Below are 72,089 nucleotides of genomic sequence, written 5' to 3' on the forward strand. Positions count from 1 at the left end.
CATACAGAGTCAGTGCGGTCCAAATAACTATGTTTACTAATTATATACAACATGCAAGGCTTAGTTATGTAGATAAACTTACTACCCTGGCAGGGTTCTGATGGCTTCTAGAACATAGAAGACAGTGGTAATGGTACTGTTTTTGTTCCCCAATTGGATGACTGGAACTTTTAAGACCAGGACAGTAAAGAAAAGATGAACAAGTGATGCCTGAAACATTTCCAGTGGGAATTTTTGTACACATAATATATTTGTGCTAAAATTGATTAATAGAACTAATTGAGAAATGGAATAATTTTTCCATTAAAATTTTCACCCCCAGCCCAAAATCCTCTTTTGGGGAAAGAGTTTAATTTTTTTCAACCAGTTCTACTCATGTCACAGGAAGCACCAGTCACTGCTTGTCTGGTGCCTCCTCCTGGTCACTCTGGGGATTAGCTCTCGAGGTCGATGCCCCTTCCTATTGTTGCATGCCATCTGTCTGTCTCTCTCGTGGTCTGCAGCCCCTTTCTCACTCCAGGAACCACAGCATCCTCTTCATGACTCAGCCCTCTGGCCAGGTCACTTAGCATTCCCCCTTCCAGGGTATATCAAAGTCTTTCCTTCAGCAGTTCTAGGCAGTCTTCCAATTCACTGCCTCAGATATCACTATTTCAGAGGCTGGTAGGGGAATCCGGGCCTGTCCTCTACTCCGGGTTCCATCCAAGGATCCTCTACCCAGCAGTTCTGGACTTTACTCTCCCAGCCCTTGCTGCTCCTTCCATGGACTGCTTCCTACCTTGGCTGGCTCCCCTCCTTTCTCTGGGAGTACCAGCTCCATACCCTCCTCTCTCTTCCCAAGGAGTGACTACTGCTCTGTCCCAGCAGCAGCCCCTGTCTGGTGCCAGCTTCGTAGCTTTATAGGCCCTGCCTGTTCCTGCCCAGCTGAATCTGCTTGCCATCAATTCCTTGCTCCCGGGATCTCCCTCCAGGTGCACCCTGTGGAGTTAACAGGCCTACCTGGCCACCTTCACCCCTTCCCGTCCTGTGTGTGGGGAGGACACCACATCACGGGTTGGCTGAAAAAGGAGATGATATTTTTGCAAAAAAGTTTGCAAAATTTCATCCCATTTTGTTTCATTTAAATTCAAAATTCAGAAAATTTCAACCAGATCTGCTCTTGAATATTTTCACAGATATCAGGAAGTGATCTGAATACATGAAAATAACATAAACAAACAAACAAACAAATTACCCTGTGAATAATTGCAAACCAGACATGGCAGTTAAATTTCTTGGGAAACATTTAAAAAAAGAAATTCAGCAATCTGTAGTGGGATTAAAGAAAGCTGTATTTGTAAGGAAGTTTTTTGTGTCTGTGCAATTCACAACTATTTTTAGAATGACAGCAAGTAATTTTGGCTGTTAGAACCTCACCCATCTGAGAATCCAACTTGGACACAGCTGAAGGAAACAAATGCAATGAAAAAATACTTAAAGGTAAAATAATGCTCTGAAGTTCCCTTTTTCTAAAGCTCCATCAGGTCTTTATTAAGCTTTCCGGGTCAAAAGAGCAAATATGTATGTGTGTTTCAGCAGGCATGAGAACACATGGGCTTGGCGGCAAGGTACTCCTCTAGATCTGCCTTGCTTCCTCTGATGCCTTGGTCATAGTATGTAGAGCTGGGCCATGATCACCATCAGCATTGTTCTCTGCAGCTTCAGCTAGTTGTTCTTCTCCTGGAGGGCTGTGTACCTTTTTCCACAGGGCATATTTCTCATCCCACAGGACTTCTACCATGTCCCAAAGAGCTCCTTTTTCCTCTTGTAGGTCCTGATCATTCTCCCTGAAAGCCATGTACTCTTCCCAGAGGGCCATTTTATCCCTTGAGATAGCCATATCTTCCTCCCAGAAGACCTTGTCCTTCTTCCAGAAAGCTTTGTATTCCTTCCAGAAAGTATTGTTCTTCTCCTGGACAGCTTCATTCTTTTCCTGCAAGGCTTTGTTTTTCTCACGCAGGGCCTTATTTTTTTCTTGAAAGCCCTTGTTTTTTCTCTGGAAGACTCTGATTGTTTCCCGGAAAGCCTCATTCCTTTCCTCAAAGGCCGCAATCTCCTCCTCAGAAACCTTGATCTTCTCCTGGAAGGCTTCAATCTTCTCTTGAATGGTGCTAACCTGTTCCTGGAAAGCTTTCTTTTTCAGTTGGAAGGCCTTGATCTCCTCCAGGAAAAATTTGTTGTTCTCCAGGAATGCCTTGATCTCTTCCATGAAGCCCCTGTTCTTCTTTCGAAAGGTCTTAATCTCCAATTCCAAGGCCTTGGCTGTGTTCTCCTCTTGAAAGGCCTTGACCTCTCCATGGAAATCTTTGTTCTCCTCCCAGAAGACTTTGATCTCTTCTTGTAAGGCCCTTTTCTCCTCCTTCAGATTCTTGCTGAGCTGCTTTTTGCGGAGGTTGGTAAAGGTTGCCAGACGGCTCTTGGTCTCCTGCTTGGTATTGTGGGAGACAGATGTCTCATTGTTTATTCTGACCTGTAAGGTGCCATAGTCCAATCCTTGTTCTGTTTTTTGCTTCCTCTGGTCCATCAGTCACTGCTTGGTTTGGAGATGATTGGGTGAAACAAGGAACCTCTTCAGCACAAATTTGCTGCTGCGCAGAGCACTGGCAGGTAGCCTGTGTGAGGAGCAGAGCATGTGGGTGACTGTGAAAAGGCTCAGTCAGGACCACTAAAGCAGGAAGTCAAGGAATACAAATCAAACAAGCAGCATTAGCTATGAAGTATAGGACAGAATTAAGATACATTAGAGAAGTAAGTTAGCAAGTAAGCCTAAATGGGTTATTCCACAAACAGGATATATGCTGGGTTGTTTAAAATCTGTGGCTAAGATTTTTCAAAAGTGACTAGTGATTTGGGTACCTCTCTTTTGGGCATCCTACATGAGATTCCTCAAAGGAGCTTGATTTTCAGAAGATGCTGAACAGCCACTTTCTGAAAACCAGGCTCCTTTAAGATGTCTCAAATTTGGCACTGAAAAATTGAGACACCCCAAATCACTAGCCCCTTTGAAAATCTTGGCCTGTATAAATAACTAGTCTATGTTATATTTTTTCTTACCATCTCCTTATAAAATATATAGAACTTAATTTACTGGCCCTTAAATATGACCAGCATAATTTTAAGTAGCCAGATTTGGCAAGGTATTGTTGGATCAAGTCATATCCCAATTTTTAAAGGAAATTATAACTATAGAAAATATTTGTATAGACATATTATTCGCACTTCCCCTCCTGTGGTTCATGATAGGTAAGTACTGGAAGAGTAGTTTTGACATTGTGTGAGGAAATCTGGGTTCTTTTCCCAGATCAGCTCCATACATTCTGTGTTGTATTGGACAATTCATTTAGGTTGAGATCTTACAACCCTTATTCAGTTTGAATACTATATATCTTAATCTGCAGGTAGTCCAGTTAAAATCACTGTAACTACTCCCAGTGTAAGGAATCAGACAGTGCAAAAAAGGATAGCAGATTTGCCTCAACTTCTGTGTGCCTCAGAATAGGGATGATATTATACAAATTGGTGCTTGTGAGGATTATGAATTCATGAATATTTTGAAGCATGTTGAATTCCTCAGGATGAATGTGCTGTACAAAGGCAAAGAATATTTATTATACAAGTTTTGTTTATTTAAAAAATTATGAAATGACAATTTAAGATGCAACCCACTTGTATTTTACACGCTGTAACTAATTTCTGCATTGAACATTTTAAAAAATACAGTGATATTGGGAAAATGGGCCTACAACTCTGATAATGTTGCTTTCTCTGTAGGGGATGACAAGAAACAACTTGGAATAAGCTGAATGCAAATATTTTTATAACAGCTCTGGAAAAACAATAAATCATCAATGTCATCAAGATACAGCAAATATATCTTGAATTATCCAAATGTAGGGAGAAATCTACTCTTGTGAAGAGAGCCAGTCTCAGGAGTATGCACCACTTAGCTCTGACTGAGGCCCACAAAATAGGGATAAAGGGTCCGATCTTGCAATGTATGGTGCATAGACTCAGCAGTCTATCTGGATAGCGAGCCCTTGAATTCAATAAGGAGAAGTTGCAGGATCAGTGACATAGAAGCAGAGCGTACAGCTTGTGCTAACTCTTTTCACAGAGCTGAATTTTACTTGTAAAAAACAATAATGTATAAACACAGGGATTTTGTTTCAATATTGTCTGACAAGGGAAATATCCTCTGTTCCTCCACTTTTGATGCTCTTTCAAATGAGTGGAGGGATTCCAAAAGTTGAATGGAGAGTTCATTTCAGAGTTTACTCTACTATGAACATAGATAAAAATGCCTTTCCCAAAATGGACTGAGTGATCAGCAGATAATACAATTGCTTACTACCAGCCCTATGTGGTATTACCTTTCCATGATTAGTTTGGGTGGGAAAAGGCTAAAAAATGCTTTGAGGCCCTTTTTGCTGAAATATATTGATCTTCTCTTCATTGTCTTTGTTTACCCCTCAGACTGAATTCTAAACTAAAAATTCCATTCCTGACACTGAATTGTAACTAAGTATTACTTATATTGAACTGACCTGCTCTTCTTCTCTACAGTTCTGAAGTCTCTTGCATTATGGATGGTGCTGCCATGGCAATTAGTGCTTATATCCTAAATATGAGAATGTTCTAAAAGATCTAGAACTCTTAGTGTTCCATCTCAGAATGCAGAGACTGACTGCAGCTTCTTAATTATTTAGTATGTGTGGTATGATTGTGAAATCACTCGATATTGGTTTTGCTCTCTGCTTCAATAACTGAAGTGTAACAAAATGATGAAATTTCCCTGCAGTTTTTGGATGAATGATCACTCTTACTAAAATATGCAAGATTCATGTACATTTTCACAAGACATTTGGCAGTGATCCAAATACTCCGGGTAAGGACTAATATGACCACACTAACCATGTAGAACTGTGAATTCAATGCATGTCTTTGCAAAAGTATGCACACATTATTCCCTGCCCCACACACATTTGACCAGCTCTATCTAGGAACATGAGAAGTGAAAGAGAGGTGATCTGGCTTTTGGGAATGCTCTAAAAGCCAATCCCTGCAATTTGTGGTGTTGAGATAATGTCTGGCTGCCCTGGGCTCTGTGCATAGAAAGAAGCAAAGCGATGAAGGTTGGGATGAGCACAAGAATTATAGAAATGAAGGGCTGGAAGGGATCTCAAGAGTTCATCTAGTCCAACCCTCTGTGCTGAGTAAGGACCAAGTAGGTGTTTGTCTAATCTGCTCTTAGAAATCTCCAAGTAGACAATACTTGGCTAGCTTCCAGCACACTTTCTGCAATAAGGTCCCCTTCTCTACATGCTAATGCTTCAATAAACTGAGTGGGGATGGAAGGTAGATGGGGAGCCTGGAAATTCACTCTAGGCTCTTATATGTACATTTTGTATAGTATACAAGTACATTGCAAATTAAGGGTGGGGTTTTCTAAGGCACCTACAGGAGTTAGGTATCCTACTTTCTCCAAAAGTCATTAGGAGTTGGGCACCTAAATCCCTTAGGTGTCTTTGAAAACCCCATCCTACATATTTTACAATCTATATAGGTCTGGATGCACAAAATGAGTTAGGTGACTAAATCACTGTTTTAGGCACCTAAGTCCCTTTTTCAGCACCACTGTGTTGCACAAAATGCTGGTTGAACCTTATAGGCACCTAAACTCACTTGGCACCTAAGCCCTGGTCTACACAAGAGAGTTTTGTCGATGAAAGTCAGCTTCTGTCAACAAAATAGTGCTGGTGTATACACTACTGTCACCTCCCTGCTGACAAAACTGCCCTGTTTTTCTGACAAAATAAAACCACCTCTACGAAAGGCATAGGGCTTTTGTCAGCAGAGGTAGGATGACAGTGTTAGTGTAGACACTGTGTCCCTTTACAGTGGTGGAGGGGCTGTCATACTTATCAGTTTCACTGCTCTGTTAGGGGCTGGAACCTGGCTCTGCAAGCCGCTGGGCTCCTGGCTACTAGCTGGATAGCAGGAGGCTGTTGCCTGGCTTGCAGGGCAAGCCCAGGGTGCGGGGGCTCTGAGCTGAGTGCGGGAGGCTGTGAGCTGGCTCCCAGCTGCGAGCTGGGGCATGGGTGGCTGTTGCTGTGAGTCCCTGGGACTCAGACAAGCCATGGGCAGCTGCCGCCCGGCTGGGAGGTCGGGAGGAGGGTGGCTGCCCCCTGGACCCAGCCAGGGAGCAAGTGGCTGCTGCCCACTTCCCAGCTGGGAACTGGGACCAGGCGGGACGTGGGTGGCTGCCATCTGGCTTCCCAGGCCATCAGCCGCTGCCGCTTGCCTCCCAGCTGGGACTGGGTGTGATGTGGGCAGCTGCCGCAGTTGCTGGAGGCTGCCACCCAGCTCCCAGCCAGGGCACAGGAAGCTGCCCCCCATCCAGCTCGCAGCCGGGGTGCAGAAGGCTTCAGCCCCAACCCCGAAAGTGGGCTACTGCAGCCCACTCCCAGCTCAAACCTGGGACTGGGCAGGACGCAGGGAGAAGTCCCCGTGCGGCTGCCCCAACTCCCGGCTGGGCCTGGGAGTGGGGGTGGGGAGAGGACAGCCTACAGGGTGCTTCAGAGATGGATCTCTTAGCTCCCCCCACACTGCCCCTTAGGTCGGTGGAAGGGCTTCTGGTGAGGACACACTCCACCTGCCCAAGGAGAGCAGTGTGAACATGAGCTACCACTGTAATTATAGCAGTGGCAGAAAGTTGACATAAATAAATATGTCGACTTATTTTTTTAGTGTAGACAAGGCATAAGTTTTTCAAAGTAAAATTTCTTCGGTGCCTGTGCTTCTGCCTCTGAGTATGTGCACTGCTGCTTCACTCTAGATGTCTGGACATCGGTCTCCTGCCTAAGCCCCAGTATGATTCACAAACTGGGGAAGACTGGCATTTGGCCACTTCAGTTGCGTGTGAGGCCTGGTCTGGCAGGCGCCCTTTGAACACGCCTTCTGGATTGGGCCCTTCGGGTGAGTTCATATAAAACTGCGGGGGGAGAGGGTAGAGGAACCTCCCTCATAACTTTTAGCCTGGTGGTGAATACCCTGGGAGGTGGGAGCCCCCAGTTCAACTCCCTGCCCTGCCTGTGGAGAAGGGATTTGATGAGGGATTTGCCACCTCTCAGGAGAGCGTTCTAACCACTGAACTATGGGACATTCAAATGTGGAGGCTCCCTCCGTCTCTCCTGTTGAAACTGTGAAATCTGGATCAATAATTTAAGAGTCATTGGAGCAGGAAGACTGGACCCTGGCTAACCTTCATTCTTGGTGAGTGACGTAACCACCAGGCTACAGAGTCATTCTCATGCTTGTATGCTCTCTCAATCACTCTGTAAGTATTTATCTAGCGTGCAACAGCTTAAAGAGGACCGACCGAGGATTCCCCACATCAGAATATCCCATAACCCACTGGCTAGAGCACGCACCTGAGAGGTGGCCAATCTCTGTTCAAATCCTTTCTCCCCCTCAGGCAGTTGGGGGACTTGACCAGGGCCTCTCACATTCCAGGTGAGTACCCTAATCACATGGCTAAAAGTTTTGAGGGAGAGCCTCTCTCCTCCCCCTCTCTCCCTTGTAAAAATAGCATAGGCACCTAACTCCAAGGAGGTTCCTGTTAATGGATTACTAGCACAGATTGGTGTCTTCCTGCAGCCTGGACATAGGCATCTAGCTCCATGAGAGGGGTGGGGCTTAGTGCACATCCCTCTTGTCAGCATCTCCCATTGGCTAGCCTAGGAGACTCTAGTCTTAGCCTGGTCACTTTTGTGAATCACGGTCTAAGGCGCTTAGCTCTCCCTATTCATTGTATAGGGGCCTAGGCACCTAATTCAGGCTTTGTGAATGCAGGTGACAGTGCCTATGCATAAGTGCTGTGCATCTGTAAAGTATTAGGCCCTCACTCCCCATTAGATACCCAAACAAGTGCCAGTCATAGTTTGCCTACGTATGTTTCCAGTGGGACAACGGTGCTGGCTTTCCACTGGGAAGGGTGACCCCAGGTTTTTATTCTCTTCTGATAGATCCCCATGCTTGAAACTCTAATTTCTCAAAGCTGCAGTTCTGCAGTGCATGTCCCATGACATTGGTTTGATTAGATGCTCCAGACTTCCAGTATCAAGATTAGAAACTTTTTATGGTTTAAATATGTTTAAAAAATTCATGATTTCATGGATTATAAGACCAGAAGGAACCACTAGTCTGCCTTCCTGTATAACACAGAAAACAAGACTTCCCTGAATTAATACGTGGAGCATATCTGTCAGAAAAACCTCTAATATTGATTTAAACATTACCAGTGATGGAGAACCCACTACAGTCTTGGGTAATTACCCTCACTGTTAAATAATTGTATCTTATTACCAGCCTGAATTGTATAGCTACAACTTCCAGACACTGGAGCTTGTATCTTTGTCTGCCAGACTGAAGAGTCTAATAAATATTTTTTGTTCCCTATGTAGGTACTTACAAACTGTGATTAAGTCACCCCTTAGCCTTCTCTTTGTGAAGCTAAATAGATTGAGCTCCTTGAATCTATCATTATAAGGTATATTTTCCAACCTTAATCATTCTTATGCTCTTCTGTGAACCTTCTCCAATTTACTCATTCTTGAATTGTGGACACCAGAACTGGACACAGTTATTCCAGCAGCTGTCACATCAGTGCCAAATACAAAGGTAATAACCTCCCTTCTCCTACTCACGATTCCCTGTTTCTGTGTTCAAGGATCACATTCGCTTTTTTGACTTCAGTTTCATACCGGGAGTTTATGTTCAGCTGATTATCCACCATAATCTCTAAATCTTTTTCAGAGTCATTGCTTTCCAGAGTCCAACATCCTGCAGGGATGGCCTATGTTCTTTGTTCCTAGATGCATAACTTTACATTTGGCCATATTAAAAGACAAATGTTGTTTGCTTGTGCTCAGCTTACCAAGTGATTCAGATCATTCTGGTATCAGTGACTTGTCCTCTTCATTGTTTATCACTCCACCAATCTTTGTGTCATCTGCAGTTTATTAGTAATGATTTTATGTTTTCTTTTAAACCGTAGATGGAAATATTAAATAATGCCGTGCCAAGAACTGGTCCCTGTAAAAATGTATGAGGCAGATCCTGAGTTCTTCATTCAATTTATTCAGAGTTGCATTCCCACTCAATAACAGTGAGATTCTGCTTCCAAAAACCTTTCCCACTTAGCTTCTGGTTTGGTACCATCATTCGAGGGAGTCATTTAAGATGCAGGAGTGAATAATCTCTTGCATTCTAAAAGAAAATTAGCTAATAATATTTATCACCTCCACTGCATCATATGTAAGAAAATAAATGATTCTGTAAACAATTCTGTTTAATTTTATTAGGACTAAGAGCAATTTGGTGGTTACACATTCTTTTTCCTGAGAGTTAAGCTCTAGTAGACCACACTAACTCCTTTTCTACAGGTGAAAGGATTGGAGACTGGGCTGGTGAATAATGTTTGTGTGACATTGACCCTCACACAAGAGAGCAGAAATGGAAACAAGGAAATAAAATGAATGCAATACAAATAAACCCAGAAGTAAAACACTCTGAAGCTTGTGAGGCTGAAACTCAATCAATACTTTATTAGGTTTCTTAGCTCAAGAAGACAGGAGTTATTGTACACACATAAACATACAATTGTTTGACTTCTGGGCCAATACAGTAGTTTACACTGGTTCTTTTCTCTTCCTAATGGCCATTCTTATTCTGCAAGGAATTCCAGTTCTTCTTCCCAGAGGTCCAGTTCCTTCTTCCAAAGGTCCAACTCATTTTTCCATTGGTCTAGGTCCTCTCCCCAAAGCTCCAGGTCATCCATTAATAGGGTCTTCACATTTTCCCAGAGATTCATACTCTTTTTCCAGAAGGTCATGTTCTTTTCCCAGAAAGCCTTGTTTCTCTCCTGGAAGACCTTGATCAGATCCTCATTCTCGTCCCATAATGCCTTGTCATTTTCTCTCCTGACATTATTGTGCTCCTGAAGGGTCTGGATTGCCACTGGTAAGATCACCTTCTTCCTTTGCAGGTCTCTGATAACATGACCCACGGTTTCCTTCAAGCGATCAGTTAGGTTGGAAACAAAGTGGAGAGATGATCTAGCAAACTGGGAAATCCCTGGGTACCAACTTGCAAGAGAAATGTGCTGCATAGTCCATCAACAATCTTGTTAGACAAAGCAATATTCTGCTACAGCAACTACAGCATCAAGATATAGAACAAAATAATCAAATAAATAAACAAAATAATCAAAGGAGCATTAGTTATGAAGTTTGAAGGCTAGAAAGAAGCTAAATAAGACTAAGTAACTTCATCGAATTATTGCGTATTGTCATCCCTCTATAAAATCACTAAAAGCAGAGCTCCATATTTTAATTCATGAAAACTATTAATAAGTAACAGAGTATTAACATGCAAACTAACTGATGGAATTGCTGATGAATTCAACCTCCAGTTCTTTTATTTAAAAAAGGTTGGTATGAATTTAAGGACTGATCATACTTACCTTGTAGGAAATAGGAGTTTTGTCTGGTGCATAAAGGGAAGTGTCAATGCAAATTTTTCATACTGCCTCACTATTATTCCTCCATGCATACTTGAAGAAACCACCCTAGGGTGATGTTCATTCTCTTTGATTGTAGTTATTAGCCTCCTTTCTGAGCTTGTCCATTTTGGGTGGCTGTCTTTATGATGTGGAAAATCGAATTTATAAAGGTGTAGTTTTGGGGAGTCCTTGACATAGCAACATGTGTCAAAAAGATATGCTATAACAGATTTTATGGTCTTGATGCAGGAATTCCTGGGTGCAATTCTATGGCCTGTGTTATGCCCAAGGCCAGACTAGATTATCATAATGGTCCCTTCTAGCTTTAAAATATATGAATCTGTGAATTTGCTACAGCTATTTAGCTAATTAATAAATATGAAACCCCTTTGCAGAAAACAAATAAAGACCATGTAATGTGGGGATGGATTCCAAAGTGCATGGGGGAGATTAGTATGGTTTAGTATCAGGTGCTTTTATCTCAAATACCTAGCACTGTAAATTGGTTGGTTAGTGAGAGTAAAATAGCTCAATATAATCTTCTTTCTAAAAGTAAGCAGTTAACTTCTCTCCCTCCCAGAGTCCCTCATACCTCCATTTGTATTTTAGATATGGCTCTTCCAACTAGAGCTGAGTGAATAATTGATTCTTTTGGTTCAATGGCCAAAACAAAAAAAGAAAAAAAAAGAAAAAAATGTGGTTTAAATGAAACTTTTTGATTTCCCCCACTTTTTTCTTTAGTTTTTTTAATTTTCAGGGTTTTTTTTAACATTTTAAAAATATTTAGCTCAATTTCAAAGGAAAACATCACTTTGAAATGAAAAGTTGAATTTTTTTTTTTGTTTCAAAATGTCAAAACAAAGCAGTCTGACTTTTCTGATTTTTTTTTCCTATTTTTTCCATCTAACACGATTTGCTGAATTTGACTTGAATTTGCAAATAGTTTTTGGTTGACTCAAAACTGCATTTTTTGGTGAATAAACTATTTGCCCCCAAAATTTCACCTAGTTCTACTTGCAATCTCTTAGTTTTCCCCTCCTCACTTCTGTGAATCTCTCCATACATCTCATGCTGGTCTTTCGTTGCTGGAGAATACTCACAGCCTGGGGGATGAGGGCAAAGGTAACTTTGAGACAATGTGTACCTTCCTGATTCAGGCCTGATCAGAGAGCATAACAGCCCTCTGTGTAATTTAGGCAGTTCAGGGAGCTGTTCTAAATTACAGTGGCCCTGCTTGGGCTGCCTATGATCAGCTCTGCAAGCTGGAGCTGCTCAAAACGACCACAGTGCTTTGTGCAACATCTCGGGCCCTGACATGCCCCCCAACACTGCCCACAGCACACCCTGACACCAGACCTTGCAGGAGTGTGTGTGTGTGTGTATGTGTGTGTGCGAGGGTGGGGGCGGGGGGGAGGGTTGGTGGTTGAGAATTGTAGGGCAGCATGTTGCTGTCTTATGCAGTGCCAGCCTCAGGGGAATTATTTGCTTTGGGTCTTTTATGACACCCATTCACTGCTGCAGGATTTGGAAGCCAGCATGGGGAGGCGGAATCCCTCCCAATGACTTTGCATTAACTTCCATGTGCTTTGGGCCCCTAAGGGACTGATGCCCAAGCTTAATCCCTAATTAATATGCACGGCCACTCTATCCCACTGGTTTATCTTCCCTCTCCTCCTCCTCCTCCTTTTATTTACCCCTGTCACTTCCCATTCCTCTTGCCCTACCTGTCTCTGTTTTTCATCTTTTCTGGGTCTTTATAAATGTCCTTTTCTGACACCTGGCAAAGCTACTTAGTGACTAGGTAGGGTAACAGTATGGCCTGCCCCTTTAAGGACCAGGAGGCTTTGGGCTAGCCAGCCCTGTTCAATCAACCTCACCTGTGCCATAATTAGCTGCCTCTCAGCCTGAGGAGATGGAACTAATGAGGACCGGGGAACACCTGGGCCTCACAAAAAGGTTTGTGAGAATACAGCAGGGGGAGGGGAAGGAAGCTGTGACCGAGGCTACAGAGAGCAGGTGCCCCTAAGGCAGGGTCTGGAAGAAGCAGTGAGGGCTTTGGGGGAAGAGTGGGCTGTGGGAAATGTGCCTCCAGGGAGAAAGCCCTGGGAGGCAGTGCTCTGCTTGAGGAGCACAGAAAAACTCTGCAGGGCCCTGGAACGGAGAACTTCAGTGTAGCCCAAGAGGAGCAGAAGAATTGTATGTTTGGATATTTATTTAGATTTTCTGCTGGCCTTTCCTTACCCCAGAAGGGGACTGAGTTTGAAATGTGGCTGGGCTGGGAGGTGCAGACTGCTGTAGCACCAGACTGGTTGACAAGAGCGGATGCTAGCGTGAATGAACCCCTGTGATGCTGAGTCCTGGCTTGAGGGGGTGCTCTGGTGGTAAGTTTCCCCCCTATTGCAGGCAGGTACCTCCAAAATAATAAAATGTGGCTTACCCATGTGCTGTCCTTCAGTCAGCTAGTTGTGTCATGAGCTTTGGCGACAGGCCCAAGTGATCTGTTATGTCACCTTCTCTGTAGTGATGTCACATCTCAGTGTGATTTATAACATTACTGTCACAGGACTGAATGAGGAGTCACGTCGCCATGGTAGCCATTAGAGTGAGGATGAAAGTGTACAAGAGGCACTGCCAGCCCAGTTTGTGTTACTCATCATGATGATGTAGACAGTTATGGTTGGCTGTACTTCCTGCTGGGAATCTGTGTTGGAGGAAGAAGCTCCCAGTCGAGTGTGGTCATGTTACACATAAAGTGAAAACTGTGCTCTAGACTAGAGGTGGGCCAAAAACCCCAGATTCAAAGACCGGCTTTTGGGATGCTTGACAGTCTGTTTCATGTTGAAAATACCCCTTAGCTTGTTCTTGTCTGAATAGTGACCCTGACCCACACCTTCCCCTGACCCAACACCCCAGAACAATGACAGACTGATTCAATATGCTGTTCTTCCTGGATATTGCTGATTTCAGCTGGGGGTCCAAACCAATGTCTGAATCTCCCAGAGAAGCAGGAAGGAAGATGGTGGGGTTGAGACACTCTATGCCTTACAAGCCTGGGGTGAAATTCTGATCCCAGTGAAGTCAATGGGAGTTTTACCATTGACTACAGTGGGCCAGGATTTCACATCAAATCATTAGTGCAGTGTGGATTTACTGCAGCTGGGGATTTGGCCTAAGTTGTTTCTTAAAATAGGCATGCTGAATGTGTTGAATGCACTGAACACAGAAGAGCCAAGCAAGAGCACATTGCTAAATTGCTACAGCTTCATTTGTTTAGGTGCCCAAAGTCTGGCAACTGATCATCTGATAAAACAAAATGTCAAGGAATCATTCAGTGTAAGACCATAACAGTCAGATACAATCTGTTTGTTTAATTGGATTGAGCAGTTAACCAGGACTTGAGGCCTGGGTTCTGTTCCTGACTCTGTCACTGGCCTGCTGGATGATCCTGGGCAAGTTGCTTCTCTTCCCTGTGCCTCAGTTTCCTCAGCTTTAAAATGTGTAATAATAACAGTGACCTCCTTTTGTAAGTGCATTGAGATCTACTGATGGAAAGTTTTTTTGTAAGAGCTAAGTTTTACTGTTTTACATACATAAAATATAGCATCAGTACTAACACATGGTGTGCTTCCATAGCTGCATTTTGAAACATCAGTTAGAGATGCTGTGCTGTAGGATGCATTCTTATAGCAAAGCAAAAATCTGAGATACTATGTTTCTGAATCTGTTTTTTGCTACTGCTCTTTTAAAACTCTGTCCCAATCTTTTCTGCATTAGAACTATGGGCGAGGTGGTTTGGAGTGCATGTCCTTGACTACATAATATCTGAGCTCAGGGGCAATTAAAACCGGTGAGCAGCACAGAGATTTCTTAACACCTCTGATTTGTTTGGATGTGGTTCGGCTTGACCACTGCACCACCTCAGGACAATGTGCATGAACATCAACATGCACTAAAAATGGATGTTCTTCTTCGAGTGATTGCTCATGTCCATTCCAATATAGGTGAGTGCATGCCATCCTGCACGGTTCCCAGAACTTTTTTCCCCTTAGCAGACCCCATAGGGCCGGCTCTGGTGTCCCCTGGAGTCCCGCGCGCATGCTGTGGTATATGAGGCACTGCCGGCCCTACGCCCCCTCAGTTCCTTCTTTCCACCCGTGATAGTTGCTGGAACTAGCTTTGCTTTCTGCAAGTACTATTCCCTTTCTTTGAACTCTTTGTTATTAGAAGTACTTTAGTTAGTTTTAAGTACTTGTTAAGTAGTGTAGTTAGATAAGAAGTCCCTGAGGGACTTAAAGTGGCCAGGCCATTCCCCGGCCGCCTGGATTTAAACCTTGTGCCTCCTGCGGGAAGGCTTTCCCGCTCAGTGACCCCCATGATCGGTGCCTTAAGTTCCTGGGGGATGAGCACAGGAAAGACAAGTGTAAGATATGCAGGGCTTTTAAGCTGCAGACTCAGAAGGAAAACAGAGCGATCAGGTTAAAAGCCTTGCTTACGGAGGCAGCGCTCTGCCAGCGTCCGAGCCGTAACCCGCTCCACCTCGGCACTGAGTATCACCTCGGTGCAGAGTGCACTACCGGCACTGGGCTTGACTCGGCACTGAGCAACATCCCCAGTGATGAAGTAGAAGAGAGCGCACGGAGCGCGGACACTCCCCTGCACCGTCGGTATGGGCAGGGTCGAGTGCGGAGATGCACTGGCCATGGCCCATCAAGTCTTCTCCTGTGCCTGCATCTCCGAGCAAGGAGCCTCCCCTGACTCTTGGGAGTGGGAGAGTGCCTCTGCTGATGCTGTCGACACAGGAGGCTTTCTGGCGGCAAGAGCCTTGTTGGCCTGCCTACGCCACCTCCGTCTCCCTCCCCCCCCCGCCGAGGGAGATGGGGCCCGTGTCCTGGGGCAAGCCTGCATTAGGTCCCCCCAAAAGGCGGTGGAGATCCCTGGTACGGGGAGGAAGATCTTCCACCAGACAGCCACCGGGGGTAGAGCGAGGACGCTCCCCCAGCAGTCACTCCAGGTCGGCGGCGTCGAGCCGGCCTACTTTGACTCGAGATGTGGAGTCTCCCCCTCGGTGTCGACATTGGTCCCTGGCACTGAAGGCAGCGCAGACCAAGAGGCGGCATCAGTCGAGGTCCGCCAGGTGGCGCTCGGACAACTCCTGTCCCAGATCCCGGCACCGAGGAGTTCGCCTGCACCGAGGTGGCGCAGAACCCAGTCACCGTCAGAGACCTTGGCACCGAAGGGTTTCCTCACACCGAGGTGGCGCGGAACCTGGTCGCCATTAGAGGACCCTGCACTGCACAGTCCCCGATGCAGAACCCAGTTGCCAGCGTTAGGCTCGGCACCACAGAGTTTGGAATGGAACCGGTCTCGATCACCAAGGGATAAATGGCGCTGCAAGTCCTTGGTACTGAGGCTCCGGTACCGAGAGCTCTTTGGAGCACACCTCCGTCCATCGGCACCGCTCGCGGCGATGGAGACAGTCCTCATCATCCTCCACATCGGAGGCGGCGAGAAGACGGTCCCCGGCACGGAACGGCACAGCACCCGGGACCAAGGACAGCCATGGCATCACCGGTCTAGTGGCTCGGGGTCCCACAGGGGGGACAGTCGTCGGGACAGCCAACGCCCCCACAAGGCGTCCCAGCAGGTGGCACAGTCAGCCCCAGTTTGGCCCCAGATGGGGGCATCCAGATGGGACCAGAGCCCCAATCCACCCTGTCAGCAGGGGTGCAGTCCATGCCCCTGGCACAGGAGAAGGCTCATAGACACCGCTCCTTGGACGAGGAGTCGGACCCCTTGGAGAGCCCCTCTACAGGTGCATCCCTTTGGCAGGCAGGGGAGCACCCGCAGGAAGTGCCTCGGCAGTCCTCTTCCCCCTCCCTGGACGAGACAGTTTCCTGGGACCACATGGTGCCACTGGAGGGTTTCAGGGTGTAACAGGAGCTGCTCAAGAGGATGGCCTCTAACTTGGGACTGGAGATCAAGGAGTTAGTGGAGGCTGCTGATACCCTCTTCAATGTGATAGCGGTGGCTGCCCCAGTGAGAGTGGCCCTACCAGTCCACAATAGGGTCCTCAAAATTGTTAAGGCCCTGTGGCAAACCCCTTCCTCGGTCACCCCTACGTCGAAGGTGGCTGAAAAAAAGTATTATGTTCGGCTGAAAGGTTCGAGTATCTGTTCACTCACCCGGCGCCGGGAACCCTGGTGGTGGATGCAGACAACCTGTGGGACAGGCAAGGTCAGCCTGGTTCCATTCCCAAGAACAAAGACAACAAAAAGTGGTGGATTTGTTTGGGAGAAAAATTTATTCCACAGCAGCCCTGCAGTTCAGGATTGCCAACCATCAGGCCCTCCTGGGGAGATATAATTTTAAATTGTGGGACTCTCTCAGGCGGTTTGCTGAGGCTCTGCCCCAGGACCAGGCCGCAGACTTCACCACCATCCTGGATGAAGGAATCACGATGGCTACGGCAGCGCTCCAAACGTCCAGTGACGCTGCTGACTCGGCAGGTAGGGCCATAGCCTCCACCATTTCCCCAAGGAGGTGCTCGTGGCTGCAACCGTCAGGCCTGTCCCAGGAGGTGCAGCAATCAATCCAGGACCTCCCCTTTGATGGGTCAGCCCTCTTCTCCAATCAGACTGATGCGAAGCTGCACAGTCTGAAGGACTCCAGGGCCATGCTTCGCTCCCTGGGCCGGTACACGCTCCAGACTTCCAGGCGGCGGTCATGGCCCCAGGCAAAGCAGCGACCAAGGCCTCCGCCTAGGCCCTTTCAACCCTACAGAAATAGGGGGTTCAGAAGACTGAATCAGCCCTCCAGCAGGGGTCCCCTAGGGGGTCAGGCAATCGTAGGAGACAGTTTTGATGGTGCGCCTGAGGGTGGTGCCCCTACTGCTCTCTTGGACCCGCCCCACCCTGTCCTGAACAGGTTAAGGCCCTTCTATCCCGAATGGGCAAAGATTTTGTCAGACCGTTGGGTCCTTGGGATAGTCTCTGGGGGCTACGCCATACAATTTACCTCTACCCCCCTCCAACGACCCCCCCTCCGTCCAGGGGACCCCTCTCACAAGCAACTCCTCTTGCAGGAGGTGGACACCTTCCTCAACATAGGAGTGGTGGTTATGGTTCCTCAAGGGGGAAGGAGTTCTAGTAGAGGTACTTCCTCATCCGCAAGGCAAAGGGGGGGTCTGAGACCCATACTAGACCTGCGTTGTCTAAACAAATATGTCAAACGACTCGGGTTTTGCATGGTTTCCCTAGCCTCCATAATCCCTTCCCGGGATCCAGGAGACTGGTATGCAGTCCTCGACTTCAAGGACGCATGCTTTCATGGGTCCATCCTCCCCAGCCACAGGAGCTTCCTCTGCTTCACAGTGGCTGGCTTCCACTGCCAATTTACAGCCCTGCCCTTTGGTCTATCTTCGGCTCCAAGGGTGTTCACCACATGCATGGCGGTAGTGGCGGTCCACCTGACGTGAGAGGGTGTGCAAATCTTCCCTTACCTGGATGATTGGCTGATCCAGGCAGGTCCAGGTTCCAAGTGCAGGAGAGCGTGACCCTCACTTGCTCCATGTGCAGCAGGTTGGGACTGCTCATAAACAAGCAGAAGTCTACATTAAATCCTGTGCAACGCATAGAATTCATCAGGGTCACCCTGGATGCTTCCCAGGCCACAGCCTTCCTGCCTCAGCCATGTTTCAAGGCGATGGTTTCTATCATCTCCCAGCTACACCGATGCCTCACGACAGCAGCCAGGCACCACCTAGAGGTGTTAGGCCACATGGTGGCCTGCACGTAGTGGTTGGCCTCGGTGTACGTGCCGAGCAGACACCCACTGAATTGGGTGGTCACAGTTCCCCCGCCCGTCCTAGCCTCCTGAAACTGGTGGAGATCTCCCAGGGCAGTGTTGAAGGGCATCCCGTTCAGGGAACTGGTCCCATCCGTCACCCTAATCTCCGACGCCTCGGATGTGGGATGGGGAGCCCACATCAGCCAACCTGAGCACACAGGGGCTCTGGTCGGGGGAGGACAGGCACCTGCACATCAACATGAAGGAGCTGAGGGCTATTCACCCAGCGTGCAGGGTGTTCCTCCGATTCCTGACTGGCAGAGTGGTGCAGGTGCTGACGGACAACACTGCAGCTATATTTTATATAAACAAGCAGGGAAGGCCGCACTCCTCGGCTCTCTGCAAGAAAGCTACCCGTCTGTGGGACTTTGCCATGAGGCACGACTTCCACTTGACTGCCTCTCACCTCCCGGAAGTGAGGAACGACGAGGCAGATCGCCTCAGCAGGTCGTTTCTACCCAACCACGACCGGTTGCAGCACCCGGAGGTAGTGACTACGATCCTCCAGAAGTGGGGTGTTTCCCAACTGGACCTATTCGCATCGGCCTGGAACGCAAAGTGCCCGAGGTTCTGCTTGCTCCAGGGTCGCGAGACCAGGTCGATTTCCGATGCATTCCTCACCGACTGGGCGAGGACCCTCATGTACACATTCACGCCCATTCCGCTCCTCCCCAAGGTCCTACTGTAAATAAAGGGGGACAGGGCGGACATCATACTCATCGCTCCAGCCTGGCCAAGACAGCACTGGTTCAGCATGCTGCTGCTGGACCTCTCGATCGCCCAGCCCACAGAGCTCCCTAGGCGGCACAATCTTGTCTCCCAGGACCATGGTCGCCTGTTGCACCCGGACCTGGACTTCCTGCACCTCACATCCCGGAGGCCCTGTGGCTGACGGAGGGAGAGAGAGCCTGCTCAGTGTAGGTCCAATAAGTCCTGCTGGGCAGCAGGAAACCTTCTACACAAATCGTGTATCAGGCTAAGTGGAGATGGTTTACCTCTTGGGCGGAGTCCCAGGGCATTCCACCCAGCCTCTCGCCTCTGCAGGCGATCCTGGAGTACCTGCTCCAGCTAAGGCTCTAGGGTCTGGCACTGACCTCGTTGAAGGTTGACTTGGCATCCATTTCAGCCTTCTATCATCTGCTAGAGGGGAAATCCCTGTTCTTCCATCCCATGTCGGTCAGGTTCCTCAAGGGGGTGGAAAGGCTTTATCTGCAGGTTTGTGACCCGGTGCCTTCCTGGGATCTCAGCCTGGTCCTCTTGAGACTCACGGGGCCCCCCTTTGAATCCATGGCTTCATGCTCTCTGCTCATGCTATCATGGAAGGTAGCCTTCCTAGTGGCCATTACCTCAGCCAGGAGGGTCTCTGAAATTAGGGCCTTGACCTCGGAGCCCCCTTATACACTATTCTATAAAGATAAGGTGCAGTTGAGGCCGCACCCAGCCTTCCTGCCCAAGGTGGTTTCCGACTTTCATTGTAACCAAGATATTTTTCTTCCCGTGTTTTTCCCAAACTGCACCGTTTGGAGGAGGAGAGGAGATGGCTTTGGCTGGACGTGAGACGAGCCCTGGCCTTCTACATTGAGCGTACAAAGCCACTTCTGAAATCGATGCAGCTCTTCGTCGCAGTGGCGGACTGGATGAAAGGATCACCTGTCTCCACCCAGCACATCTCCACATGGATGACATCCTGCATCAAGTGCCGCTATGAGCAGGTGAATGTGCCGCTTCCAAGTGTCATCACAGCACACTCAACCAGAACTCAGGCCTCCTCTGCGGCCTTCCTGGAGAGTGCCCCTGCAGGACATCTGCAAAGCTGCCACCTGGTCGTCGGTGCGCATCTTCATGTCCCACTACGCCATTGTTCAGCAGGCGAGAGAGGACACGGGTTTCGGCAGAGCTGTGCTGAGGGCAGCTCACCAGTAACTCCTACCCACCTCCAAGGTATTGTTTTTAATCACCTATATTGGAATGGACATGAGCAATCACTCAAAGAAGAAAACAAGGTTACTTACCAGTAACTGATGTTCTTCGAGATGTGTTTCTCATGTCCATTCCACAACCCACCCCCCGTCCCCGCTGTCGGAGTTGGCAGAAAGAAGGGACTGAGGGGGCATAGGCCTGGCAGTGCCTCATATACCACGGCATGCACATGGGACCCCAGGGGGCACCAGAGCCGGCCCTACGGGGTCTGCTAAGGGCAAAAACGTTCCGGGAACCGTGCACGGTAGCATGCACTCACCTATATTGGAATGGACATGAGCAACACATCTCAAAGAACAACAGTTACTGGTAAGTAACCTTGTATTTCCCTTTTCCACGGAGGCTGCATCTCCATGTGTTCTGCCCAGGAAATCTAAGCCATGCAGAGGGGAGAAAAGGGGCTGTTGCAGATTTGCGATTGCTTTGATAAGCAAGGTGTTGGTTAGCTATAATGTCAGTAGCCATTTAAGCCCCCAGAAATGAATGTGAGCAAGTGCATTAATTTTTATTATCTTCCTCCCCCCAGTGTTTTCAAGGAAACCTGCTAATGCAGCTTTGGGAAACACTGGGTACTACAATCTGACGCACTAGCTGGGCCAAATCACTCTCTAGTCAGTTCTGTTTCACTGTAGAAATACTTTTACTTGTTCCTCAGGAATCTGTTTAAACACCCTGTGATGGGGAGTGCCTCCCCCTCACTAGCCCTGGAAGAACTGAATTGAGCCAGGTGGGCCCAATCAGCTAATTAGGCTGCAGGGTTGTCTTTGGGCTGGAGGCAGCTACTTAGAGAGAAGCTCACCTATGAGCGACAGGTGGGGCTTCTATAAAAGCTGGGAGGCTGGCAATAGAAGGAGCAGCTGTGAAAGACTACAATCTCTTCCTGGGAAGAGGGAGGAGCATTTGGAGGGCTGCAGAGATGTTGCCTAAAGTTACTCCTTTGGAGGGGAGAATGAGGAGAGTGGCAAACCCAGAGGAGTGGGGTGGGCCACGAGGTATGGAAACAGCTCAGGGAGAAGGAGCAAGGTGCAGGGAACAGACCTTGGCTGCTGTGTAGAGGGTCCCTGAGCTGGAAAGTGGAGTAGAGGGTGGGCCTGGGTTCCCCTGGGGGAGTGGCCCTGTAAGGCAGTGAAGCTGTAGAACTGGAACCTTGATACATGCCTCCTGGAAGGGGAAACCACTATAGGGAACTGGCTGCAGGGCTGAGTCACAAAGAGGACAGCTGTGCTTCCTCAGCATGAGAGTGGGTTGTGGAGGAGAAAGTGATGGTGTGTAACTGCTGGAAGGGGTGTTGGCCTGACTGAGCTGAACCCCAGAACCAGCAACAAACCCGTCACCCACCCTTTCTTTCACTTTTTGTCTGCACAGAGACACTATCAGTATTTCTCTTAAGTATCCTAGAAAAGGGCATGAATTCAAATGTAGCCAAGAAGCAGAATATCAGTAACAGTCTGGCAGCCGCTGCAGGAGCCCTGTGTTTTAGGTCCTGGGCCCAATTCACCATTGCCCTGTTCCTCATTACTTACAGCTGTGCAAATGACTTCAGAAGAAGTAGGGCACTAGAGAAAGGCCCTGTGGCTTTACATGAGGGATTAAGGTTAGCTATCAAGGTAAGCTTTCTGCCATATAGATAGCAGAGTACTTTCATTGCTCCAGACACTAAATATATTCCAGACACTACAGCAGAGGGATCAGCTGAACAGACTTTTTTTTTGGGGAGGGGGGCATTGTGCATGTGGTTGCACTATAGGCTCCTTATTGCTGTCTATTTGTGCATGATTATAACCATCAGTGAACAGAAGCAGTGCCTGGTGTCACACTTTCAGGGTGACTGCAGCTGTGTTCCTGCTGTGTGGCCTCTGGCAGGGCACTCACTTAAGGTTTCTGTGTCACAGACATCACCTCTCTTGGGTAAAGACCCATATCTCCCTTCTGACCAAGGGGTTTTAAGCCTGCGTAGTCCCCTGCTTTACACTAAGTGCCCAGCAAGCCAGTCTGCTTAAAGACCAGTGCCTGTGTTTTGCTTTCTCTCTCCAAGAGCTATGAACAGTGTATTGCCAGCAGCTACAAGCTACCACACAGCTTTTTCTAAGAAAGTTCATTTATTCTTAAGGTAAAAACATTTCAGAGAAAACATATGGAGCAAACCCAATAAATTCCTATATGTTAAAAGTTTAACAGAGATTACCCTTCAGTCTTATGGGCCCTACTAGGCCAAAATCTTTCCAACCCCTCTGCAAAGGTCCTGCCCATTTGCTGGATCAGAAAGAAAGCCTTCAGTCAGTTTAAACCCAACCTTTTTATGCCAAAAGTCCTTTTTGTCTGTTGGTCCCTGGAAAACCCTGTTTGAACCATTACATATAACCCTTCCTCGGCTGTGGTATTTCATGTGAGGGTGGTGGTTTACAGCTTGAGTGATTCACCTTATCACCCCTTCCCTCATGGTTTTTAGTTCCTGGCAGAGCTGTGGCAACCTTCCCTCCTGGATTTACATACCTCTAGTCCCCAAAGATATTGCATGCAGTTGCAATATCTCTCACATCTCACCTACAAAGAAGTGGGTGTATCAAGGGTGCCAGATTGGTGTCCTAGAGGATGGTGTTTCTTCCAGGGCTTTTCATAACTTCATATTTCAGCTATTCATATAATAAACATTCTGCTAACAAGCTGGCACAAATCCATGCAGTTGTTTGACAATGATCCTGTGTAATTTCTCTCCTGAGAGCTTGTAGGGGGAGATCTCATCCACTCCCTGTCTCCCCAAAACCTTGGGATGTGAATTTGAGACCTGGTTCTCCCATTTTCATTTCCAATCTGGTTTCTAGGGAGTGTGTATGGTGTCCCTTTTGTCCTTCAACGGTGTTGGCTGCTCTGGTTGTGGCTGGACATTCCCCACTCCTTTTTAGAGTATTCTGGGAAGCAACTTTTTGTACAAAAGGGAGAAATAAGGCTGGAGCCTCTCTGCAAAGCAGCTCTTAACCACGTGCTGCTTTTAACTGCAGAGGGAGATTCTTCAAACCTCCCCTATAGCTAAATTCCTTTCCACTTCCCAGCTCATTTTTTATAATCTTTCGAAGGCAGCTGAAAGTATATCATAGTTGTAGAATAATCCCAAAGTTTGCCTCCTGATTCAGGGGCCATAGCAGTGATCACCTGTTCCTCTCTTGATTTCAGTGCTGGAAGGTAACAAGTTTTAAAGGACACAGGCAAGACTGGTAACTTTATGGAGTCCAGCCAGTTTTGGTTTGAATTACTGGCACGCACAATCCTATCTCATCACTCTGCAGTACTTGTCTATTCAGGTCTCTTATATTTCTATCTTCTTGTATACAGTAAAAAGGATCTGGATCCCGATAGGAACAAAAAAGAGGAAAAGTCCTTAGGATTTCCTAGTTCTCTGCAGAGGTCTTGTGCAGCAGTTAGTTAACCAAAATGTCTTTCCAAGAAGTGGGGCATGTGAAGGGAAGATTAAGGCGAGAAGGACTAATAGTATTAGAAGGAAAATTCTTTTTGGTGAGACCAGAAAAATCAAAGGAGTCCAGCAAAGGTAGCTGGTGTAGGGAGGGAAACTGGATGAGAGAGGCTGTGCAGATAGTGGGAGATGCTGATGGGTTGGGATGAATGAGGGACTCTGAAGTTTTGCGGCTCTGAGCCCCAGTTAATTTTAAAAGCATCCCCTTCACAGATATCGTATCTTACAGGGGTCATTGCTCTGAGTATCTCAATACCTAGTAAATCATCTGCAGCAACGACTTCAACAAACTCATGTGAAAGTTATTAAAATTCTGAATACAAGCACCACTACTACATTAAATGAAACCAGGCAGAAATTTATCCCAGTCCCACAAACTAATCCCTAAACTGCTGACAAATCAGAACAATTCTAACACTTTAATCTCCTCTTAGTGCTTTTTCACGGTTAGGATACAATTAAGATATAAAAAGGAATACATTAAGATTCTGACCCATTCCACTGATTTTTGAAGTAATTGGGAATAAAAATATACCGTATAAAAATAGCACGAAACCCTTCTTATCCTTACCCTTGTCTCTTCCCACAATCTCCTGTACAATCCTAACTCCACCTGCAATAGGAAAATGCACTGAATGCATTCACAGGCATCCAGTGTTTCAGGCAGTTTCTCTTGAGATACCTGTGTTGGCTGCCTAAAACAAAGCCATTAGCTCAGAACAAAATCAGCAAAGTTAGCTACCATGGAACCCTCTTTTCTTCCCACAGAACAACTTCACTTTGAGAGGCTGCACGCTAGTTAGAACCGTGATCTGCACCCAGCAGTCAGTTAGTATAATTATGGGTTGACTGGGCCAACTTCTCTGCTGGTGTAAATTGGTTTAGTTCCATTGACTTAATAAAACTTGTCAATTAACACAGAAGTGTCTCAAGAAGTGAAAATCAGTGAGTTACTAAATTACTTAATCCCAGCTTTTCAAAAGTAGTGTCTAATTGTGGGTGCCCAACTTTAGAGACCAGATTTTCAGAGGTGCTGAGTACCCATCACGCCAGTAAAAGTCAACAGTGGGTTGGCTGTGCTAAGCACCTATAACACTCAGGCCATTAGGTGCCCATGTTTGAAAAATTTGGCCCAGGCACTGGGCACTCAAAGTGACACTGAAATTTAAAGGCCATTTCTGAAAAATTGACCACAGATAATTAGGGATGGGCAAAATAGTTCAGATGAACTCCAATCTCTCCTTTCCCCAGTAACTTTTCTCACACTGTGGGATTTAAACCCAGACTGAAAGGTATCTGAAGTTCAGATGTGTCTGAATAAGAGTCTTCATCCCCACACTTCTGGTTTCAGGTAGGAATCGAACCAGAAGTGCAAAAATACTATGAGACTGTCTCATGATATTTCCAGTTGCTCACAGACTGGACTGAGGGAGATGTTAGGGAGAGGGATCTTCAGACTGGTTGAGGGTGGCTGTCGTTTGGCAGTGTGATGAGGAAGACACTTGCCCTGGAGATATCAGAAAGAGGAGCAAGTCTGTTAGCCTACCCCTTGAAGACAGAGTGCCAAGCAGACGCTGCTTGGCGTCATCTTAACGCACCAGGTTGGAGAAACCGAGACCAACTGAATGAAGGGGGTGGTTGTGTCTTTGCTCTCTATGCAACTTTAAGATTATGGGGAAACAACAGTGGCACAGCTGGATAACTGTTTGTTAACTATGTACAAGGCCTAGCTGCCTGTGCACAGTGCTGCTCTTGCAGTATTCTGCTGACTTCCACAAAAGAAGACAGGGAGACCCACTAGACTATTTAAAGGGATGTTATTTGAATCCTATAAACTACAGAATGGACAGAGGGAGAGTCACAGGTTCTGTTGGGGAATGGGTGTGTGTGGTGAGAAGGAACACTCTGCCTTAACAGGCTGAAGAACTCAGCGTAACTTCAGAGAATCAGCCAGAATTCTAGGTATGCATCCAGACAAAAGTCAAACATTGAGCTTTGGAAATCCATCACTAACAATACCACTGCACTACCAATTATTTACTGAAGTCACAGTTGCACTAGCCTCTCATATCTTTCCTTATTCAATACATTCTTTCTCAGCACAGGCCTTGATTGCTTGGGAACACATTTAATGGTGTATTTCATTGCAGACATCTCCATGTGGCAACATATTATTCCAAGAGGTTTGGTGGAAGTGACATTATCACCTAGAGGTATCAGATGTTGAGTTAAATATTTCAGAATAAATTAAATGTTAATTCATTACCAATGATTATCTCCAGGCCATTGTATATAATTAAAGGGATGCTTTCAAGGTGGTTAGGCCAGAAAATTAACTTAGTTTTGACAGGTGTCTCATTAGGTAGCTCTTGTATTTTAAGTATTCAAGTTTTGTTTCCTTGATTCTTAATGCACTGCTAAATTGAAATGCAAAAGCAAATAACAATAGATATCTGTATGGTCTGGTTGAAAACAAACCATAACATCTGCTTTATGATGAGACATCATCATGATGAGAGGCTCACGTGGAGATTTTTGCCTACCTAGTTTTCCTTGACTGCTACCCACTCATGTCACAGCTCCTCAGTTATCAGTGAATCTGGCTGTACTGTTGTCTGCACAGAGGTATGTTCTAATGGTCAGATCACAGGACTAGGAGCCAGATGTTGCTCCTGAATTCTAATCCTGACTCTGATGCTTCCCTGTCTGGCTTTGGGCAAGTCATTTCGGCTGAAATTTTCAAACATGGATGCTTAAAGGCAGGTACTTGAGTCCATGCTCATCACCATGGTAGCTGAGCTGCTTAATTGCCTCCTTGTATGTAGACAGGATACATATACAGGGATAAGCTTAGGGTGAATCTTGCTCACTCTGCCTATCCTTTCTATGACAATATCCTGCAGTGGCAGTGTTCCACCTATGTCTCCAGGGCTCTTTCAAGCTCAGCAGGGCCCACCTGAACGCCCACATGATTAAGTCTCCATATTAATGATTATTATGCAATTATGTAATTATTTGTCCACTCCTTATGCCTCACTTAACTATGAAAACTCTAGGGACAGGCAGGCTGGGGCAGTAGTGGTTGCTGGGAGGAAGTCTCCATTAAGGGCAGCAATGGCAAGAGGCCCAAAGGAAGCCCCACTTTAGAGGTACAATACGCCATTGGCTGGAGGAAAACCCCAAACTGAGAAGACCTTGATAGCAGTGAGAGGCAGGAAGGAAGATCAAAGAAAAGGGGATGGGAGCTGGGATGTGGGGAGCAATGGACGATACTGTGGCCCCCTCCTAATCTCCCCTTTTTTTTATATCTGCCATAGGGAAGGGGCAGTGTTGGGCTGTGAACCTGTCCACACTTAATCAGACCTGGTAGACTGGCTGCTTAAGGCTCAGCAGATTGCTTTCAACAAAGGCATGTGGCGGGGAGGAGTGAGGAACTCCATCGATCATGCACAGACCAATCTGTCCCCTTTTTCCCATTGTGTGTGCCTCTTCCAAACTCTTGCACTGGCAGAGTCTCCATTCGGTCAGAACTGGCCCGGTCCCACTCCCATCCCGGGTGGCAATGCTCCCTGCAGGACAGGCTGGAGGAGTGCCCTCACCTCGTGCAGGCCGGATACACATTCCAGCCTGTCTAAGTGAAGCAAACACTATCATACCTAGTTGTACAGTACGTTCACTTAAACTGCCAGAACTTCCATGCTAGGTTTGCCTCTCTAGTACCTATTAGCTAAAGCATATGACAAAAACACATGGTTACATCTTCTCAGCAAATATTTTGAATCATCCATGTGGGTTTTAGGGTTCTTCTTTCCACAGGAGGGCATACACAAGGTCTGTTTATATTTTGCTTATAATGCAAGTCATTAAAACTACCTAGCCTTTGCATACCACCCCCTCCACCCCCACCCCCAGTATTCTCACCACAGTCCTAGAGGGAAGGGGACAGAAAGGAGAGGCATCAGAAATAGAAAGCACTGACAAGATCAAAGCAGGATCATCACGTGAGACATTGCGATACCTATAGTTCTCTCTCATGGGGGGAGTTTGATCTATCCCCGTGAAAGCTGAAATGAAAGCTGCATGATAATGTGTTGGTCACTGTCATGCTAACAGTGATTGTGACAGGAATCATAGGTGACACTGATCTAAAACTCTCCCTCTGATGATATCATTGCAGATTGTAATCTTGTGCTTCAACTTCAGTGACATGAGGCGCTCCCACACGGCTCCTAGTGCTATCATCTCATAAGTTCTTATTACTGGGAGGAAATCTGTCAGTTTTTTTAGATTTAATTTTCTTCTTTGCAAATGCAGCAGAACGAAGCTCATGGCATCTGAGGACAAATTGTTTGAATTAAGTGATGTGTTTTAAAGCAAATAAAATGCTGGTAATCATGCAAGTCATTGCTTCATAGCAGGGCTATATCTGCTCCCAGACGCAGGAGCTAATAGCAGTTCTAGCCTGATAACTGCTGTACTTTTGTTCCTCTTGTAAATAGTTGAAAATATAGCTCATTGCATTCCAGGGTCTCACAGGCCATCAGTGATTGCTACATAGTCAGACAGCACCATACCTCACCATAAATGTAAGAGCCCCTCTTAACTCAGATGACTGTTCGAGAGGCATCCTACAAAGAAAAGTAACTGTTTACTAACTATGCAACTTATGTGTGCATTTAGGTTGCAATTTTGATTGCCAAGTTAATATTGAGTGGGATTAAATGGCGTTAGCTGTGACAAGTTCTTTTCTCTGCTCTTGACTCACAATGAGCTCTCTGCCTCATTCTGTACTTTTACTTAAAATAAAATGTGTGGCGTCTGTTCAGCTCTAATAAAGAAATACTCTTGTAGGTCTGTGTTATGGGCCATTTGCTTAGCAGAATGTTTTACTTTTGCTCCTTGCCTGATAGTATCATGCACTCACTTGTACGTAAACTCAATAATATTGCATTATTTCTTTTTCTGGCAAATACTGCTGCGTGGCTAAAGGGATTAGCTTCCTAATGGGATTAATTTTAGGATATTTTCCATGGGTTGGTTATTTTTTTTAGTTTTATTTTGTGTGTGTGTCCGAGGAAGTTACCCAATAGCAAGAGTACAATCCAAGGGGTCAGAGCTCCTGTTCTCAGTTCTGTAACGGATTAGTTCTGTGATCAGTTCATTGAATCTTTTTGGACTCCAGGTCAATAAAGTATAAAATGGGCATAATCATATTTACTTAGTTTACATGTTGCTTTGAGCCTGATGTATTCATTTCCCATTTATTATTATAGGCAGAGCTGGTAGCACTGCCTGTTAAGGTTGGCCAACGCTTCCTGTTTTCACATGCTTATAACTTTGCCAGTGCTAAACTTAGCTTTTGGGCTGAAATTTTCCCTGCTGGATGCCTGCCTCAGACAGATATAGATTTAATTTTAGCCAAAACAGCCAAGTTGTTTCCAAGAATGAGGCTCAGGAAAATACATTTTGCCCATGTTAAAAATTCTGCTGACCTTTTCTTTGGTCACACTTGGGTGGTGGAAATGGGCAGAAGAGTCTGTGCTCACTAGAACAGAGCCTGGAATGGAACCAAGAGTCTTGAATCTCAATATTCCTCTGCTGTTAACAAATATCTGCAAAACATACTGGCAAAGTTTGCCGTCCTCCGTAGTGCTAGCCCACACAAAGAATGACAACCTACTACTCCTATCTGTTACTCCTTTAATTTAAGTGATGGATCTAAAGATCCAAAGGTTCCAACCCTGCTGATGACACCCACATAGACCAATGTGATGCCAGATGATGGAAATTCCAGGTTTTTTCCAGCTTGCTTTCTTAAATCTAGAAAATTACACACACACAAATCTATATTAAGGTTGTAATTCTCAAAATGTCCAGAAATGTCTGCTTGTCTGTGCAAGCTTAATTCTGCCCTATTGTGTGCATGCATCATGATACAGTCTTAGTTACATGATCACATAGTTTTCCCACATGTCTCTGCCTCATTCAGTCACCAGATGGACCTACTGTGTAGTGAAGTAGATTATTGTCTGTAGAATTCCTGCCTCATTTGTTACAGAAGTTGGAAGGTGTTTAGTGAATGAGGCAAAAATTATAGGACCAGAAAGGATGGTTAAGGCAGTTGAATGCTATCTGGAGAACCGGATTCTATCCTTGCCTCTGCCACAGTGCTCCTAGTCAAGTCACTTAAACCAGTTTTTTCACAGTTGGTCACTAATTGTGTGTTCATTTTCTTGTTGCCAGACTTGAGACCCTGGGGTCTGATTTGCACAAGAGTTGAGCACTCACACCTGAAACTGACGGTAATGGGAGCTGTACTTTATACATTCAAGTGCTATATCATGCTAAGTAAAAATTAGGTCTTAGGTGTCTAATTGGGCACCTAAAATTAGTGGATACTTTTATCTCTTTGTGCCTTCTTTCAAGTCTGTAAAATGGGGATAATACCACTATAATATTGGGAAAAAACTGTCCTACCTCACAGCTTGCAAAGCATTAAATTCCCTCTTAAGAGTCTGTAAAGCTTCAGACACTGTGGCTTGTATAAATGCAGATAACAATTTTAATCTCTGGAAATCTTTGCTACTCAGTAACATATAGACTTGGAAATCTAATGCCAATTGGCGTTGCAATGCATAACTCCATGTGAATACCATCGCTTAATAAACAGATCCAGTATCAGGAAGTTAAAACTGAGGTAATGACACGTTTCTCAGCTCAGAACTGCATTTCATTTGGATAGTTTTATTAGTAGAAGAGAGTCATGAGAAAGATGACATTTCACCATTGCAGGCCTGGCTTGACATGAGTAATTAAACATGCTGTACACAGTAACCAAGCCATTCCCAAAATGTGTCGTGCAATGTGTAGTAAATGCAATGAAATGTTTTAAATGTATAAAAAGAGAGAGGGTTTCTGTGTAACTTGGGATCCATCACGTACTCTTCATCCAGTGTACCATTGCAGTATGCAAAATAAACATACCAGACCAATGAAGTCTGGAATCAAACTGAGTTCTTGGGAAGCCTAGTGGAAAAGAGTCTTCAAGGGAATCCCAACAACAATAAGCAAAATAAGTCTATTGCATGCCCAGCTTTGTTAGAGGATTAGAATCAGATGGAGAGTCTGGGCTGAAGTACTGGCTGTATATTTTACATCTGCTTGACTTGGCATTGGGTGCTGGATTGATGTTGTTTATTGTTTAATGCTTGTTCATTAAGTCAATGAGCATAGACTCTAGAAAGTCAGAAGATGCTCTTGCATGCAGTATCATATTTCATTTAAATCTAGTCATCAGATTGTTTTTGCTGTCAAAAGCAATGGCTTTTCTGGACCATGTAACCATACAGATGGGTAAGAATAAATTCACCTAAAAGCTTTCAGTTGGGGGTTCCCAATTCTGCAATGAGCTCCATGTGGGCAGACCACCATGCTTCTTCCCTCTATGTACCAGCCTGCATGGGGGCAAAAGAGAGGGACTTATTCCCCCTATGCTCCTGTCCCGGGTGTACTGTATAGCCCTGTCATTTAAAAAAAAAAAAAGAATTTATTTAAAAATGTATTTAAATTTAAAAATAAATTGTATTTAAAAATGGAGCGAAATAATGAAAAGTGGAATTTGGCATGGGACAAAAGGCACCTTCTGCACTGCCCACAGTCCTCCTGCGGTGCAAGTGCCACACTCCTCCTATGGCAGGCATCAGCAATGAAAGTGGTTAAAGTGGGTTTGATTAGCAGTGCCTGTTCCCTACAGAAAGCTATATTAAAATTCTATGGAGTTTGTGATCCAGGAAATGTACAGTCATTGGGCCACATTCTGACCTGGAGGAACTCTGGTTTTCACTTGGCCCGCAAATCAGTTTCTGATTTAATTTTGAATTCCTTGGTATTTGTATTGTATTTTCAAGTCATGTATCTTTCAGTTTACTTGTACCAACAGCTTCCCTAGGTACTGCTTAAATAGACAAACACATAAAAAAAATGAAATATATCAAATATTTGCAGTAAGCATTGAAGTACATTTTTGAAACCAGCTCGTAAAGCCCTCACTCTTAAGGCAAAGATGACACCAGGAATTCTTTGTTTCATTTGTTCTATATTTACAGTGGATTTAACGTATTTTTGTAAAAGGTGCTAAACTGACAATGCTAGAGACTCAAGGCCTCTCTTTATTTACAGAACAAAGAGGGGGAGGATGGGCCAGTGACTGGGGCACTAGTCTGGGACTTGGGCAACCTGGGCTCAATTCCTTGCTCTATCACAGACTTCCAGTATGACCTTGAGCATGTTGCTTAGTCTCTCAGTTCCCCATCTATAAAATGTGGATGATATTATTGCTCTTCCTTACCGGGGTGTTGTGAGGATAGATAGCTTAATGTTTGTGTGATGCTGATACTATAGCATGAGCAGTGCATTTTTTTAAGAAAGGATAGAAGACGTATGGCTGTGTAAGCTTCCTCTAATTCCTTGTGTAATCAATGTGCCTCAACCCTGTTTTGGAGGGACAGCATCTAAGGATTTAAGTTTCCAAGTTTTGCTCTTCAGTTAATTGCAAACTTTGATTTGTTCATCTAGTTTTAATTTCAAATCTACCAGATGTTTGTTTATCTAAATTAATGCTGAGAGTGCATTCCTCTAGCTCTGTCACATTGTCCTCATCTGAAGCATAAATTGTTCATGATATCCTCTCCAAATATTTTGCTTCCTTGTAACCTGGATGAGATATACCAGTTGGCTGGTTGGCTGTTGGGCACCAGTAAGTGTTGGGCCTTCTCTGCCCAAGCTATATTTGAACCTTGGGGGACTGGTGAACTTCTTTTACTTTTTCTTTTGGAACCATAATTTCTGCCACTGCTGATACCACTAACCTGATATGCTTCCAAAGAGACCTTCTCTCCTTGACCTCCTCTACCAAGTTAACATTATGTTGGGGGCAGTTGAGAGGGAGAGGTGGGGATGAATGAGTTGTCAGTTATTTTATACCATAAAATGTCAGAACAAGCTGAGATAAGGAAGCTGGAGGAGAAAATGCAAAATATGGCCAAGTAAATCAAGCTGATTGCTTCAATGTTCTTAGCATTTTCTGTTTGCTTTTTGTGCAATGTTTGGTGTTGATTTGAAGTTGCAAGCAAATGGTGGTACAATACATGTGGACTGAAGCAATCAGAACAATGCATTTTAAATAAGTGCCCTCCCCTGCTGGTAAATCATATCATGGTCTGTGCTGCCTCTAACAAAATAACAGAAAGAAAGACTGTCTCTTGTTAAAATGTGTAAAAAGGAAAAGACACAAGTAGCGGAGGAGCTGATTTTTCTTCTGCAACTCTTTGTGGGGCTCAGTCCTGAAAGATGCTGAGCCCTCTGGCCCAGATCCAGGAAAGCACGAGTAGATGCTTAACTTAAAGCATGTGAGTATTCCTATGAAATCAGTGAGTACTCCTATTGAAGTCAATGGGACTACTTACATGCTAGACTCTTCATATGCTTCAAGTTAAACATAAGCTCGAGTGCTGTGATGGGTCTGAGCTGGAGCGCTCAGCACCTTGGAGAATCAAGTTGTTAGCCCATTGAGTGCCATGCAAAGACCATACAGTTCCACTGATTTCAGTGAGACATAGATACATCTGACAAGTAAGCATGGGGCTGTGCAGTACTTGTGTTTCAGAGGCTGAATATTTGTAGAGTGTTCAGTAGGGAAGTGGATTTTTTTTTTAAATCATCAAATCCATTTCAGCCTCTGCATCCTTTCAGATGAATTACTATAAGTAAAAGCGAGCAAATGATCTGATAAATATGGGGCTCTTCACAGAAAAGCATCCATGTTATTTCTTAGTAACCAGGGTAGAAAAAAATCATGATCTACATTTCAGAAAAACATTATCCATCTTCCCACATGGCTCAAAGATGTAGAAAAAAAACGTCAGTGTACAGAAGGCTGCAGAATTCTTGAAAACCATTCAAGGCCCTGATTCTACATGGACAAGCCCTTATGTATGTAACCCCTTAGGGGTTTAGAGAGCATGGCCTCTTTAAATCTTTGCCCTGTGGGGGAAGTACTGATTGTTCCAGAAGAAAGCAGTGCTGTTTGGGAGGGTGGACAGGGATGAGCGGAGACAGGGAGAGAGTGACACGCTGGGTGCAGCCGGTGCTCCAGACAGAAAGGGCTACAGCGAGCAGGACCTCACAAAGTGACACAACTGAGAACCTGCCCGAAGCCTGGGATGGACAGAGCGGCCAACCAGGGAGGCCCCAGGACAGGAGCCAGGAGGAGCACTGTGCCAGGGAAAAATCACCCGAGAAGGACAAACCGGAGATGGACCCAGTGTCACTGTCACCCAAAGCTGTATGGAGCCATGACTACTGGGGCTTGTGACTTTGCACTGGGAATAAGGAGGGAGGCTGTAGCTAGTTAAGTGGGGAGCTTGTTGCTCTGTGTGGGTTGCAGAGATTGGCAGAAGAGGGCACCGAAGGGGTTGCTGGGAAAAGTTTACTGGCGTTGAAGACTGGAACTGACTGACTCGCTGCCAGACTGGAACTTTGCCCAGGATTCCTGAACTCTTGAGTGCAGATGCATTGCTCGGTGCCTGCCCTTTCAGACGGTGGTGCCACTGGGGCTGTAGGGCCCTGCGTTCTTGTGTGTGTCTTTTCCTGGCCAGAGCTGCCTGCAGGACAGACTCCATCTTGGCCCCAAGGATGCTAAAGTTATATGTACACAGTCCCAATGTGGGTACTGGATTGGCACTCTGGAGACCTATATTCAATTCTTTGCTCGACTATTAACTTACTATGTGATCTTATGCAAGCCGCTTCACCTCTGTGCTTCTGTCACACTTGTTTAGATTATAAACTCTTCTAGACAATCTCTTCCTAAGTGTTTGTTCAGTGCATAGTGCTGTCCTGATTTAGGTTGAGGCCTCCACTATAATTACTGTATAATATGACACATTGTTAATCTAAATAATGATGATTGCTAGCAGATCTTTGTACACTGACTGCAGAGAGCCACTTGCTGTTTTGGGCTTCCTGCTCTTATCTGAATCAGTCCCATATTGAGGAGTTCCCATCAGAAACTGTTGCAGTCTTTTTATTTCTAGAAAAAAAAATAATGGGCTGTTTTGCTCACTCATACATCCTGTGAATCCCTGTTGCCTTCATTTGGTCCATAGTTATTAAAAGTTCCAGGAAAAATTTGAACTGAAAAAATCTTGTTTTCATTTTCCTCACTTTTCTGCTACTATTGCAAGTTTTCCTTTTCATTTATAAATCATGTGCCAATTGCCCTCTTGAAGCTGTTCAGTTTTAGAGTCTTATGATCTCCAAAGGTGATTTCTTTCTGCTCTGCTTTAGGTCACTTTTATGGAACATCACTCTGACTGCTATTTATGGGGATTTGATTTATTACCTTATTCTCCAAAAATCTGTTCTAGCTATTTATATATTTCTCTCTCTCTTTAGCATTGACACTAGCATGAAGCAAGTCTGTGTCTTAGCGTCTATCAGCTTGGGCATCTTCGTGTCTATTATTCTTAAATATGCTTTTAGAAAAAATCAATCTGAAGTACTAATTGAATCAAAGATGGACAGAAGTCTGTTTAACATGAGGCATTTTCAGAGCAAAAGGCACGTCACCCAACTCACTATTTGGGATCTGCTATTTTCTGATGATGCTGCATTCATCTCTAATTCACCTGATGAATTGCAGATCATGATGAATAAGTTCTCTGATGCATGTATCCAGTTTGGCATGGTAATCATTATTAAGAAAACAGTTGTCATATCACAGGGCACCAACATCCCAACATTGATCACTTCTGTTCTCTTGGCTCAACTTTAACCAGTTTTAGCCTTGATCCAGAACTTGATGTGGGAATTGGCAAGGCCTCTGTCACTTTTGGTAAACTTACCTCACGTGTCTGGACTAACAAGCTGCTAACTCTGAATACAAAGGTGTCCATTTATCAGGCTTGTGTCCTCAGTATCCTCCTTTACAGCTGTGAAAGCTGGGTCACGTACTCCAAGCAGGAGCAGAGATTTAACAGCTGCCACCTTCGCTGTCTCAGAAAAATCCTTGGAGTCACTAGGGACCAATGGATCACTGACAACAAGATCCTTGAAAGAACCGTCCTGCAGTCTATGCAGACTATACTGGATGCTCGCACACTTCACTGGCTGGGACACGTGGAGCTCATGCCTCAAGATCATCTGCCAAAAGTTGTGCTGTATGGCCAGCTCAAGAACTATCCATAAGGCATAGGAAGGCCAAAGCTCCGATACTGCAACAAGGTCAAGCAGGGTCTTAAGAAATTCAGCATTTCCACTGACAACTGGGAGAGCCCTGCCCACAACTGCTCAGTCTGGAGAAGCTGGATCAAGGCTGGTGCAGTCATCACGGGGAGTCATCAGAGAGCCCAGGCTGAGGCCCGTAGGTGAGCCAGGAAGTAGAGAGTGTTAGTGCAAGACTCTGCAAAGTGAAACCAATGGCTATTTAAACACTTTAAAAATACAAATCCCAGTTCTCAAATCCACATGAAAGTCAGTATTAAAGGGTTGCTTTAGGGAGAAAGTAAGGAGGAAGAGATAGGCAATTTAGAAAGAAAGTTCATGTTAACAAGGTATGTGTGTGCATACGTGTATCTGAACACTAGGGGAAAAGCAGAGCAACCTCTTCACCCAATACATTTGGTGATGAATTATTTTTGACAGTTAGAATCATAGAATCATAGAATATTAGAGTTGGAAGGGACCTCAGGAGGTCATCTAGTCCAACCCCCTGCTCAAAGCAGGACTAACCTCAACTATATCATCCCAACCAGGGCTTTGTCAAGCCTCAGCTTAAAAACCTCTAAGGATGGAGATTCTACCACCTCCCTAGGTAACCCATTCCAGTGCTTCACCACCCTCCTAGTAAAAAACTTTTTCCTAATGTCCAACCTAGACCTCCCCAACTGCAACTTGAGACCGTTGCTCCTTGTTCTGTCATCTGGCACCACCGAGAACAGCCTAGCCCCATCCTCTGTGGAACCCCCTTTCAGGTAGTTAAAGGCTGCTATCAAATTCCCCCTCACTCTTCTCTTTTGCAGACTAAACAAGCCCAGTTCCCTCAGCCTCTCCTCATAAGTCCTGTGCTCCAGCCCCCTAATCATTTTTGTTGCCCTCCGCTGGACTCTCTTCAACTTGTCCACATCCTTTTTGTAGTGGGGGGCCCAAAACTGGACACAATATTCTAAATGTGGCCTCACCAATGCCGAATAGAGGGGAATAATCACTTCCCGTGACCTGCTGGCAATGCCCCTCCTAATGCAGCCCAATATGCTATTAGCCTTCTTGACAACCAGGGCACACTGCTGACTCATATCCAGCTTTTTATCCACTGTTACCCCCAGGTCCTTTTCTGCAGAGCTGCTGCCCAGCTCGTCGGTCCCCAGTCTATAGCTGTGCATGGGATTCTTCCTTCCTAAGTGGAGGACTCTGCACTTTTCTTTGTTGAACCTCATTAGATTTCTTTTGGCCCAATCCTCCAGTTTGTTTAGGTCACTCTGTATCCTATCCCTACCTTGCAGGGTATCTACCACTCCCCCCAGCTTAGTGTCGTCGGCAAACTTGCTGAGGGTGCAATCTACCCCATCCTCCAGATCATTAATAAAGATGTTGAACAAAACCGGACCCAGGACCGACCCCTGGGGAACTCCGCTTGTGACCGGTTGCCAGCTAGACATGGAGCCATTGATCACTACTCGTTGAGCCCTATGCTCTAGCCAGTTCTCTATCCATTTTATAGTTCTGCTCCATCATCTTCTTCATCTTACTGAGGACCCACTCAGTGGCTATTGTGATGGACTGATGGGACCCTTCTTAGGTCCTGGCCATGAGGGGGTTAATCCTTTCTCCAAATTGTTAGTCTCCTAAAATGAGACTTTTTCAAGCAGACTAATGGGAATGGATGGCTTTGCAGGTCTTTCCTAAAGAAATGCTGATGAGCAGGCATCTGATTCCTCCAAAGAAGAGTATATATTTGGACTTTTGTGATCTATGTAATATATGGCTGAGGAAGAATCTCAGAGGCTTCTTTCATAGCAGTTTAAAACTGGTGTAACTCCATTGACTTCAGGGAAATTCTCTTGATTTAATCCAGTGTAATTAACAGGAGAATCCACCAGTTTATATTTGTTTTGACCCTTAAAGGCCAGGACATGCTTGGTATTTCCACTTTATAACAACTTGCCCAAAGAGTGCTTTCTCCTGCTCAGTATTGAAGGGCTGAACAGCCCTGCTCAGTATTGATAGAGGCAGTATGGTCTAGTGGAAAGGGCATTGGCCCAGGCCACAGAAGATGTGGGTTCTATTCTTTGGCTCCTCTACTGACCATGACCAAGCTACTTCACCTCTCCATGTTTCTGTTTCCCTTCTCACGCTTTTCCTCTTTAGATTATAGACTCTGAACTGCCTTCAAGTACCAGTATGTACAGTGTCTAGCACAATCAGGCTCTGATCTTGGCTAGGATGTCTAGGCATTAATGTAATATAAAGCATGCTGTATGGTAAAAATAATGTCCATTCTATGACTTGGGATTTTTCATTTTAAAACTACCCTATTTCTACCCCTTGTGGCTGGTGAAGTAGATTGCATAAAGAGGGTGCTGTCTCTGCTTGTGGAGGATCCTTGGATATAGTTTTGTTTCCTTGTGCCAGCAAAATTGTCTGCTGCTAAATTATTGTTGTGTGTGCAGTTGCTCATGTAGTAGTTTCATTTACTAACAGAGTGAACAGCCCATTGAGCATAGATTTTCTCTTCCAAAGGAATTGTTGCCTGGCCTCTAATCAAATGTCTGGCTTTTAGAGCTATAATGTCAGTTTATTTAATATTGTCTCATGGATATTCTGTGATGTTTTCCTATTGTTACATCAACATTTCATTAAGCTGAATGTTTATTATGCAATTTCAATTATCTGAGCTATACCTCTGAGGACTCTCCAGAACCTCCGTGTTGAAGCTAAAAGCTTAATTTATACATCTAGCAATCTTATGTAAAAGAGAAGAAATCTCATAACTCTTCAGGAAACAGACAGGGGAACTGCCGCAACAAATGTGCTGGAAACAAGATATGGGAATGCACACAATTAGTAGCACTGAGTGATAACACTCTTGTATTTGTTGGTGAGATTTGAAATGGAGTTGATGTTAATGGCAAGCGCAACTAACCTATGAGAATAGTTTGACCAGACGGCTCCCTAAATACCTCTGTTTGATATGTGGAAAAAGTGTGGGATGGGTTTGTCAATTACTTTAAAATTGCTGGCTGAGATTTGACCAGTCAAATTCTTATTTTTCAGCATCACTAGCACAGCATGCTGGAAAGCACTTCAGTAGTCAGACAATGGAAGCAGGTAACAAGGAGAGCATTCACTTTAGTGTAGACTTTCTTACAGACCCCTAGATCTGTTTTGCATCTGGTAATCGGTCCAGAATAGGGGCTTTTTAAAATAAATCAGTAGAAGAATGCATAATGGCATATTTGCGGCTGATACCTTATCTTGTATTTGCTTGCTAGGGAGAAGACCGCCACAGAAGACAACTGCATGGAGAGAGCAGAGTGGCCACTTAAAGTGATAACAAAGGAAGAGATGGTTATTGGCAGTGAACTCCTGCTGAAATGCTGCTCAGAAGACAAAATAATATACAGTTCCACCTCAAGAAAGCTAGTTGAAGGGCATTCCTCTCCAGTCGCCATGTGGACATCATCAGGCAGTTGTTTATCTGTCTTTCACAATCTTCCAGAGTGGCAGCTTTGTCCTGCTCAGCAACACGAGAGGTAAAAGGGCAATGTATAGCTTTGAGTGTAAAAGGTTTTTGGGTTTTGTTTTGTTTCTGGTGGAATGGAGACCTCTATTGAAATAGTCAATGTCAATTGGAGGTATGACTTTTTGTTCCTATCCTGCTGCTACTTTCCCAAGAGTGTCTAACTCGTGTTTCTTGTTCTCAGCAATGCATTCCTGCTATACTCCTAAACCACAACTTGTTCCGTACTTAGACCCAAATTGCAAGCACAGAAAACAGTTGAGCTTCTCACTATTCAGTTCTCACCACTCACTAGTTACTGAACTTCTCGTGCTGCCCCCTATGCTCTGGATAACACCCTGTTATTGCCAAGCACATTCCCTTTCTTCTGACAGACCTTTTCCAGACCCACTTTTGCAATGCTTTGTTTCCACACCAATGATATGTCCACAGATCCCTTGCCTGAACTGATGACTCATTCATCATATCTATCTGTTGGATAAGTGTTAATGGGAAGAGACTTTATTTGCATTTCGGTAGTGCCTAGGGGCTCCAGCCCAGCCCTAGATCAGGGCCCCATTGTGCTACACAGTGTATAAATGCATAACAAAGAACCCCAGAGAATTCAGGGGCAGATCTTTAAAAGGTATTTAGGTACCCCAACTCCTATTGACTTCAATGGGGGTTAAGTGCCTAAACACTTTTACAATTCTGGCATTTATATTGCAGAACATGTTACTTAGATTGCATCATGTCAATTTACAGTGCTTTAACAAGGAACATAACTTTAGGTCTTAAATAAACACTGCTGAAGATTGCAGTAAAGTTTTAGATTATTTCATTAATCTTCCTGCAGCAGAGTGTACATGAGGGATGAGATTTTTAAAGATGCCGTGAGGATTTGAGTACCCAGTTTCTATTCATTTTAATGGGAACTCGTCATCCAGAATGCTCGTATCACTCTGAAAATCTCAGCCCCATATTATATTCATAGTATTAAGTACCATGGTTTTTAGACTCCTTCAGTCTGATAATCAAAGGCTCTTTGGAGCCATATTCTGCTTTCAATTCCCATTCATCTGTGAAATTCGAATGACATTTTCAAGTGCTATAAAATTCTTCTCTAGTCTAGGAAGGTTCCTTACCTATAGGGTTATGGATGCAGTATGGTTGAAAGGGAGGAGGTGTGTGTGTGGGGGGGGGGGGGTGCGCGCACACACTTTATTAATCATGAACATCTGGGAGCAGATTTTTGCTACTTAGTGCATAAAACTTCTCATAGCAACACATGAGATGGAGGCTTGAATAATCCTGGACACTTCATTCAAATGAAGAAAAACTTTCCTGCAAAGGGGAAACAAACAAACAAACAAAACTGGTCTGCACATAACTGCTGCGAAGTACACATAAAAAATGTAACTGTTGTACTAATATACATTAATTAGAAAGGTTGTTATTAGAGCTGGCTAGAAAATGGCAAAAAATCATTGTTTTTCATAGAATTTTTTTTCCTAGAAATATGCTACTTCAACAAAAAATGAATTTTGAGTATTTTAACAATTTAGTCTAGGGAGTGACAGGTAGAAAGGAGAAAGAAGTAGAAGCTCTAGCTATGCTGATTCAGACACTGGCAAAGATATTGTATGCAATTATTAACAAATGGAAATGGTTATTATAGATGGGTCACACAGTCAAGGAAGACAGGACAAAGCACAACAGGCCTGAAAGATACCAAGAACAAAAAGTTTAGCTGCTTTGGTGTCTGCATCAACATGGTCGAGTAAAAAGTAGCCGAATTTACAACACTCTTCCAATGTGTTTGCCCATCAGTGACAGACCATACCAGGTCTACTGAGGATCAGGAGGAATAAAGGATGGTGATGAGAATATTCCCAGGAAATTAACCTACTAAAATGCCTGCAATATGGTAGTTCAGCAGAAATTTAGTCACCTGTCAAGCGCACACAACATTGAGAATGCAAACTGATTTTGAAACAAGGCAGATGTCATATTATTAGAAATCTACGTCTCAGCTCTCTATGGGTTCCAAAGTGAGTAAAAAATAAAGGACAGGGAAGAATGTGATGACAACATTTCTCTGATCCATATATTAGGGGTAGAATTGATTAGTACTATGTCTCCACCCTTTGCCTAGATTGTTGCAAGGGTGTTTTCATAAATGACGTGCCAGCTGTCATGCCATCAATTGTCATCTCATGATTCTCCTCCTTTCCAGCTCCCAGCCAGGCATGCATATTGTATGGAACAGAATATATACAAGTTGCTGAAATAGCCCACAGTACAAAAGAGGCATCCGTGAAAGTGATGCCAGTACTAGTGTAAACACACAAAGTGCCCATTGCGTTTAGCGCTTTGGAATGGATGGCAGGTTTTGATCAAGCCATAGTGAGCTCCCCCTACAGGTTATAGTGCCCATTTGTGTTGATATTTTTGGAAAAATATGCCCATGAGGAAAGAGCAGCAGATCTGAGTGAAGATTGTGGTGGTGTACTGGGGACTGTGAAGTGAGTTGTAGCCAGCTCTGGCAAACCTTGCTTCCCCATCCCCAGTTTTTATCTACCACGGAGCTCATGAATTCCAGGAGCATCGTCAGATCTGCTCATGGCATTTAGACCAACCAGAGAGCTCTTCTTAGTGCAATCAGTGTAAAGTAAGAGTACATCGTGCTCTTTAAAAAGAGATTCTTGAAAACATCCCAGTTTGTACATGTACCTCTCTAACTTACACTTTAGAGAACAAAGCTGAACAGGGATTTGATGAAGATTCATAGTTGGGTTCTTTTTTCCGCATTCAGAAATTAAGTAATAGCCACACACACAAATAAACCCCCTCCAGGATTTTCTGGCACAGATAGAACTATGCTCATGTGCTAGCTGTGTACAGCTATACTTGCACCGTTGCTAATTCATCTTGCTAGAAAGCCCTATCAAGGGTCCGTCCATAACTCCTAGGAGGAGGAGATTGAAACCTAATTGTGCTAGGCACTGTACAAACACATAGTGAGAGACAATCCCTGCCCTGAACTGCTTACAATCTAAAGAGACAATGCAGATAAAGGGTGGGAGAAGAAAAAGATGAAATGACTTGGCAAAGATCATACAACAGGTCCGTGTCAAAGCCAGCAATAGAACTCTTCCTTCCAAGTCTACGGCCATAACCACTAGACCACACTGTCTCTCGAAATAAAACCTATAGCTTTTGCCCCCCCCCACATACCCTGCTTCCATTTACTGCTTTTATTATCTTTTCTTTTCTATGCTTGTTTTTTTTTCTCTTTGACCTTATGGTCTGAATGCTCAATACTTCTGACCATTCTTGGTCCAAATCCAGATGGGCATTTTCAGGTAATTGATTTATAATATTAAATACTCAGCTTTGGGAGTAATTGCAAGATCAAGCTGCCAATTTACAAAAGGAGAACTGCATAGGTTGTGATGGGAACAGGGAGCTTAGAAGTTGTTTGAATTCTAGTCCAAAGCTAGTTGCTACCACTTACCCATGTATTAGAATACCTTCCCATTTTACAGGTAACAAATGTATGATGCAATTGGAAAAGGAAATATTTTGTAGGGTAGGGGCTACACTGTCTGGTCTTACAATGCCAACACATTTAAAATGCCTAGAAAGGTCAACTGTTAGCCAGCAGTCTCTTAATGGCAGATGGCCAAAAAAGCACTCCATTTATCTGTTTGTTGGTACCTTGGAGAATATAGCTTCTGTATTAATGGACTTTAACATCTACTTAAGACTTGATTCATAAAAGTTTTATGCACCATTGAACTCCAACTTGATTTTTTTTTATCAATTTTCCTAGAAGTGAATTTTTGACTCAGCATTTGCAGGTGATAGTTTCTTCATTTTAAAAGTAGAAAAATCCCAAATCTCTAACAACTTTTAAATATTGCACTTAGAATTGTTGCAGTTTGACATCCCAGTTTATATCACTGAAGCTAAACCTCAGGTTACCAACAGAGGTATCTGGATGCAATTATGGGAAAGCAATCCTTTGCCAAAGAGGATGTATTGTGCATGAGTACAAAAACTGTAGAGGTCAGATGTTTAATTGTGAAATATGCATTAGTGGAAATCTAACAATATACACACACGTATTTGCGGAAGTGCAAAGGGTGAAATGACAAGAGATTGGCAGAATACCCAGTGGAGCTAATAGGATATGAGCCAGGTTCAGACATGGTGGAGGTGAATGAAAGTCTCTTGACTTCCATCAGGGTTGTACTCACCTACATCAGGTGTGAATTTGGTTGCATAACTAGATAAAGTTAAAACCATAATCTTTTACAGTTTTTTAATCCAATCTGTCTGAGAATTTTGCCCTCTATCTGGTCAGAACTGGAGCTATGCAAAACATTTGTAAACAAATCTAAAGACTTGGCCAGGCTTTAGGGTTCAGTAGTCATCTGAAACTTGAGTTAAGTTTGCATATCTTCCAGTAAGCCTTAGCAGAGTTATGAGCCCAGGACAAATAGATAAGCATGATAAAACTGTCCATCATGATATAGAAAAAGCGGAAGTATTCAATAAATATTTGATTTGTATTTTGAAAAGAAGCAGAGATGCATTCATATGTTGCAGTGATAATGAAATACTTCCTATTTCATCAACAACGAGGGAGGAAGTTAACCTGGGTGCCGACTCTTTACCGTTGAATGCTGATGAGTGGGGGTGGGGGGACTCAGGGGAAAGAGGCAGGGCGGGCGGAGAATACATGACTGGTCACGTGTCTCCTCTGTGCAGCAGAGCCCACCTGCCTGCACTCAGCCTATGGCTGCCGTGCTCTCCCTGTCCCATGGTGGCTCTATTCTTCTCCCGCTGCACACCCCCACCCCCAGCATATTTGACTGCTCTCCCTGGCAGCTGGGCCTGAGCAGGGAGCCACTTCCAATGATGGCTGATGCTGGGCCTTCCCGGTCAGCAGCTGCTTGTGAGAGCCTGGCTAGGGGAGGTGACAGGGGCTGAGCAAGCTGGAACCATGCCAGTGTGGAAGCGGGAGGAGGCGGAGGGAGACTCTGACTCACTCTGTCCCTGTCCCCGGTAGCCAACCCAGGCAGGGAGAAGAAGCCGTCTCCCCAGCCAGGCTTTCTCGCAGGAGGCAGCTGCCATGCTATGCGTAGAGCAGTGTCCAGCCAGAAGTGGCTGGTCCCACCCCTTCCGCTCCTGGGAGCAGCTGATAGGTGGTGCCTGGGAGCTGCAAACCAGCTGATCTGCGGGGTTGTGGAATAGCTGATCCACAGCCAGCTCTGTGGGTACTGAGCACCCATTATTATTTTCTGTGGGTGCTTGAACCCCTGAATGTAGGAAAAAGTACAGAGATGCAAGGCTGGCATAATGATGGAATGAAGCAAATAAAATGGCAAGGCTGGCATGAAATCAGATCTGAGATGTAGGGCAGGGCAGAGCTGTGCATGGCTTCAAAGGCAAGAAGGGTGAGAAGTTGAGATCTGAAATGGAGGGGAAGGGACTTCTTTAGAAAAAAACCCAAACAGGTCATGGTAAACTGGGGCATGGGGGTTCCCTGCACAAGAAAGAGCAGCAGCATGCTAAAGAACGACATGTGCCAATTAACACACTAATTTCTATAGTCACTACTCACTAGCAAAACGAGATTTCTTTTTATTTCCTTATCACTCCTACCTACCTACAGCTGAATGTTTAGGGCCCAGTCTTGTGGAGCACTGAAGACCCACCCAGGACCCAAGCATAATTTTTTCAGGCCCAGTGTAAACTTGTAACACAGGCCTCCTCCCACACACACCCATGGGGGTTGCCGCCTGTGCTGGGCCTCCGGGCCCCAGTAAAGTGTACCCTTCTCCCCCTCCCCATGTGGGGACCCTGGGCCCACCATTGCCTATTTTGGTATATTTTTGTTGTCTGCTTTCCCCCATCTCAGTCCAAAAACTCAGAGTAAATCTTGTCAACATCAGTAGGAATTGAGGGTCCTTAGTAGAGCTGGTTGAAAGTCAGAATTTCTGTTCCACAGAAAACGTGGGGGGGAGTAGAAACACCAAAACCTGCTGTGGAAGGGAAATTAAAAAAAAAAAAAAAATTGAGAAATAATCCAAATGTTTCGTTTCAAAATGAAACCGAACCTGGGAACCCAAACTCCAAAGCTGTGGGCTCAGATCTGGCTCCCAGGATGTAGAGCCAGTTCCACTGGCTCCTAAGGGCGGAGGCTGCCAAATTGTTTTATTGGAAAATTCCCAACTTGTTCCAGTTCTTAGCACCTTGCAGGATCAGACTCTTAATCTATTACCTCCCCAAGGTTTGCTAGGTTCTGTTGTCCTTACAATACTGCTGATCTTTTTTTAAATTGGATTTCTGGCAAATTAAAAATAACCCGATCTAAAGCACATTGAAGTCAGTAAAATTTTTTCCCAGCAATTGGATTGGCCATTGGATTGGACCCTAAATGCATGTATTTTGGAATATGCTGTAAGTGAGATTTTTATTCAGTAGGAGAACTATTTTGGTATTTTATAACAAAAGACTAAAAAATATTTAAGACAATTTGCCATTACAGTGTACAGCCCTCTGTAGGCAGAACTTTTTTTTTTGGTTCACTAATTGGAAAGGGTCTTTATTCTTGCTAGCTCAGCAACCTATATTGTTTGAAGCATAAATCACAATCTAGTGGGAAATCAAACACTGTTTTTCACATTATAATTCTTTGTCTTTGCGTATAATTGCAATTGTAACTTGTGGTGGCAAGAAATAATCTGAATGTATTATGAAGAAGCAGGAGGGAAGGAAAAACCTGCTGGCTTGCAGTCCAGAGCCTATTCCCAATTCCAGATATAATTTACTTACAATGAGTTCTGCAAATTATTCATAAAACAGCAGTAAGCCTCATTTACCAACACAACAGGGCTGCATGTAATTAGAACTATTTCAAAATGGATATTTTCCCTATAGATCAATTGTTCCTACTATAAGTGTTGCTAAAACAACAAATACTGTTTTCCTTCTAACCTGGAAAGTAACAGTTTGAACTAAATATTTGACTCTGAGTCTGAAAAAAGGCAAAGCAGAAGTGACTGGGAGATGCCCAGTGACACAGTCCTGTTATTGACTTGTTGGGTTTTCTCAAATGCAATTGACTATTTTATTTGGCTCAGTAGATTTCCCAAACTAAAACACCCTGGGCCATATTTTAGCTGGTGTAAATCAGTGTAGCTGCTCTAAAGTCAATGACCCTTTGCAGACGTACCACATCAGAGGATCAGGTCCTTCATATCTCTTTATTTACACAGCTCTGTTTCCAGTTGGCTTCATTCTCATCTCACTTATACCAGTTCCACCCTGGAGTAACAACACTGGGTTACATCACGGTTACTCCCGATTAGAGCTGCCCAGGAAACCAAACTTTAGTTCTACAATTTGAGATTTTGGAAATATTTTTGTCATGAATTGAGGTGAAAACATGAAAATTTTCACAGAACGGAAATCCTACAATATTCTATGGAAATACTGAAATGTGGTGTTTCTAAACTGAAATATGCTGGGCAGGACCCCTGGCTGCTGTAAGTGAAGCATCTGGTCAGTTTCACTGCAACTAGTTAGTGGTGAACAGCTGTGAAACTGACAAGACACATATCAATTTCAGTGAGCAGCTGCCAAGGCTTCTAGCCTACCCTGTTCTATGGAAGTCATGAGTCCTCCATATCCTGCCTGGTGGGCTGGAGGGGAGCTCCTGGTTCAGTGGGCTGCTGAGAAGCTGGGCAGACTAGCTGGCATGAAAACGGGGGTTCACTGGAAGTTTGGGGAAGAGGGAAGAGGTTAAAAAATAGAACTAATTTATGCAAAACATTTTTATTCTGATGAATCAGCAAATTATGACATGTTTTGTTGGAATTTTTCTAGTCCTGAGATCCACCAAACCAGTGCAAGTAAGAGGACAGTCAAGCCTTATGAAACTTGTCTTAAGCTAAATTTGCCTTAATCTAATGGACCAGTAAAAGTCAGTTGCCTTTTTGAAGAGGTCTCTAAATAAAGGCTGAACAAAATGCTATTAGAAACAGCACTGGGCAACTTTAAGGTGGGCATTTTAGCCTGTATGATTTGATGCTTAATGCAAATGCCAATATATAAAGTACGGTATCTTTGTGTTTCCAGGGTTGGATTTTTTCCCTATATTTCAGCCGGGTGGGTTTTTATTGTCTTTAGTGGGTTTTGGATCAGGCCCAGAATGCATGTAAGTGTGCTTAACAAATGATCATTATGTTCCATGTAGATCATCTCCCTCTTTTCTCCTCTGATATTGTTCAGGTTCTCCTTGCACACAGCGTTATTTTGTCTGACATTTGCATTACCTCTGCTGTTTCCATGCCAGTGGCCTAACATTAAATGTGACCAGGCTTTGCTATGTATAAGGTCAAAGACTATCTTTATATAACATTAATTCATGTTAACAAATCACATTGCCTGCTCATGTGAATTTGTTATGTAATGCCACAGAGCATAGGGGCTCAGTTCATTAAAAGAAAAAGTACAGGTCATAACTGTGGCTTTCTATACTTTTGTGCTATATTCAGTATCTCCTTTTGCAGGGGGATTTATCTCTTCTCCATCCTTTGAAAATGTTAACTGGTCCATTATATATTTTCAGGATGTTTAACAGGGGGAAAAAACAGAATAAAACTAAAGGAGTTATATGATACAAGTCATAGAGGAAATGAACTAAGGGCCAGATCCTTAGAAGGTGTAAATCAGCATGGTTCCATTAACTTCAGTGGGGCTACACTCACTTAAAGTGTTGGATCCTCAGTTGGTGTAAGTCCTCTAAGTGTGGAAAGAGTGGTGTGCGATGAGGCTGTGCAGAAACAGATCCATTCTTCCTTTTCCTTTCTGCAGGACTCTGCAGCATCTGTTCAATAAAAGATGAATGCGTACTGGACCATCTGGAATACACACCATTCAATTTCTGTTTGTGAGGTACTGTAATGGCCTCATAAAGACACACACTCACAAATACAAAACCCCAAACACATTTTCCCCAAACTGTCCTTTTCTCCCAGTAGAAGTGTATTTAATTCAAAAATTAAAGGCTTGATGTTTCCAGAGCAAACTGCTTGAATTTCAGTGAGTTACTTGAGAGGATGGGTGCCTGAAGGTTTGTAAGGCCCCAGTCCTGTAATTGGATGCAGGTGGGTGGAGCCCTAAATCCATGAGGAGTTCCTATGTTATCTTTATTTGTATCATTATACTGTATAGGAGCCCCAGTCATGGCCCAGAATCCCATTGTGCTAGGTGCTGTACAAGCATAGAACAAAGACAGTCCCTGCCCCAAAGAGATTACATTGTAATTAAAAAACAAGAGATGACATGGATTAGACAGACCAACTGGGGAGCACAATGAAACAAAGAGACCATATTGGTCAGCATGCTGGGCATTGGTCTCAGCACAGCAAGAGCCTAACGATTGGCAAGTTTTTTTTTGTAGGCATCATGTCAAAGGAGAGTTTTAAGGAGGGATCTGAAGGATAAGTTGGTTTTACTGATTTTTAAGAGGTGCTCCATTAGTTTCAATGAGACTTCATGTAAGTACAAGGGTGGGTCTGCCCATGCTGATCTGACTGCAAAGTCAGGTCCTGAGACGTTAGATGCCCAACTTCAGCAGTCTGTCCCTATGCAGCAAGGCACTTAAACATATGTTTAACTTTAATGGGCTTTCAGTTAAGCATGTGTGTGAAGGGGTGTACCTGGCCCTTTGAGGCCTCCTGCTGGAGGACTTGTGGTCTTACCACACCCTACCTCAGGAGAAGAGGAGTGAACCTGGGTCCTCCAGGCCTGCTGAGAAAGGATGCACAGAAGCAGCCAATCAGAGCACAGCAGGCTCAGTTAAAAGGAGCTGCTGTGGCTGAGCAGCTCAATTTCTGGCTGGGACTAAAAGAGATAAGACAGAGGGAGGCAAGGAGGCCTGGGAGAGACCCTGTGCAAGCAGGGAACAGTCAGAGGACCCAAGGACCATAACCTAAGGTAACGGGTGAAGGTGATGGGACAGAGTGGGAAGCAGCCCCGGCAATAGCAACAGCAGCAGTATTACTGAAAGCAGCAAGTGGCTGATATTGGTAGGGTCCCTGTAGTGGGCAGGCCTGCATCCCCTCTGCTGGCAAAGTGGCTAAGGCCCCGAGAAGGGGACAAGTTTTGTTTTGGAGTCCAAGCAAAGGGTTAGAATTTAAACATTCCTGGAGCTGGGACTGAGACCCTGCAGAAGACCAGCCATTAGCTGGACTGTCTTACACCTGGAGGAGACTGAAATTAAGAAGTGACCTGGCTGGAGAGCTGGGAAACAGCAGAACTGGAAAAGGTAGAGTCTCCAGGAGAAAGCCCTGGGAGCGCTGCTCTATAACAGGGCAGGGACAGACTTCAAGCTAGCCCAAAAGAGGCTGCAGATACCAACAAGGGCACAGTTATAGTACTTGTTGGACTTTTGTGATCCAGGAAGGGGTTCATCCATTTTAAACTATGTGTGACTTAGCCAAAGGTCTGGGCCACTGAAGACCCACCTGACGAGGGCAACCACTGACAGGAGGGGAAGGGGGGCAGTAGGAGCAGAAAAGGAGAGCAGGTTTGCATCCAGCCAGCAGGAAGCACTCATGAGGGGTGTGTCCCATCACAATGTGCTTAAGTGTTTTGCTGAAATGGGGCCAGAAAGGAGTGAGACCAAAGGAGAGAAAAAGAACAGGAGTAGACAAGAGAAAGAAATTAATAGAAAAATGTCTGTCTGGGGAGAGAGGCAACATAGCTAAGCATAACTACACCAAGTAAGATTGATGAGCTAGGAAACAATATCTTGTAATAGCTCCCAATAGAAAGAGACTCCATCCAGGCTGTTTTCCGAGAGGGTGATCTTTATGAGAAGTGCCGAGGAGATCCCCTGATGCCATTCTCTATGAAAAAATTATAGCCACCATTATTCTGTCATCAGAATTGAATCTTTCTCTTTGCCTTCTCTACAAGTGGGATGCCTCCTTTATTCTGAGCATTTTAAGTACTGCTCATACCAAAGCTTCTTTGTGCTGATAAGCAACATATATGCCAGTACTCACAGGGGCTTAGGAAGAAAATTGTATTGAAAAAAAATCCACCTGTTTTTTCTTTATGTTCCCTATATTTGGTTATCCTTGCTGTGTATAGCATCTAGCTGGTGAAAGGAAAGGTGCACAAGAAACCAAGTGCTTATGAAGAATCTGCTGATAACCCTCCATCTTGCTTAGGAAACCAGGCAGAAATCATCACTCTGAGAACAGCCCTTTATCCTCCAGGTTTTGTAAGGGATTGATAAAGTGAGATTGCCACCTTGCAATCTACTCTCAGTCAGGGGCATCAAGTCATCTCTGACTCATAGTTTGACCCTAGTTCCACCTTGCTCCAGGGCATAAGTAAGCTTTGCCAGCACTTTCCTTGTCAGTAGTCCAGTAGGATCTGTGTCCATGTTGTGACTTGCAATAGGATCAGTCCATGCAGAGGAGTAAGAGGATTCTTTTCACCCACTCTTTCCCCTGTATGACTGTGTAGGCTAGTTGAAGTAAGAGTTCCAATAAAAGATATTACCTCACCCACCATGTGTCTTTTATATAGACCACAGGGATTAGTTACTGTACAATTCCAACTCACCCCACACCATGAATCTTCTGGTCATCACACAGATAGTGTTTGAAATACATTAAGGAAATAGATGTTTTAATTAGGGATGTAAAAGGTTAACAGTTTAAACGGTAATCATGTTTAAACGTTTTAAATAGCTGATTACCTTTTAAACTGGTGGGGGAGGGGGAGAGGCAGAGAGGAGTGTCAACTGGGCTGGCTCCCCGCCAGTGAGAACAGCGGGGCATCTCTTGCTGGCGGGGAAGCTTGGAGCCCAGCGAGTGGGGTGATGGGAGGTGTGAAGCCCAACGCTGGGGTAACTGCAGCTGGGCTCGGTTCCCTGTGAGAGATGGGGGGAAAGACGTGGAGCCCAGTGCTGTGTGGCAGAGGGGAGCTGCAGCTGGGCTGGCTCACTGCCAGCAAGAGCAGTTGGGCAGCTCTTGCTGGCAGGGAAGCACGGAGATAATTCTTGGAGATGTTCACCAGATAAAACTAGAAAGAGCACAGAAAAGACTGTCAGAGAGAAAGGATATGGCCAAGATAAACAGGAATTCTAATAGTTCCAGAGGGGTAGCCATGTTAGTTTGTATACAGCAAAAACAACGAGAGTTCTGTGGCACTTTAAAGACTAACAAATTTAATATTTGCAGGCATAAGCTTTCGAGAGACTTCAGCTCTCTTCTTCAGATACAGTAATACAGAAAATAGGTAACACAGAGGCATCTTATAGATATACAGGTGCATTGAGAACAATGGGGGAGGTGGAGTCCGGTACTTAAGACCTAATGATGACCATTGAGTAGGGGGTGAGAATGGGTGAGCAAAGTAATTTACCTTTCCTAGTGAGACAGCCACTCCAAGTCTTTGTTTAAACCCAGTTTGAATGTGTCAAGTTTGCGGATCATTTCTAACTCAGCAGTTTCTCTTTGAAGTCTGTTTTTGGAGAAGTTCAGCAACTTTCAGGTCAGAGACAGAATGCCCTGGGGAATTAAAGTGTTCTCCCACTGGTTTATGGATGTTGTTATTTTTTATGTCTGATTTGTGTCCATTTATCCTTGTGCGTAGTGATAGTCCAGTTTGGCCAATGTACATGGCAGAGGGGCATTGCTGGCACATGATGGCATATGTAACATTAGTGGATATGCAGGTGAATGAGCCCCTTATGGTGTGATTGATGTGGTTAGGACCAGTGATGATGTCATTAAAGACGATGTGTGGGCAGAGCTGACAATGGGGTTTGTTGCAGGGATAGGTTCCTGGGTAGGTTTTTTTTGTAGGGTGTATGGTTGCTGGTGAGTATTTGCTTCAGGTTGGGGGTCTGTCTGTAAGCCAGGAATTCTAATGTTGATGGTAACAAGACAAAACATTAACCCCCGGCCTTCCATTGTCAGTAGGATAAGAGTAATTTCAGAAATACACCCCTAACTGTATGGATTCGTTTCACTGTGACCTAGGGGATAAAGCACTGGACTGGGACTCGGGAGATGTGGGTGGGAATCTATTCCAAGCTTCGCCTCTGGCTTGCTGGGTGGTCTTGTGTAAGGCACTTCTCCCTCTGCGACTCTGTGAAATGGAGATAATGACACTGACTTCCTTAATAAAGGTGTGTTGGGATCTACTGATGAATAGCACTATATAAATGGTAGGTAATTATTAAAGCCCCAATTCAATAAAACATTTAAACACATGCCAACAATACTGAATTCAGTGTAGCTTAAACTAGTCCTTATTTGCCTGAATATTGATGTATAGCTGAATTGGGCCCTAAATGAATCAAGACAAAAAACAATCATGGTAGTAGCTGAGAAGTAGTAGCACAGCCCGAATCCACAAACAAGTCCTTGGTGACTTCACTCCTAACTCTGTCTGACATTTTTCTATATTATATATATTTGCTGGTGACACTATTTATTTGACAGGGTTTTGGGACAAAATAATGGGTCACTGAGGGAACAGAAATTTGATTTCTCCTTCAGTTAGGCTGCTGTTTGGGCTAGTTCCTGTTTCATTTTCTTTTCCTTAATTGTTTTCATTCTAACTCCTAGATTCTTTGCTCTTTGCAGACCTTTAACTTCATCTGAACATCAGTTTTTTGCAGTTTCAGACTTTCAGCCTAAGAAATCACTGGCAGGTTAGAATCTTTCAACCTCAGTTAGTGTGAACTATAGAACTGAAGAGGTGAGCTGGATGCTTAAATGAGAAGAACCCATTTGACCTCTTCAAGACATTTTCTCCAACAGTTCCACTTCTTCAACGTCAAAGTCAGAGGTAGTCTTTCTCTCCTGTGTTATATTTTTCCAGATCCTCTCTGAAACAGGTAATGACTCATCCTTGCTAAGGATGGGCTGTTGAGACGTGCATTATACTTCTTCCCCTCCCGCCATACACTATCCCAGCTCTAAACTTGAGGCTGAATCCTTTTAAGTTGTATAACACCAGAAGTGTTGCAAAAGTCAAGTAGATCGGTGCAGCAGTGACTGTATATTGCAGCATTAAGCAGAACATTCAGTGGACCAGCTTGTCCTCAGCCATTTTGGGGAGGTGGGAGAGTATGAAGGTGAGTGGGAGAAGTCACAAGGAGCTTTTCCCCCACTGCCATATTCTGCTGAAAGGCTATTTTCAGGAGACTGTAAGGGCTGCTCTCTTCAGGCACTTCCAGGTCACAAATTACCCCAAATGGAGTAGAAAAAAAGAGAGGACCATAGGTGCCATCTTCTCTGAATTGGCCTGCAGAGTTGGTTGGGTGCAGAAAGGGGTGGTGCAGTAAATGAACTTCCCCTGTACTTCTTGGAGCTTTGGGTGGGATTATGATTTCTCAGAGCTCCCGCCCCACCCCAGAACAATGCCGAGGTGCACTGCCCCCTCATCAGGATTATGGCCTGCAGGTCTGTGTGAAGGTATGTCTATACTGCAGACTGAAGTCAATTTACTTTAAATCGACTTTCACCAACTGAATTTTAGAAGTTGCAGAAGAGTGATCACCACGCTCCTTGTGCCAGGCTCTTGCATTCCCACTCGCCACGCTTGGTTGACATTCAAAGCAGTGCACCATGGGTAGCTATCCCACAGTGCAACTAGCCATAGAGGCTTTTGGGAAGCTTGTCATCCTCCCATGATGCAACATGCTCCCTCCCCCACCCTCCTTGTCCCAAACAAACTGCAAATGCTTTTTCGTGCTGTTTTTCTATGCTGTGCACACGCTGTTGCCCGAGAGTCATAGAGGCTGCTCAGCTCTGTACTATCACTGTGAGCATAACAGATACCTCATGGCTTATCTGCAGTATTTTCAAAGGTGAGAGAGGATCTGCAGCATGGAAAATAGTGATGTTACCGAGGCCGCCCTGCTACAAACCATAGAGCGAAACAATTCCCGTTTGCTGCAGACTGTCTTGCATCATCTTCAGGTCGTGGAACACTAGTTCTGGTCCCAGGAAACAAGCACAGATTGGTGGGATCACATCGTTATGAAGATGTGGGATGATGAGCAGTGGCTGCAGAATTTTTGTATGTGAAAGGCCACTTTCTTTGAACTTTGCGTGGAGCTGTCCCCAGCCCTGAAGCGCGTGAATACTCGCTTGAGACCAGCTTTGATAGTGGAGAAGTGAGTGGACATTGCTCTGTGTAAGCTGGCAATCCCAGACTGCTATTGGTCAGTTGGGGATCAATTCAGAGTTGGTAAGTCCACCATGCAAGCTGCTGTGATGCAAGTGTGCAGGGCCATCAATAGGCTTCTGCTAAAAAGGGTAGTGACTTTGGGAAACATGCAGGGCATAGTGGATGGGTTTGCTGCAATGGGGTTCCCAAATTGTGGGGGGGGGCAATATATGGCACACATATCCCTATCTTACCACCTGACCAGCTTGCCACAGAGTACATAAACCAGAAGGAATACATCTCAACAGTGTTGCAGGCCCTTGTGGATCACAGGGAACGTTTCACTGACATCAGTGTGGGGTGGTCTGGAAAGGTGCATGACGTGCATCTTTAGGAACTCGGGTCTGTTCAGTAAGATGCAGGTGGGCACTTTCGTCCCTGACCAAAAATAAACATTGAGGATGTGGAAATGCCAACAGTGATCCTGGGGGATCCTGCCTACCCCTTGCTCCCTTGGTTAATGAAGTCCTACCCAGGGCACCTGGAAAGCAAGAAGGAGTGTTTCAATAACAGGGTCAGCAAGTGCAGAATGGTGGTGGAATGTGCATTTGGCCATTTGAAAGCCAGATGGAGATGTCAAGCCTAGTAAGCAGACATCAGTGAATAGAACATCCCATCAGTTATATCTGTGTGCAGTGTGCTCCATAATTCGCGTGAAACGAAGGGGGAAAAGTTCCCCCAGGGTTGGGCCGTGAAGGCTGATAGGCTGGCTGCAAATTTTGAGCAGTCAGATTCCAGCGCTATGCTCAGAGCCAACCGTGGAGTGCATTGGCTTCGGGAAGCATTGAAAAGAACTGCAGTAATATACGTCTGTGCTGTGCCTTTATTTCCCATCCCCCACCCTTGCTCCAACAGCCCCATCCCCTTCTCTTCCCACCCAAGCTATGAATGAATAAAGACAGATGTTTTTTAATGCTACAAAGTTTTATTTGTAACCTGTTTTAATGGGGGAAAGGAGGATAACTTAACATTGTGTCACTGTGCAAGCAACTGTGGTTTCGTGCAGTTCTTAAAGGAGCCGTCATATCCTTCTGCTCGCCTCCACCGGTGTGGAGTGCAGCACATGCTGCATCCTGCTCAGTCTCCTTCTAGACTGCTTGGGGCTGGGGGCTAATAACAAAGTGGTACGTGGCAGAGAATTTTGGAGGGGCTGCAGAGGGAGTGTGTCCTGCTGCTGCTCTTCCTGGAACTCTACCAGAGGCCTCAGCATGTCGGACTGATCCCTTATAATACGCAACATCTCCTGTTGCATATCACACTCCTGTTCCTGTGCAGATCTTCTGTGTTCCATGTCTATTTTTTCAGACAAGGACATCCTCCAGCCTCTGAGCTCTGTGTCAGTAGCTGCAGAGGTGTTCATTAGTTTGCTGAGCATGTCATCCCGCGGGTTTCTTTTCTGCTTCCTGATCTGGGAAAGTCTTTTAGCTAGAGTTCGACAAGAGGGGGGGGGGGGGGAAGATGTCTACTGTAAGAAAAGCAAAGCACAAAGTTGCCATTGTTAGCCAACCCAAAGTAGTAAAGGAAATATTACAATGTAAAAAGTACCCCCCCTCATGTTCACAAGGCTAAGCCAGACCTGCATTCCATTCTGCACATTTTGGAAGGGTTGGACTGGCGTTACAGACATGGTAAGCAAGAGACCCTTACATCTGTTATAGAGAGGCTTCATTAGCACTTAAAATCCACAATCCACACTTGAGCAAGGAGAAGGATCACCAGGCTCCCCTGTAACATGCCAAGGACCAGTTTCGGAGGAGGTGGGCAGAACAGATTAGAGGACATTGCGGGTGAATTGTAGTGGCAGAAAACACAGGGCAACCAGTGTCACGACCCATAACGCCCATTACAACAGTACTAGGACTAGGAGTAGTCTTGGGGAGGCGCCCAGGAACCCAGTCCATGGCAGAGGAATAAAACGGAATGACAGTATTGATCAGGTACTTTAAACTTGTGCCATCTTCTGTAGGTGGCCAAGAGTGATATCAGTCTCCTGAGGGTAACACAGGTGGAAAGGAAAGATTTGCTGCAAACATCGGGGTACAGGCCTGGCCCTTATGCTTCTATGCTGTGTTCTGCAATGATGCCTGCTCATTTAATAGCAGAGTGTGGGGGAAAAGTATCCTACCGTGATGGAAGAAATAAGGCTGTCCTCCCCAGAAATCTTCTGCAAAGGTTAACAGATTACCTACATGAAAGTTTCCTTGTGATACCCACAGAGGATTCTCGGAGCATATCTCTGCATATAAATAGCCTGGTCCGGGAGTAACCCTCCACTGAAGTTTGCCACCACCCAGTAAGACCCTTCCCTCAAAACACGAACTCCTTTTAAGAAACTGGACTGGGGACATAACCACAAAAAAAAAAAAAAAGAGTTGACACACACACTCACCAAATGTGCCTTCCCCTGCATCTCGATCAGTCCCTCTATCTTGTGTGTGGCTGGGCTGCTCTGGGGTAACAAACAAGTCCTGGCTTTCAGGGAGAATGGCTACCCCGCTCTACTGCACCCTGCTCTCCTCATCCACAGAGTCCTCCTCATTCATCCTGGACTGGGATTCTTCGGAGGTATTGATATTGCATGGTGGCACAGTGGTGGGGTCACCACTGAGAATTGCATGCAGCTCCTCGTAAAAGTGGCATATTTTGGGTGAGGAGACAGAATGGCTGTTAGCTTCCCTGGTTTTCTGATAAGCCTGCCTCAGCTCTTTGATCTTAATGCAGCACTGCTGTGTGTCCCTTTTGTGCCCCTTCTCCAACATGCCGCAAGATAACTTCTCGTATATATCTAAATTTCTTTTGCTTGCTTGAAGCTGAGCCAGAACAGTTTCTTCACCACGCAGACCGAAGAGATCCAAGACCTCTGGTCGACTCCAACCTGGAGTGTGTTTGGACCATGCAGTCACCATGAGCAGTTCAGCTACAAAGCTCTCTCCATGCTCTCTAAACCGGAAATTGAAATTCCAAATTTCCTGGGGCTTGAGGGGAGGAAATATTTCCTGTTTACGTGGCCACGTTACAGCAGAGCGTGAATGTCCAGAGCGGTCACAATGGGGCATTATGGGATACCTCTTGGAAGCCAATGGCGTCGATTTATGTTGTGCTCTGCCTACACTGACGCAAATTTGAACCATGGAATTCGAATTCAGCACTACGCCACTTGCAGAGGTGCTTTTATTAGGTCAACTTTGTGGAAGCACAAAAGCAAGGCCTGGTATGCCTTACACTGAAATGAATGATGCAAATGTAAGTTAGCATGACTATGAATGGAAAAACCCACTGAAAACTGTTGATTGCACTTTAAGGTATTTTCGAAACTATCTGCTTTTGTAATTGCTCCTAGCTGTTCTCATAACAAATAAGGAGGTAGCCTTGGGCTTGTGTAATAGATAAGGAAGTAGCCGTTAGACTTGTTTTGCAATGGAAAACTCCACTATGCGATCAGTATGTGAAGAGCTATCCTATATAAGCCATAAGCATTCAAACCTGTACAGAGACTCCTGATAGCAGCACAGAAACCCTGTGCTGTCCAGGGCTCCCCTATGGTCATAGCTCTCTGTGTGTCTGTCAGAATAAAGCTCTGCTTGATTTGACCCAAAAGAGAAGCTGCGTGATCTTTTCCACGACAACTTTTACCACGCTTTAAATCAATGGAACTTACATGCCAGTGGAGATGCATACTTTAGGGGGTCAATGTAAGTGGCCTTACGTTGACCTCCATTGGCAGTGTAGACTAGGCCTGAGAGAAGTTACAATCCATAGTGCTACATCATGGCGTTCGTATCTACCTGTGTTCCAGTCATCTCTTCACTTAAGCTTAGTCCATGCGTAGTTTATAATAGGAGAGCAAAACCAACACAGTTTTTACATAACTTAAGAAGCCATAATACACACACAGTGATATAATTAAGTAATAGATGAGGCAATTTTTATTCTCCCAGCTTTACACCCTGAGTTTATCAGTTTAGTCTCTTGTGACAAATTTTCCTGGAGCTTGTTTGCTGCCTCTGCATTCAATATTCAAAAGAATCCACACAACTGTTATAACTTGTCTTACTACCATTTGGGTCTGGTGGCATAAATAAATGGATACACTAATTGCTATTAGCTCAAAGCTTTGGCTTTTCAATCAGTATTGAACATATGAGAACTGGATCCATCTTTCAGTGACTGGTATGTCCCTCTTATTTCCAACATCTCATGTTAGGCCTCAATCCATCAAAGTACTAAGGCACATGCTTCATTTTAGACCACATTTAGGTTAAAATTAAAATTAAGCATGTGCTGGAAGAGGGAGGGATGCAATACAGTGTTCAATCCAAGTAGCTTGCCAGTGTTTCCGTTATTGAGACAATCACCATAGTCACTCTGATTGCCTTGTATGCAGCTGTTTCATCATAAGATGGGGTCTATTTTGTTGACAGGCTGTGATATAAAACTACTTAAGGCCAATGCATTTGCCTGGTAGAATTCTTGCTGCTTTGTCTTATTTTTGACGCATTAGGTTTATTCCTCTTTGCAGATATATGGAAATTAAAAGGCAATTTGCAATGACTAATGCTGCCAATTTTTATCCAACAAGTTAAAAATCATACTTTGCCATATTATAATGCTCTAGGGAACAGAGGGAATAAGTCATCTGTGGACATGTCTATGACACTCTGATGGAAACAAAAAGCTAATCCGACTTAGTTTCAAACTTCTGTATACTAAACCTTTAAAATCTCTTTTCTGCCGCATCCATAGTTTCTATGACACTGGACGTTAGGCTTAGTAGTAGTGATTGGCACACCTCACAAAGCAGCTGTAGATAACCTGAGAAGAGTATGGGATATTAATTGAGACCCATCTAATGCTTTTTGAGGTCTCCCTCTTCTCTCTCTGTTGTGCCTTCAGCCCCAATCAATCTCTTCCCAGGCCCACCTCTCCTTCCCATCCCCTCAAGCCATTTTGCTATGGATGTATTCCACTGAGGGTAGCAGTATTTAGTTCTGTCTCTGGTTTATTCATATGGCATCTGATATTGGGATTTCCTGGGCCACAGGACCTCCGGAATGCATTGCTAACGTCTAACCTCCGGAACTCTCAGAATCAGTGAGATTTGTAGACAGCATCTAAACTGGCAGGAACTGCTCAAATTTGCTGAGGTTATGAGTTGAGACAGATGTCAGAGCATGTGCTAATGATAAGGTCCTAACTTTAATACACCTGGCTCAAATTCAATCCAGTGAAGACAGAAGTGACACTTCTAGAAAGAAGAAAGCATGCAGTTCTGGTCAACACATCTAAAAAAAAAAGTACAGAGAAGAGAAACAAAAATAATTAAGGGTATGGAACAGCTTCTGTGAGAGGAGAGATTAAAAAGACGGACTTTTCAGCTTGGAAAAGAGACGACTAAGAGGGGATAGGATAGAGGTCTATAAAATTGTGACTTTTGTGGAGAAAGTGAATAAGGAAGTGTTATTTACCCCTTCACATAACACAAGAACTGGAGTCACCCAATGAAATTAATAGGCAGCAGGGTTCAAACAAACAAAAGGATGTATTTCTTCACATAACACATAGTCAACCTGTGGAACTCGTAAACAGGGAATGTTATGAAGGTCAAAACTATAACAAGGTTCAAAAAAGAACTAGATAAGTCCATGGAACACAGGTCCATCAATGCTATTAGCCAAAATGGTCAGGGATGCAACTCCATGCTCTGGGTATCCCTTGCCTCTGATTGCCAGAAGCTGGGATTGGATGACAGGGGATGGATCACTCGATGATTGCCCGTTCTGTTCATTCCCTATGAAACACCTCGCAATGGCCACTGTCGGAAGACAGGAAACTTGGCTAGATGGATCATTGGTCTGACTGAGTATGGCTGTTCTTATGTTCTGGAAGCTGTTTACTTCAGCCTGTGGGAAAACAATTTTGGGGAGCTGGAGGCAGGACATTCTCATTGTTACTGTTCCCATTGTCACTGTGGATCACACAGCTGGAAGAGATTGGACTGTGCTCTGATCTATTTACATAGTATGGTATCCACAATCCAATCCCCTTTCCCACAGAAGTCTATAAGAATAAGAGGATGAGGAGTAGAAAGAAGGGGGGAAACAAGTTTAAGTGGACCACGGATGGCAAGAGCAGAGTCTAGTTTCATGATTGGTATGCTTATCTTGAAATTCTATTGTGCACACAAAGGATCATGTCCTCAGATGTTTTTAACTGACATAGCTCCATTTAAGATACGTTTGTGATTGGTACCTCTAAACAGCTAAGAGATTGGGTGCAGCTGGAGACCAGAGGCCTTTCAGAGAAGGGAATGAGACGTGTAGGGGATCAGTCAGGTGGGGTGCTTGACTGGCTGAGGAGCAAGGAAAAGTTGAGTTATGGAATGGTGAAGAGATGGGTTCCTTCCTCTGGAATACCAGTGCACCTAAGGTCGGTCTTGTTTGATTGTTGGCTTGCATTCCTTCCTCCCCTTTTATCTGGATTATCTCAGTGATGATTTCTTCCTTTCTTCCAGTCTACCCATTTTGACTCCTACTCCTGAGATGATCCCATTCAGAATGAGGGTATGACACAGAGAAGGCCACATTCTGTCTCTCTTTTCATTTCAGGAGCTCTGTAGGTTCCTTAGTCACTGGGGGTGGACTTGTCTTCCTCTCCCAACCCCAACAGCCAATCAGCCATAAACATGACATTCCTGGCTGGTTCTGTTGGCACATATCTTTGTCCCCAACTTGGCTCATGAAGAGACATGAGGTGCCTGAAGGTCACTGGCTGAATCCAGCAACCTGGAGAAGGACTGTAAGGCATGATTCTGCTCCTATTGACTTCAGTGTGGTAGGAGCAGATCCATATTTTGCTGATGTACCTTTGTTCAATTTATAGTTCCACTTCCCTCCTCTGTGGCTGATCCACAGAGGACAGTCACCTGCTACAGCTAATGGGTTTAGTCCTTTAGCTCAAGTTGTAGAGGTCTGGATTCAAAACCTGCTATCAGCCTCCATGTGGGGATTGCTACTTGTAGCCCTATGGATCCTTTAAGGTTGTCTCTGAAGAACTTATCCTGATAACAATGTACCCTGGTTTCTGAGGTAAGCTGACAGAAATGGTTAATTCCCATATTTGTCAGCTTGAGCCATTTCCTGAGTTCATTTGATGGCCAAACTTTTAAAGTTCCATCATTATGAATTCATTCTAATAGTGCTAATCGTAATGAATTCATTTGGTATTCATTCATTCATTTCCTATGTATTTCCCTTGGTGCTTAAATGTTCCACTTCAGTTAAATAGGCATAACTTAAGCATTAGGTAAGGGACACTTAAAAGAAAGTATAATTTATGAATGCTTTTGAAGAACCATCTGTACATATTGGGGGAATCCAGTTCATTTACATGGAGTTATTTATGGGTTCCCCTCATGTGCACACAAAGTTGGGAAAGCTGTCATCATTACCCTGATTAAGTTTATGTTTTATAAACATGCAAAGACAGGGGAAAACATAATTCCTAAATTTGGCTTGTGAAGACTCTAAACCACTTATCAGAGATGTTCATTTAGAAATCCAAGGGAATAAGATTATCAGAGCAGAGGGGACTAGTTGTTCTAATGCTGAGCATACTGGGCAGCTTTTCACTAAAGGGAGCCCCACTGATACATTGCCATACACCATGAAGAAAATGTACCAGTTTAGAAATAGTGATACTCTTTGCTACTGTGGGTATTTGGAGAGGGGATCAGATAGTGGGTGAGGATACAGTGGATTTGGCCTCAACTTTATTGTCCTTGTTATCAGTCCTAGCTTAAGTAGGGTTAAGCTTCCTATACAGCCGTAACAGTGATGTGCAGGCAGTTTAGTAAGAAAATAATGAATGTTCAGTTTTTCAATATGGAAATGTTTTTGTTTTAATCCTGTAAAGCGCACAGATTTTATAGCAGCTTTCCTAAATCTGTGTTACCTTAGTGTTTCTGCTCATGGTAATACTGGACTTCCCAGTAGTGGAATATGGAGGCTTTCCCTACCGGGTCACCAGTGTGCAGTAAATTCAGTCTATGTTAGCAGATAGGCCAAGGAAACGGAATTTTCTTCTCCCATTAGAAGAGGTCCTTCTAGGTCAGGGCTTGTTGTTGGTTTTGCTCTGACTTTCATATTTACTAAGTAAAGACTTCAGGCCAAGATATTTTTTTAAGTGACTCATGAATTTTGGATGTTTAACTTTAGACACCTTAATGGGATCTAGTTTTCAGAGTGTTGAGCACCCACCTCTGAAAACCAAGCCCATTTGAGGTGTCTCAAGTTGGAAAGCCAAAAATTGAGACTGGAATCATTAATCACTTTTTAAACTTTTAGTCATTGTCTTTCTCCAGAGCTATGTTTTCAGTATCTTTCACCAGTGCTAAATTCACACAAATCCACCCCTAAACAGCCCTCACAGTCCCTAATGTCTAACCCCTTTTAGGAAAAAAAGTCCCAGCTTTTTTCCAGGAATAGAAGACTAACGTGTTTTATGTTCTCACAGCTTATTGTTCATAAATTGAAAGCTCTTTAGAGCAGGGACCATATTTTTTTTCATGTTTGTACAAAGCTTAGAACAATGAGGTCCTGTGGTCCTTGACTTGGCCCTCTAGACACTATGGTAATACAAATAATTAATATTGTGTAGTAACTGACACTTGCATAATAATATGCTCTTGTGTCTATGAATCATAGAATCATAGACGTGTAGGACTGGAAGGAACCTCAGTAGGTCATCTAGTCCAGTCCCTTGCACTCAAGCCAGGACTAAGTAATAATTAGACCATTCCTGACAGGTGTTTATCTAATCTGTTCTTAAAAACCTCCAATGACAGGCAATTTTTCCAGTTCTTTACTACCCTGACAGTTAAGAAATTTTTCCTAATGTCCAACTGAAACCTCCCTTGCTGCAATTTAAGATAATTACTTCTTGTCCTATTCTCAGAGGTTAATGAGAACAATTTTTCACTCCCCTCCTCATAATAACTTCTTATATACTTGAAAACTGTTGTCATGTCCCCTCCCCCCTCAGTCTTTTCTTCTCCAGACTAAACAAACCCAATTTTTTTTCAATCTTTCCTCATAGGTCATATTTTCTAGACCTGTCATCATTTTTGTTGCTCTTCTCTGCACTTTCTCCAATTTGTCCACATCTTTCCTGAAATGTGGCACCCAGAACTGGACAGTCACACAAGACTCTAGCTGAGGCCTTATTGGCGTGGAGTAGAGTGGAAGAATTACTTCTAGTGACTTGCTTACAACATTCCTGCTAATATATCCCAGAATGAAGTTCGTTTTTTGCGACAGTGATCCACTGTGACCCCCTATATCCTTTTCTGCAGTTCTCCTTCCTTGGCAGTCATTTCCCATTTTGAATATGTGCAATTGATTGTTCTTTCCTAAGTGTGGTACTTTGCATTAAAGAACTGTTATTAACCGATACTGCAAGGTGAATGCTTCCAGGCTCGAGCAGATGTGAGTGTGACTGCAATATAAAGAGATGATGCTGAAGTCTCTTCTGAGAGCGTACAGTAGTTCACAGGATCTGGACCTTATGTTAGAAATAGTGTCTACAGGGAAGGTATTATCTTCATTGAAACTCAGGAACTGTGCTGGAAGTAGAAATATATATATAAAAAAATAACCTTTCCATTTTCAGCACTTGCAGAAACAACTGAGAGTTAATGTAGAAAATGGGTCATGATAACACTGAAAGTGTGGGGTAACTACAAGAGTACTGAGCAAATATGATGTTTCTATGTACAAAATTCCTCCCCCTTCCCATTTGACCTTTACGTCTTCAAAGAGAAGTGTCTGACATTTCTACATAGATTGCCTCAATGGTGCTGCGTGGCCTGTAGTAATTTGATCCCAGGCATACATTACTTACTTTGCTAATCTTGTCTCTTGCTGTGTGCATAACACATTTTGTCCAAGAAAATAATTTCATCTTAACACATTTCTTTTTTTATAGTATTGCAGTGATTTGCAAGAGAGGGAGGGACACGTAAACCATGAAAATGAAGCTCAAGTATCAGTACATTAGCTAGAATAAATTCCATTAAAAAACCGGGCAGGCCTAAGAGAGGTATCTCAGGCCCTGATCAACCTCTGGTTGAAGTCAATGAGAGGTTTGCCATCACTTTTAGTTGGTACTGGTCCAAGTCTTTCAATAGGAAGAAAAAACACATTCTAGACAGCATAAGGGAAGGCCCCTGGGACCTATTGGAAGTTTTAATAAAATGGTGGAAGTGTGTACTCACGACAACAAGATTGGGGCCCCTGAAGAAAAGAGGCTGACAGAAGGGAATGAGAGGAAACTGAGAAAAGGAATTAGTTTGGGTTTCAAGGATGAGCCAAAGATTCAGGTGTTTTTTTTTTAATTAAACTAAATTTATGTTATAACTTGGTAGTAATCATTTTGATGCCTTGTATAATGGGAAAGCAGAAAGTGATCAATTCCTAAAATGAAACTACTACTACAGCTCACAAGTGTTATAAGGTTCCTTTGCTAGTCTGCAAAGATGATTATAAAGGATCAATGGAAATTAAGTTTGGAAAGATCTAAGTTTCAAAATGCTGTAAAACTTTTTTTTTTTTAAACTTAAGAAACTAAAAGTTTTAATATATAAAAAAAATCTTCTTCCCCTCACTTGTATATAATTGCATCCTAGGATGTAGTTACAGATAACAGGAAAGAGGGAAAAATTATCAAACTCCCCCAAAGAGAATATTCTTTTACTTGAAGGCACACTCACATCTGCACAGAATGTTTCTCTGTCCTAGGCCAATACACAGGGAATCAGGGCCAGGGATTTCTTCAGTCAGGTATAAAAAATAATTCAGATCTTGGATGAGCTGTCACGTGAAATGTTAGTGGGAATAGGTTTATGATGGAAGCTATGGGGTGGAAATTGAAAATTCAGCTTAAAATTGCAAACGAGTTTCAACTTTAACTAGAAAGCAGTTTAGAGGGGTTATCACAGGAACATTAGTGAAAGGATCTGTTCAAGGGATGGCTATATTGAGAATGCCCAAATAATCATGACTTCCAAGTCATAGGTCAAATCTGAGACATTTCTACAACTCTAGGCACACATATCTTTGCAATGGCATATGGCACAACTTCAGTTCCTAATAATAATAATCTAAGGGGAATTCAAGACCAATTGTCCACACAAGCATAAGGACTCTCCAAAGGATATACATTTTATGAATCACTAGGTGCTAATAGTAATTGTGTATCTACAATGTGCCTACCTGTTCACATAAACCAGTTATGCAAAATAAGTGCACATGCACTCACTTTCAGAGTGATGGTCAGGGAATAATAACACGTGCTGTCCTGAGATTGTGAACATGAGTTTTGGGTCTAGTTCTCTGTGTACCGTGTTCAAACTATGTCAAATTAAGTTCAATTATTTTCATTGCATCAAATACATTGAATACATCAAAGTACATGAAAAAGCAGCTATGAAGGCTGATCTCTAGAGTAAGGGGGACAAATTCTGAAGTAAGGAGAAATGACAGTAGCATGAGTGACAAAGTTTAGTTACAAAATTAGAGCAAAACTAAGTATATTGAACCCCAATAGGGCTGTTGAAATTTCAGCTATTCATTCTTCATGCTGATGTTTGAATCTAGTGCTAAGCAATGCCTTGTGGGATACCTTTGTCAATAGTTTGTGGAAAGTTGTGCATCTTGCTTTTTTTAATTTTAGCACTTTATAAAGAGTGGAAATAGAGCATTTCTCCAAGACTTTGATGTGATTGGCTGTGCCCAAGGGAAGGAGCTGAAAATAGGTCAGGCACCACAAGTGTAACCAGGCAGAATTGCAAAGGCCACTCAAGAAGAGATCAATCATGACTGTAGTCTCTGAGTAATTATTGGATAATCAGGGCCTAAAAGCCTTCAGCAGAGCTAGTAGGGAGTCTGCTTTGCTTTGTAAAGTGACATCATGGGACAAACTTCTTCAAATCTAAATAAAAACAATTAATATTTTATTTAGGGAATATGAAGTATCTGAGGAATGAAAGCATGCAAGGCTGGTGGGACAAAAATATAAGGGTCAATAAGGAATTAGCATTTCTCAAGGGAAGCAGCTTTGGAGAGAATTGTGTTTATTGACTTTCGATTTACATTATTTTTTGATGTTCTTACAAAAGAAAAATAATCTGATCCAAAGCCGGTATTTTCCCTTGTGTGAGGCTAAATTGTGTAACCTTTACTTGCTTGTGCTTACAAGAGTAGTCCTACCAACTCCAGTGGAATCACTGGTGCGAGTAAGGACTGTCCCCACAAGTAAGGGTTGCAAAACCTAGCCCTCAATTTGTTGATCAGCATAGGAAAAAAAGCTTGCTGCTGCCCCCCATCAGTCTTTAATTAGGGTAGACTTTGAGATGCAATTTTTATTATCAGTTTGTAAATTTTTTTAAAGTGTTTTAGAGACCAATTTACACTGCCTTCTGCCTCCTCTTTTTGCAAGTAAAGATTTTCTCCTTTTCATTTGTATTAGTCTTTCCAGTTCTCTCTTTGCTCTGGCATAAGTTGTCCCATTGTAACTGACACAGATCTCCCTCTTTCATTTCCTTGCCCTTCATAGTTTTGTCTTTACATCCTTCAGATGAGACTTTTAAAGCAAGATCAAGCGTCAAGTAGATGTCAAGATGAAATTTAAAGATCCTATGGCACTTTTCAAACCCAGTGCTGGTTAGCAGTGCATGAGCTATGGATTAGTTATTACAGTGTGCTTAGAGCTTCCACTTTTTCCTATAGAGCCTACTGCACCTCATTGCTTTATCAAAGATTCTGTGATACCTGGCATATGAAAAACGATATAAAGCATATTCTCTTTTATTCAGTTATTTAGCTGTTTAGTTCATGCTGTCCTTTTTGCATATTTCTCAAGGCCTTTTTTTTTCAGTTTGCTGGGTCCAATCCTGTGAGGTGCTGAGCACCCACAAACACAGCACCTGGGATTTCAATTGAAATTGGGTTTGCTTGGCCTCATGTGGTTTTCAGCCCACGGAGAAGAAATGAGAGCTGGAGAAACACAGTAGAAGTACTGTAGTAAACAATGATGTTAAAGAACACAGTAAAAGTCAATGTAGTCAGACTTATACAGCACCATCGGGATTCAGGGCATCCCAAAGGGCTCTACAAAGCCACGAATTGCTACAGTATCTCTGTAGGCAAAGAGGACAGCCCTTATGCACTTAGCAATAGCTCCTAAACAGCATCTGGGGTTATTCACTACTCCGCTTGAGAAGTGCCTTGAGATCACTAATATTCATCTGGACAATTGTTAGAGACAGGTCGAGAGGATCTTTAAAATTGTCTCTGAAAAATGCATTCAGTAAGAGCTGAGCACAAGAGATATTCAGCACCTGGCAGACTTGGGCCCAGTGACCTCCGTCCACATCTCATGGATCCAGCTATGCAGGAAAATACTGAAGGACTGCTTTCTGCCATGGTCCTCTCTTTCTTCTCCCTCCTGCCTTTGTTTTTTTGTTTTTTTTAAGCAAGTGTTAACAATTCAATCTTCCATTTGATAACCGAGTAGTGGCAGTCTAGCAAAAGCCAGCTTGGCTGCTGCCAGACATGAACGCTTGGTGTCCAGAGATGAAAGCTTGTCCAAAAATGGAATAAAAAGTCCTTTCAGCCCTGAAATAGTAATTGAGCAAATTAGGATCTGTTTCTGTGGCTTTGCAGAATATAGCTGCTGCTGCTAAGAACATTTTATTGCAACCTACATCACAAAATCTACATTGAAAAGGATCAAGGGTATCAGATAAATGCATTAGAAGAAAATATTTCCAATTAATACTGAAAGCACATGGGGTGCAGTAGGGTAGTAAAGTGGTGTTTCATTGAAGTCTAAGTACTGGAGATGTAATCTCAACTGAAGATTGTCTTTTGTTCTTGTGTATATTTCACAATGTTGGACTTCTTGAGAGTGTAAGGACAGCACTGTTTGGGCCATAATAATATGTAATTCCGTTTTTTGGTGTGTGTGTGTGAATGCCCCTTGCTTTATTCTTACCATCATGTTTCCCTAGTCAGCACCTATTTCCATAATGAGTGTGAATATATTTAATAGTGTAATTATGGCGAGTAAAGATATAAAAAAAATTTATTGAATATTGTGAAGAAATCTAATGTACCTATGAAGAAGACAACTTTAAAGGTTGGTATCTTGGCTATTACAATTTTTTAAATACCAAAAAGAAATTAGTTTGTATTTATATGATAAAAACCCAATTTTCTTTGGTTGTAAATTTGGTTAATTTCAATGGAATTTAACCCATCTAAACTAAACAAAGAAGTTAGCTTAAGTTCCTGGAAATTTGCATTCATATATCCAAACCCTTATAAGGTAAGGGTAAAAGTCACTCTTGTGCAGAGGGCTTATGCTTGTACTTTGCAGTCTCTGAGTATTTATGTAGGACTTAAATTACACTTAAGTTTTGTGTGGGTCCGCTGCATAGCTGTGAGTTTTACCGTAGGAGCTCAATGGCAATCTCCACAATATTAATTTTTTAATTTATTTCCCCTTGCATAGCCCCTGAATGTTCCAACTGATTCTCTTTAAAAAGACACTGTGTGTATTACCTTGAATTTATCTTTTTTTAAAAAAAATTGATACAAATGGTGAAATTGGTAGTTTGCTACTTAATGTATGAGAACAAATTGTCCTGGGACAAGTTTTCATTTATTTACTGGTAAGTTTCAAGTAACGTTGGAATTTAACTTAAACTATCTAAAAAATTGTCTTTTGAATTCAAAATGAGTGCTGATCATCCACCATAGTCCTTCCCTTTCATAGTATCTCAGGGATGTCCAAGGATAAGGGGCCCGTCAAACATTATATTATGCTTGACATGTGTGAAGCAACATCTACATGTAATGGGAGCTGGATTTCCAGCTGTAACTTTGAATTTCCTTGCTTTTTGTAGGGAGAGTCAGACTTTTAAAGGTATATTTTAGCAAAGTCACAAGGATTTTGCTCTGTAAATAATATTTTCTGGGATTATGCAGCGAAATCCCTATGTGCTTTTATTGACATCTAGCCCTGCATGCTGTTTAAGGGAAAAATGAAAACATAGGAAATTGTTACTAAAGGACTTAATATCTGAAAATCCAAAAGGCGTGAAAGAAATAGCACAGCATGGGGAAGAATAAACAAGAGATGGCAGTGAGGCTGAACAAGTTTGTCTTTTCCATATGACACTCAGCAGTTTCACCATAGCTGGTTGGAATCTTTTAATGGAGACTTTTGGAGAGACAGACAGAGAGACATTAGGTTGTGGGTAATAGCCTGAGAGGTGGGAGACCGAGATTCACATTCCTGCTCTGCCTGATTCAGGACTTGTCTATGCAGTGGGGTAATGCACTCAATAGGAGTATGATTTCTAAAGCACACTATCATGCTGTGCCTTCATTGGTCCATGTAGATCTTTCTGGGACACATTAGAAGTTCCCAAGTGCATTTTAACGAAGTACTGTTTAAAACAGCACAATATTAAAGCATGCCAGCAGGGTCTACATGAATCAATTAATATGCAACACATTAGTGTGCTTTAGAAATCACCCCTCCCCCCCTCCTGGAGGACATTTAGACTTTTTGTAGACAAGCCCTCACAGTTATCTGCAATGAAAAACTCTGCTCCAAATCAGGCAGATCAGGGACTTGAACTTGGGTCTTCCACATCCCAGGCTATAGTGTGTGTCATCTGCGCACACACACTATTCCGTTTCTGTGCAAATGCTTGAAAGGTTTTATTTTCATTTCAATGCCAATAAAAATAAAGTTTGAAAACTCGCACATTGCTACAAAATGGAATTATCATTGCCCAGTTAGCTCTGATTTCAACACATTTTAAATCATCTTTAGGTAATTCCCTGCAAAATTTCTTTACAGCTATGGGGTGCTAGCACTGTTTAAGAGGATTTGCCCTCCCTAAATAGTTATGTATTCCTGTTTTGTTAATCCTTAGCCCATTCTGTGTCCATCAAGATTAAATTGCTTGGGGAAGTTTTCTTTTCTGCAGATGGTCTTTGCTGACCAATCTAGCATTCTCCACTTTTTGACTTTCACCACCCAAAGGGCTTTCTAGTCATCAGATGCTTGTAGTGCAGTCCATCATTACAGTGAAATGAGACTATGCCTCATAAATAACAATATACTTTGGGTCTGTTACTGTATGCAGCAACCATTCTAAAGGGATACTTTTATTTCTACACTGGTTCCCTCAGCTTGTTTGTGCTCAAATGTTCCTTTTGTGCTGTTTCTTTTCCAAAAGTATTGGCTTTAGGGAATCCAAGATTGTGGCATTTTCTGAAGTAATGGCACCTAAACAAATTGGGCCAAATTCAGACATGACCTGAATAATGGTGTATGCTACACATTGATAAATTGGTGTAACTGATATACCAAAGGGGCACCAGGAAAAGCAGAGAGGTTTGGTGTTTTTTTTTAAAGTAGGTCCCACTTATTTGTCCTTATACCTTGATACATCCTCCTGTTTGGTAGCTTTTCTATTTCCTATTTCTTGCCACTCTTCTGGAGTCAGTCAATTTACGGCAGCATTTTCATCACCTCTGAATTGGGTCAACTATGTCTTGGCATATATGAAAGCAGCTTATGAACAGGGCAGGATATCAGTCAAAGAAAAAGGGCTAAGTGTTGATAGCCAAGACACAATCAAAAGTCCAAAAGTCCAACCTTGCGTCCTAGCTCATGGGGAGTGGACGACCAAAGTAGGGGATTGCTTGGCAGGGCAAAGTATGGTGTGCCTGTTCCTCTTAGCCATTACGATAGCCAGGAGGGCCTATTGTGAACCCTGAAACAGTTGGCAAATGAGGCTCTGGTGAAGACCAGACAGAAGTGGAGTCTTCGACACCTGCGATGGATGAACCCTTCAGGGCAACGGCAATGATGGCATATAGCTGAAAGTGAAGTACTAATAGTTAGGAAAATGGCTTCAGTCACTGCGCTTCCGTCCGCCCTGCCCCAAGGAGGCGAAGTATGTAAGGACATAAGATCCAATATGGCATGTGCCATAGGGGATTGTCACAACGGACCTTTGCTGTCTAGGCAAACTGATGAATGAATGATGAATGACACAATCATAG

General features: G+C 43.8%; 2 long non-coding RNA genes across 3 annotated transcripts; both read left to right on the plus strand.

The window, feature by feature from the left end:
• The first annotated feature begins 12,660 nt into the window (after positions 1 to 12,660).
• LOC137155337 (uncharacterized) lies at positions 12,661 to 48,760 on the plus strand. Of its 2 annotated transcripts, none has more exons than XR_010920429.1 (3): positions 12,661 to 12,796; positions 39,443 to 39,703; positions 48,559 to 48,760. It is a non-coding gene; the product is annotated as an uncharacterized lncRNA (long non-coding RNA). The 2 variants fall into 2 exon arrangements; XR_010920428.1 differs by lacking the exon at positions 12,661 to 12,796 and adding an exon at positions 12,858 to 12,981.
• LOC137155336 (uncharacterized) lies at positions 21,309 to 22,394 on the plus strand. Its single transcript, XR_010920427.1, has 2 exons — positions 21,309 to 21,417; positions 21,951 to 22,394. It is a non-coding gene; the product is annotated as an uncharacterized lncRNA (long non-coding RNA).
• Positions 48,761 to 72,089: the final 23,329 nt, after the last annotated feature.

Source organism: Emydura macquarii, unplaced genomic scaffold (genome assembly GCF_026122565.2).
Source record: "Emydura macquarii macquarii isolate MOO-44397 ecotype Brisbane River unplaced genomic scaffold, CSIRO-AGI_Emac_v2 contig_1348, whole genome shotgun sequence".
NCBI lineage: Eukaryota > Metazoa > Chordata > Testudines > Chelidae > Emydura > Emydura macquarii.